General features: G+C 32.3%; 9 protein-coding genes across 10 annotated transcripts; 3 read left to right on the top strand and 6 right to left on the bottom strand.

Moving 5' to 3' along the window:
• Positions 1-5,774: 5,774 nt before the first annotated feature.
• LOC146884801 (Fasciclin-like arabinogalactan family protein) lies at positions 5,775-6,453 on the top strand. Its single transcript, XM_085675856.1, has one exon. It carries the CDS (start codon positions 5,919-5,921, stop codon positions 6,222-6,224), a length of 306 nt encoding a protein of 101 aa, XP_085531982.1. The 5' UTR covers positions 5,775-5,918; the 3' UTR covers positions 6,225-6,453.
• Positions 6,454-15,433: 8,980 nt separating this feature from the next.
• LOC146884800 (uncharacterized) lies at positions 15,434-16,445 on the bottom strand. Its single transcript, XM_085675853.1, has one exon. The coding sequence runs from the start codon at positions 16,065-16,067 to the stop codon at positions 15,717-15,719; it is 351 nt and encodes a 116-aa protein (XP_085531979.1). The 5' UTR covers positions 16,068-16,445; the 3' UTR covers positions 15,434-15,716.
• Positions 16,446-17,818: 1,373 nt separating this feature from the next.
• Positions 17,819-22,118, bottom strand: LOC114192346 (uncharacterized). The gene is made up of 6 exons (XM_028082041.2): positions 21,620-22,118; positions 20,879-20,952; positions 20,044-20,193; positions 19,472-19,757; positions 18,845-19,078; positions 17,819-18,656 (listed from the first exon to the last, which is right to left on the bottom strand). Exons 1-6 carry the CDS (start codon positions 21,764-21,766, stop codon positions 18,237-18,239), a joined length of 1,311 nt encoding a protein of 436 aa, XP_027937842.1. The 5' UTR covers positions 21,767-22,118; the 3' UTR covers positions 17,819-18,236.
• Positions 22,119-26,312: 4,194 nt separating this feature from the next.
• Positions 26,313-33,485, top strand: LOC114190964 (DEAD-box ATP-dependent RNA helicase 3, chloroplastic-like). Its single transcript, XM_028080063.2, has 10 exons — positions 26,313-26,788; positions 26,860-26,996; positions 27,089-27,503; positions 28,701-28,799; positions 30,467-30,691; positions 31,280-31,657; positions 32,186-32,329; positions 32,448-32,543; positions 32,691-32,962; positions 33,072-33,485. The coding sequence occupies exons 1-10, from the start codon at positions 26,438-26,440 to the stop codon at positions 33,154-33,156; spliced, it is 2,202 nt and encodes a 733-aa protein (XP_027935864.2). The 5' UTR covers positions 26,313-26,437; the 3' UTR covers positions 33,157-33,485.
• LOC114190965 (uncharacterized) lies at positions 33,455-34,692 on the bottom strand. Its single transcript, XM_028080064.2, has one exon. The coding sequence runs from the start codon at positions 34,550-34,552 to the stop codon at positions 33,680-33,682; it is 873 nt and encodes a 290-aa protein (XP_027935865.1). The 5' UTR covers positions 34,553-34,692; the 3' UTR covers positions 33,455-33,679.
• A 1,959-nt stretch (positions 34,693-36,651) lies between these two features.
• Positions 36,652-40,649, bottom strand: LOC114192710 (uncharacterized). The gene is made up of 10 exons (XM_028082499.2): positions 40,451-40,649; positions 39,752-39,881; positions 39,312-39,450; positions 38,998-39,210; positions 38,682-38,820; positions 38,108-38,258; positions 37,898-38,007; positions 37,722-37,819; positions 37,478-37,547; positions 36,652-37,006 (listed from the first exon to the last, which is right to left on the bottom strand). The coding sequence occupies exons 1-10, from the start codon at positions 40,541-40,543 to the stop codon at positions 36,917-36,919; spliced, it is 1,233 nt and encodes a 410-aa protein (XP_027938300.1). The 5' UTR covers positions 40,544-40,649; the 3' UTR covers positions 36,652-36,916.
• A 6,774-nt stretch (positions 40,650-47,423) lies between these two features.
• LOC114190392 (knotted 1-binding protein) lies at positions 47,424-49,539 on the bottom strand. 2 transcript variants are annotated; one of them, XM_085675636.1, is made up of 6 exons: positions 49,440-49,539; positions 49,123-49,182; positions 48,882-49,019; positions 48,713-48,786; positions 48,451-48,607; positions 47,424-47,808 (listed from the first exon to the last, which is right to left on the bottom strand). In XM_085675636.1, exons 1-5 carry the CDS (start codon positions 49,464-49,466, stop codon positions 48,475-48,477), a joined length of 432 nt encoding a protein of 143 aa, XP_085531762.1. In that variant the 5' UTR covers positions 49,467-49,539; the 3' UTR covers positions 47,424-47,808; positions 48,451-48,474. The 2 variants fall into 2 exon arrangements, with proteins under 2 accessions (XP_085531762.1, XP_027935051.1); XM_028079250.1 differs by having other exon boundaries at positions 48,476-48,607.
• A 3,116-nt stretch (positions 49,540-52,655) lies between these two features.
• Positions 52,656-53,909, top strand: EXPA17 (expansin A17). Its single transcript, XM_028081786.2, has 3 exons — positions 52,656-52,857; positions 52,946-53,267; positions 53,348-53,909. Exons 1-3 carry the CDS (start codon positions 52,725-52,727, stop codon positions 53,655-53,657), a joined length of 765 nt encoding a protein of 254 aa, XP_027937587.1. The 5' UTR covers positions 52,656-52,724; the 3' UTR covers positions 53,658-53,909.
• A 544-nt stretch (positions 53,910-54,453) lies between these two features.
• On the bottom strand, positions 54,454-57,317 carry LOC114189748 (integrator complex subunit-like protein). The gene is made up of 6 exons (XM_028078419.2): positions 57,052-57,317; positions 56,752-56,967; positions 56,539-56,662; positions 56,282-56,355; positions 55,246-55,403; positions 54,454-55,060 (listed from the first exon to the last, which is right to left on the bottom strand). The coding sequence occupies exons 1-6, from the start codon at positions 57,174-57,176 to the stop codon at positions 54,891-54,893; spliced, it is 867 nt and encodes a 288-aa protein (XP_027934220.1). The 5' UTR covers positions 57,177-57,317; the 3' UTR covers positions 54,454-54,890.
• Positions 57,318-71,294: the final 13,977 nt, after the last annotated feature.

The raw sequence follows: 71,294 nt of genomic DNA, 5'->3' as shown, positions 1-71,294 counted from the left end.
TTTTAAAAATTTGGTGAGAAATGACTTGTCATATTTCTTAGAAAATAATTTATGATTAAAATTTCGTAATTGTATTGATTTAAATTTTTGAAATAATTTATGAATTCATAAAATTTAAAAAAAAATCCACGAATATCACAAAAATATTTAAATTATAAGACGAAAATATAAAAGTTAAGGTTTGGCTAAAAATATGTAAAACTAATGTATTTTACCAATTTTTAATTGCTAATTGATTATAGTTTTATGTTTTTCTGCAATGTTTTCCATGCATTGAAATCTTGTTTTATGCTCTTGGTTAATATTATAAGTTTAAAATTATGATTTTGTTTTGTGATAATTCTGGAAGTTAAAATTGGTTTATTAGCTTAAATTAAATTAGTGAAAAATAATAGCAACTGAAAAAATTATTAAATAATTAATATTAGTATAAATGTTTTTATAGTGTTTCAATAAGAAGAAAATGGCTTGTGATAAGAAAATAAAGGGAGTAATGTAACGTTCCATTAAGTTACATTTATGCACATTTAATATAAAAAACATTTATTTTTCTTTTCTTAACACTACTTCTTGGCCTATCATTACTGAGAACCTCCACTTAAAAAACATCGTTACAATTGAAACAACAAAGTAGGTAAGTTAGTGTTATTTAGAAAGTATCATTATTGAGAACCTCCACTTGAAAACATCATTACACTTGAAACAACAACATAGTGGGTAAGTTAGTGTTATTTACAAAGTATCATACATTTGCAATTCACACCACTTATCCAAACGTGCCTTTCTATAAACTCATTCATTAACCAATCAAACTAGTTAATCATTCATAATTAATCAAAACAAAGTGTTTGTACATATTAGTCCAATTGACTATCTTTCATTTCATCAAATATTTATATTACATCATTATAGACACGTAATCTTATTTTTGAAAGACTCGTGTATTGAATAGAATTAAGAGTTTTTTATTTGTCATATGATTTTTATGATTTGTGGTTGATATATTAATTTTAAATTTTTTTGTTGCCTGAATGAGTTATGTTTGATAATTTTAAATTCATTAGATATATGTAGTAACATTGTATAATTATTTTAGGTATTTTATGATATCTCACCCATATTAAAGAAAGACATTAGCGAAATAAAACAAAAGTAGTCAACTTATCTTTTCAACCATGTAGAAGACTAGGTTTTGATTAGTTTTTTTCTTTTAAGTTAAACTAAATTTGTTATTCAATAGCTATTTATTTTTGTTTTGTAAAATGTATTGAAAAGATATATTTGAAATGTATATATTTTTATGGATCTTTTATTGTTTTTAGGTTTTGGTTTCATGCCAAAACCAATTCAATTAAAAAAAACACAAAATTTACACCTCTTAATACATTAACAAAGATAAATTTACATTTACATGTATAAATTTGTAACAAAGGAAAATTTTGCATAGGATTTATAAAATATAGGCAAAAAATTTATGTTTATTAACATACGTAAATTTACATTAGTTATAAATACAACAGTTGTAAAATTTATTATAAATACAACAAATATAAATTTACTTATGTTGTTTTAACATACATAAATCTACCTCTTACATCTTTTGCAATTAAGTATGATCTAAATCACACATAAAAAACATAAAATATTAGAAGTAAAAAGTATTCTCTGTGTTTGTGAAAAATCACTTATTTCCCTTAATTGGACTAAACTTTCTAACTCTATCAAACTTCTAAAATCTTTCTGGCAAACTCTTATCTTTGAAAAAATGAACAAATTATTTCAAAATCTTAGAGAAGATTCAATAAAAAATAACTAATTTTAGAGAAATATTTATCTTTATAAAATAAAATTTTTTATTTATATGTTTTTTATTTTAATAATAAAATATTCAAATTTCATTTATATGAGACTATTCCTCCTACTAACTATTTTTAGGTCTTACAGTAATAATTAATAAAAAGAAAAATGAAAAAAGTTCAAGAAACTCTTCTGAATTTTAATGAAATTATTTAATGAATGTGATATCTATATCCCTACTTAAAAATCACCTAAATTTTATTTTAAAAATGTATTTAAGCATAGTAAGGTTGAGGGTTGATTTAAGATTAAAACTTTGAATGTCATAATAATGATGCTTTTCCTTGCTTTCAATATCTAACACTTTGACCAACACTGTTAATAATACCGGTGTAATTGGGTTTCCTGCATCTTTTAAATACGCTTTAACATTATAATGTAAAACTACGAAAGAATATTCTGAAAGTAGTTACTCAGGGGCTTGGATAAGCTTAATGAAAAAGAATACAGAAAGTTTATATTATAAAATCGAAAAAAAAATAAGAAGTCAAAATCTACTTATTCTACCAAAAAATGTTTTTTTTTTTTTTATAAGAATACATATGAACTCAACATTTTCGGTGGGATTATTGTTACCAGCAGCTACCGTCTAACTTTTACAGCCAACTTGTCATTGCATTGAAAGTGAGACTTTGGATTATGATGGGATCAAAAAGTAAATTATACATACGTCATTAGTTATGTCAGAAGAAGAAAGAGTATAAATTATTATTTTTTAAATCAAATATATATGTGAATAATTAATGAAAAATGATGTTTAAAAATGAACTTTGAGTTGTAAATTAAAAAAAAAAACTGATGTGCTAATTAAATTTAAACATTTCTTTAATAAAAGAAATTAATGTAGTAACAACTAATTTAATAAAGCATGAAAAGTAATTATAATTAAAGGAAACAAAACAAGTATATGTTTTTAATCTCATCAATTGGACATGTTTAAAATGTTGAGTTAAACATAAATTTACTTATACAACTAAAAATAAAGACAAACGTCACCTATTCTGTCACTGTCACATTGTTAAGGTTGAATTAAACTATATTTCAGTATTTTAATAGATATTTTAGTTTTGGATGAAAATTTGGTACATGGAGGAGGCTTTAAGGAAAAACCCTTAGTCAACTTTAATGTTTAAGTATTTAATATATAAAATATGAAAAATATATATGGATGGTGGATTTTGAAAACCGTTGAATTTTCAGGCTTTTGTGAATTGGAGAGCATCGGTGTCTCTTCGTCCACCACCAGTGTACTTAAACTCAATATCTTACCAACATTTCAAGCACTCTCAAAAGTACATATACTTTTTTTTTTCATATATATTAAAATGAGATTATATTGGAAAGTAGAGTACAATAATTTCTCGACTATACGTGAAGATATGATAAGTGAGGCTATTTATTGTTGTAATGTGGAGTTTTTCTTCTTTTCTCTCGTACAGTAAACAAATAAATAGCCACTGCGATGCAATTTTCCAAGTCCGAAGTTTAATTAATTAATTATTTATTTTTATAATTTTCTAAATAATTTCAAAATTAAAAAAAAAAAAAAAAGAGTCAAGGCCAAAACTTTTTATTTGGGGGTGGGACCTAACGCATCTTGAAATAGGATAATAGCTTCTGCTGATGTTTGTGATACAATAAATTTCACTTACAATTATGACAAATATTTGGTTTCTGAATTGGGAATGTGAAAATGGCCTTTGCAGATTAATAGACATGAAATATGGGCTGGTTTCATAAAAACGACGTTTAAAAGTACAATACTATTACTGTTAAATATCAGAATAGTATAATATATCAGGGAAAATATTATTTAATATAAATATTATGTGTATAATTAGTGTGATTGTTTCAAAAAAATATAATACGTATATTAAATAAGATAGTATTATATTATATATTACATATTTATTCAGCAGTAGTTATGTCAACGTATTTAATATTGACAGACAAGCTATTTTTATGGAAATTTAATTAATTTATTTTAACTCAAAAACGTTGTTATATCTCACATTATTAGTCCGTAAATAAAGTGTAAAACAATGGATCTTACATAAATTTTTGTAAATTAATTATAAGTATTGTGGTGATTATAGAAGAACAAAATTTTGTAAAGAAATTTAAAGAAAAAAAGAGAGAATAAGTGGCAACCCAAAAATTTTTAAATTTTGTTGAGGATTGAGCTCTCTCAACAAATATTGTACAGAGCTTAAAAAATTGTTTGAAGAAGCATATGAAAATTACATAAACAAGTTTTATTTATTTAGCAAATATTGGAAAAACTTTAATTATATATTTGAACAGAGAATTTTAAAAATTTTTAAAAATAATAATAAATTGGAATTTCAGTTGTTTATTCTTCACATATTTTACTTAGAAAAAATAATTCCAGTTCATTAAATATTTTTTTATTTAAATAGAATATTTTAATTAGTATGAAATACAAAATTTATTTTAATATTTATAATTATTTCATAACTCAAAAAGATAGGTTAGTGGTGCTTCTAAGTTTATGATTATTGAAATTATATTTAAATTTAAATTTACTAAAATCTTTTCAACTTACTGTTGGATTTAAATGATATAATATAAATACAGACAAATATACTTAGTTATTAGTTATGCATTAATATGCATCGGAATTATAAAGATATATTTGAATCTTAGTACGTGTTTTTAATAGTCTCACATAATTTAGAATTAAAGGTTAAAGTAGTTTAAATATTTTTTTCGCTTTTTATCCACCGAAATGTCTTTTTAGAAACAAAATTTAAAACCGTAACAAAATTGACACAACAAAACAAACAATAACTTATGGCTATAATGAAATTCTACCATCGAATTTGAATTCGGATCGATGATCGCTGCGATATATATATATATATATATATATATATATATATATATATATATATATATATATATATATATATATATATATATATAATAAATGAATCTAGATTTAGATTTTCTCTCTTGCATATCAATAAATTTAAAAGTCATTCAAATTTTGAAACGAGTAACAAGCACCCAAGCATACCTTGGAGAGAATGAAGCAAAATGTAAAGGCAATAAATCACACTCACATCATAAGTAAAAGTAAACTAATAGTTATTGATTAGAATACTATTAACTTCATTATTGATTTTGATAAATTCAAATTTAATGGTATAATTAAATATGCTAATGCACAAAATTCTAACAAAACAATGATAACTTAATTTTTTATTATTATTTTTAAAGGTTAATTGGATGATAAGAACATTTTTAACAATAAAATAAATCGTTAAAAGGTGTTGTATATTGAAAGGACAAAATGAAGCATTTATTCTGGAAGAAATAAAGGGCTTCGTGTATAACGAACTATCCACTAAAGCGATGTGGGTCTTTTCTGTAGTGGTTAATGGGGGCAAACTTCTACACAGAATGTGGAACAATAATTAAACAACACTGTATACCATCTTATCTCAATAAAAGAGAATTTTATGGCAGATTACCACCGTTGGCATTCAAATTTCCTCTTTGATCGTGCTGTTCAATTTTCAAACACAAGTGTTAAACCAACTTGATCAAAAAAACCATATAGAGCCACCACAGAATTGACACTGACAGTTAAACCCTGAGGCAACACTTTTTGCTTTAGACAAGTTCATTTTGAAAATCTGTAGGTGGACTTGGAACACAAAAGTGTAATTAATTATTAGCACCTACTCAAAAGATAATGATGAAATCTAAACTTAATCCCTTGCATGATTCCTATTCAATGCTGGTTTGGTTGGCCAAAAAAACTATAATCTATATAAGCTCATTATGATTAAAACATCGTTGTAAAGGAATGAGCATTATTGCTTTTTGTGGCCCCTTTCAACAGCTGCAAGCTTTCCAACTAATCTGATTGATTACTCGCGGAAATTTCCTTCATCATTATCATGTACATTTACAACTCTTGCTACAATTATATATTTAGAGAAGAGTTATGACAAACAATTCACTCAAGGTATCATCAAGAGGCGTAGTTTTGTTAATATGTGCAGTGGTGAAGATTGAAATTAGAAGCAAAAATGAGGAGAGCGTGTAGGAAAATATGGCGATCAGTGCCATGCACAAGCAGAAAAAGCTTGCGAACTGATTCCAGAAAGGACATGGAGGAGATTCTGAGGGCTAAGCTTTCAACCATTAAGGAAGAGCCAGAATTGTGTGAAGAGACTTTGACATCACCAATGCATGTGCGTGTGGCAAAGAAGCAGGGGAAGAAGGTTCAAGCAAAAGACAACTCAGTACGTTGTTTGGCACCTCATGTCAAACTCAAACACTCTTATGTTCTATTCATTACAGGGTTTGCCTCAAAAGCCACCTTTGTTGGGTAGCTTCAATGCTAATTTCAATCTTCTCACTCTGTTCCAATAAGAACAACATAAGTCCTCTTCTTCGCAAAGTCCAGAATGCAAGGTGGCAATGTCTCAGTTTATCATGTAATGTTGTGTACTGCTTAACTATTTTTAACTGTTTTATGTGTGATGTATGTACAGTTTATTTCCCTTCACATAATGTAAAATTACTGAATTTTGGTTTTTAGTATAATTCTGGTTTGACATCTATGTAGTGTATAATGTTGTTGCTGCTGCATAACCAGTGATTCAATGTTAGACTAGTAGATGGAAAACAGGGTCAGTACCAAGCATAATAATGCAGAGCAAAAAAGTTGATTGTGTCAAAAGGAATAAGAAGAAGAAAATGTTCCTAGTAGCAGTTCACTTCTATATCAAAAGGGATGATGACACTTCTACAAGCACGTTATCATCAATCATTTGGATAGGTTAAAAATAGGTTTAATTATATATTTATTATCTAATATTTCACGTAACAAGTCGATGCATCATAAGATATTACAATTTTACAAATACATTATCATCAATTATTTGGATTGGTTAAAAATAAGTTTAATTATATATTTAGTCTATAATAGTTGAGGTAATTCTGATTTTGGTTTCTATATCAGTCTTTTAACCCAATTTAATGGACCAAAAATATTTTTAAACTTTAAATCTTCAAATTTTATTTCACTAACTGTATTCAAAGGATAAAACTATTATTTTTAATATCAAGAAACAAAAATACTTCTTTCTTTTAAATTTATATAATCAAAATAAAAAAATTATTCCAAATTTTAAGGAAATAAAACATAATTAAATCTTAAAAATATTATCCGAACAAATTAATTACATATTTAATCAAAAAAGAAAGGAAGATAAGAAAGATCTCTTGTACTAATAAAATTAATTTATGCATTTCATCAAAAATACAAACGAGACTTTTCTTTATAGAAGTTAAGTGTACAAATTGATTTTAGTTCACGAGATAAACTTATGTTAAAAGATATCATTATATAAAAATGATAAATTTTTAAAATATTATATAAAAAATGTAATATCTCATAAAGTTTGTTTCAAAAAAAAATGGTGAACTTTTATATTCTGAATTTTCAAAAAAGTTTAAGAGTTTATCATAGTTAGAAAGATCTAATGATTTTTATTGTTTGAAGTATTAACAGGATAAATAAATGATAAATATTTGGATAAAGAAATTTTGCACTGATAAAACTTTATACTTTCTTCTCTTGTGAACTTTAAGTATCTCTCGGTTGGGAGTTAAAGTGTAGTATTTTGTTTTCAGAAACAAACACTAATCTTTTAAGATACCAAGATTCATCCGATACAACTTATTTTCAACACATAAATTAATTTTAAAACTTAAAAGTTGAAATAAGATCTTAAATAAACAACTAAAAGTTACTTGTTGGTTTTGAATTTTTAAATTTAAAAACATTTGTTTAAAGCTAACAGTTGTTTTGTACGTGTCTCAAAATATTTTTTATTTACAATTATTTAGTCTAATTAAAAAAATATCAATTATTCAAACCTTTTCTCCTTTCATTTTCTAATTCTTAATTAATAGTCACAATAATATAATCGTATTGTTGCATCAACTTTATTTTAAAATGCTTATATAAATAAATGCTTGATTACTTGCTTCTAGTATACAAATGAATAATAATTTAACGAGAAACAAAATGCATATCACAAGTGATAAATAGTTATTCTAATGGTAGAAAGTGATTAAATTTAAAAACAACAGGTGAATTTAAAAGAAAAATATACTTAGACAGTAAAATTAATTTAAAAGAATGTATTTAAAGGATAAAATTTAAAATAAAATATGACACCAGTTGTATAATCATATAAATGTTTAAAAATAACATGAACTTAATTATGTTTTGAATTTTTAATAAATTTGAGAACTTTTAACTATTAAATTCGTGTGATTTATTGAGTTTTAAAATTTTAAAAAATTTTAATTGAGTTTTTATCTTTCATAATTTTTTGTTGTCTATAAATGTGACAGTTATTTTCTACGATTATTTGTTTAAATATTGTCACATAATATAATTCATTGTTATAAATTATCATAATATATAATGTGATCTTTCTCAAATATTTGTTGATATATTTACTTAATATTATTCTTAAAGTAATGCAAATTATAACTTTATAAAACAAAAAAATATATATCTAATATCGCAAAATAAAAAATTATAAAATTATGAAATATAAAATTTAAAATAAAAATATATAATTTTATGATTTTAAAAAATATGTTTGCATATCATTCTTTATTTACAAATTTAGAAAAAATCGGATATAAACACCAGCGTTATTAATTATGTAGATATGGTTCCAATCCGAGGTTTATTATTATTGTGAGGGCTATTTTATCTATGAATAGATGTATGAAATAAAAAAATAACTTTCATTTTCAAGTAGCAGGTTTGACAATTAATATTCATTCACGTGCGTTTAAAGGTTATTGATGATTACTTATGAAGATTACTTTTTCTTTTTCTTTTTTCTTTTTAAACAAAAACTGTTGACTTTATTCAACACAGAATTTATTTGAATTTCTTGCTATTGAATGAGGGAATGGTTTTATATGTTTTCATTATAAAAAATAAATGGGCTACACAGGGCCGTGATACGGTATAGCCCATATCATTTGTTTGTCCCAACAGAAGAATAAATAACTGAGGTGACCCATTTCCTTTTCCTTTTATTTTTCATTTGTTCTCACCTCTTAGATTCTTATTTTGCATTCTCTTTTCTTTTTTTCATTATTTTCATCTATTTCTTATCTTGTTTTCCCCGTATTTTAAAGAGAAAAATAGATGTACATTCAGTGGTGGATAGGAGTGATAATGTGGACCGTCTCGCACAAGTGCGGAATCGCGGATTGATATTTTTTTTTTAATTCTTATTATAAAATTTTCAATGTTTAATCAATTGAAAAACTTTAACAAGTTCACAATATTAAATAAATATTTTCGTGAGTTGGATGATAAATTGATAATGTAACATTTTTATCATATTCGTACTTTGACATACACGTTGTATTCTTCAAATTTTATCACATTAAAAAATATATAATACTTATTTTCCACCCATCTAAGAACATTAAAAAAAACATAATACTTATTTTCCACCCATCTAAGAATAGTTGGAACGCTCATGCAAAAGTCCAATTATCTTTACAAAAACTTATTGGCAGATTTAAAAATATTTGATAAATATTATGTTTTAATATTTATTGATATAATTAAATAAGATAATTATTTAAAAATATTAAATAAAATAACTAAAGATATATTTGTCCCCAAATTATCATTTATCATAAAGATTTATCAATTATCAAACTAATTTTTCTGGAAAAAGATAGAAAAAATCTCAATGTTTAATTTTTGTTGTCAGTTCCCTCTTCCTAGCTTAGCAAAATTCAGTTTGGCTTAGCCAAACTTCTTCATTTTTTTCACACCTTCTTCATGTAATGCTTGGCTTGACTTGTGAATTTGATTATTTGTTTATTTTTTGATTATCTTTACCTTGTGTTTGGATGGAACATTTCAACAATGCTTAGAAATTGAAATGCTTTGCATTTGAATTGCTTGTAATTAAATTTCATTCATTTTTTAAATAATTTGTTTGGATAAGGAAATTAAAATACCTTACATTTCAATTTCTTGTTTGGAAAAGAAAATTGAATTTATTGTGAGATAAAATTTAATTTTAACAATATTTATTTTAGGCTTAATTATGTTTTGAGTTCATGATAAATTTGGAAACCCGACGACACGGACGGGTCCGACGACCTGGACGGGCACGACGACCTAGACGGGACAACGACCTAGACGGGCTGACGACCTAGACGGGTCCGACGACCTGGACGGGCCCGACGACCTAGACAGGACGACGACCTAGACGGGCTGACGACCTGGACGGGTTCGATGACTCGGACGGGCCTTCCAAACCGTCAGGCCGTCCGGGTCATCGGGCCCCTCCAGGTCATCGGACCCGTCCAGGTTGTCGGGCCCGTCCGGGTCGTCGGGTCAGTCCAGGTCATCGGGCCTGACGGTTTAGAAGGGCCCGTTCGGGTCGTCGGGCCAATCCTTGTCGTAGGGCCCGTCCGGGTCGTCAGGCTCATCCGGGTCGTCGGGCTCGTCTGGATCGTAGGGCCTGTTCAAGTCGTTGGACCTGTCTGGATTGTCGGGCTCGTCAGATCATTGGTCTTATCCGAATAGTTTGCCCCGTTCGAGTCATTGGGCCCGTTCTGGTGGTAAGGCCCATTCGGGTCGTCGAACCCATCCGGTTCGTTGGGCCTGTCTGCGTCGTCGGGCCCGCCCAGGTCGACGAACCCGTTTAGGTCGTCGGGCCTGTCTGGATCATCGAGCCCATTCGGGTCGTCGGACTCGTCTGGGTCATCGGGCCCGTCTAGGTCATTGGACCCGTCTAGATCGTCGAGCCTATTCGGGTTGTCGGGCCTGTCTGGGTCATCGGGACCGTCTGGGTCGTCGAACCCGTCTGGATCGTCGAGTCCATTCGGGTCGTTGGATCTGTCTGGATCGTCAACCTCGTTTGTGTCATCGGGCCTACCAGAGAGTCTAGAATGTGAGGTTGAGTGAGAAGAATTTCAAATTCTACTTATTATGAGAGTATTTGAATTTCTACTAATTTAGCTAATTGAAATCCCTCCAAAAAATGCTTGCATTTGAAATGCTTTTTAATTTCTGTATCCAAACAAAGCATTTCATTACAAAGAAATCTAAATTCTTCAAAAAAATGAATTGCCTCATTAAATTACTCTATCCAAACACACTCTTAAGGTTTCATGAAGTTTTAGCCGATCTATTTTCATATCTCTATGAGTTGAACTTAGTTGCAGTTGCACTAAACACTTCAAAATATTCAATGGAAACAAATGCAACTAAAAATCTATTTTTAACATATTTTTGTATTACAAACTCAATCAACCCAATTGTAACAAATTCTAATTAAAATACTCTTTTAAAACATAAAAATAAAAGGATTCAAAATTAAAGATTAAATGAAAACACAAATACACATTCATCATGTATTTTATTTCAAAATTGTTTAAAATGATATTTAGAGATATTTGAAGGTGGTGATGGACTTGTGATTCACATGAACAAACTAAATGATTGTGAATTTATGAAGCAAACTAAATTTTATTTTTGTAGGTATTATTTGGTGTATTTTAGATTTGTTGGAATCAGTGAAATAGTTAGTTTAGATTTGAAATTGGTTTTGATAAAATTTTGTAGAACTATATTCTTTTTATTAGGAAATATTCTCTTCAATGAATCTCATAAAAAAATATGAATATCTTTAAATTTGATTTGTCTAATGAATTCTAAATTGTTTAGGAAATTTGATAGATTTACCCAACAAATGAGAATTCGTCCAAGGGGTCCAACTTGAAAATAATGAGATGATTTCATATTTAAATTTACTTAGTATACTTTGTTTCAAAATAACATATCCGACTTAGTAGTATGAATTGAAATTATTGTAAATACTGATATGTAATGTATATAGAGCTGTCAAAATGGGTTGGAACCCACGAGCCAACCTGATTCACCATAGGTTTGGGCCGGGTTGGGTTAAATTTTTTTTACAAATTTCAATACGGGTTGATTTTTGACTCGGCTCACCTAGAATCCGGCTCACGCGAGTTTAATCAGTGGTGAACCAGGTTGGCTCACCAACCCGCAAATAGAGGGTCGCACAAGTATTTGGATCATATTGGGTAATTTGTATTTTTATGATTTTGGTTTTTATTTGGATTGTATTAAAATTTATTTAGATTTTAATTAGAATTCTAATCTAGTTTTGACTCAAAAAAAAATATATTTTTTTTAATTAAGTGAGCCAGTGAGCAACCCGTTTAACCCACCAATCTGCGATGGATCGGGTCGGGTTGAAATTTTTTTGGCTCGCTAATAAATGAGTCGGGTTGAGTTGACTCACTAAGTGATCAACCCGTGGTAGGTCGAGCCGGGTCGGGCCGAGTACCCGTTTTGACAGCTCTAATTATATAATTATATATGAGTATTGAAATATATACTTGAATAATCTCTTTTCTTCATGATATTTTAGAAAATGTTAGACATATTGTTTATACTATGCAAAGTTTTACATTGATGTTAAAATAAACAGATAAATTAATGTATATTCTTTTATAAATTTTATTGTAAAATATATTTTTAAATAAGTTATCGTGAATATCATATTAAATCTTGAAATAATTTGATCATGTATAGACAAATTAATTAGACTTCAATTCTTATGAAATTTAATAGATTTTTTTTTTTACTTTCTATTTTCCCAATTGTTAAAATATTACAAATTAATCAGTTAAAGAGACTTGTAAGTCAAGATGAAGATCTATTTAGGTTAGATTAGATATTAAAAAAACTAATATAAATGAATAAGTTAAACTGTGATAATAAGGTATTCTTAACTCAAATCTTATTTAAGTTCAAAACGAAATAATCTATATTTATTCCTATTGTAACAAAAAAAAATTAACATAGTTTAATAAATTTTTAACTAATAAAAATATTCTTCATTTATATAAATCATATTATGGTAAAAAAAGAATATAAATATTTAAAAAATACGACATTTAGTATTATAACATAAAAAAAAATTAACAATATTAACATATACATGTAAAATTTGATTCGTGTTTTTTTTTTCTTAAGCAGGTTTAGAGGGTAGCCTTCATTTTCTTGTAGTAGAAGGAAGAAAATGCAGCATCACTTCACATTAACCCTTTTTCCATTTTTGTGGTGATTTTGTCAACTTCTTCCTAAGCTCATTAGCTGTACCTGCTCATAAAAAAATGTTTAATATATATATATATATATATATATTGGGAGTGAAGAAAAGGGTTTTGAAAGGTGGTGATTCACATTGGTCACCGAAAATAAATTAAGTAATTTGTTAATGAGAGTGACGTTGAGTAGATTCAATTTGACCACTAGAACACAGTCATGGGGTTTTGTGAAGGAACACACATGTTATATAAAACTAAATAAATTCAAGCTAAAGTCCAAAGGGTAAATAAATTTTATTTTAGTTATAAAACAGAATAAATAAGTATGGTGAACATTGCGTGATTTTCAAGGTTTTCTTTTATTTACTTGTTTTTAAATATGATGAACATGTTACTTCAAATTTCACAATTGTTTATTTCTAGATGGTACGTATCAATTTGCTTGGTTGATTACCGCAATGAAAAATAATAACACAACGTGCTAAGGATTTTTTTTTTTTTTTTTATAAAAATACATTTTTCAATGAGCAATAAACATTTTTTGGTCTAAAGTTTGTTTGTATTTCTTATAGTTTGGCCTTTACACATTATAGTTTGTATTTCTTTAGCTCATTACTTCATAAATATCACGTCAATACTTGGTAAATACATCACTATTTAGAAAATAATTATAAGGTTTATGTTCCTTAACTTTCACTGAATTTTAAAATCAATTTATCTTAAAATTTTGGATCAATTTAGTCTTTCATTTTTTGAAATACATGAATGTAGTCTTTTTAATTAAATTTTATTAAGTTTATTTGACATTTCAAACGTGTTTCATAATAGTATTTGACTTAACATTAAAACAAAGATGTGTCAAACTGTATAAACAACTCAAATACAATTTTAAAATGCGTACAAAACATCAAATAAATCTAATAAAATTTGATTAAAAAGACTACATTATTTCGAAAATGAAAGACTAAATTGATCCAAAATTTTAAGATAGACTAATTTTAAAATTCAGTGAAAGTTAAGGGATCAAAAACATATTTAACCTTAAAAACAACATATTATTAGGTAAAATTAAGGATTCAAAACTAAAATTTTAACCTAAAATACACTAAAATAAAAACAATTAATTCTGAAGACTCGGAACTAGCATGAATAGGTATATTTTAAAAGTTAAAAATGCATACGATGTATAGTAAAATGAATTTTACAACATCAATCAATACGAACTCGTTTATATTACTTTAATTATAATAGCAATCAATAAATTTATTCTATTATGATAAATAATTGAATAGCATGTATTAGAAACTTTTATATTGTCCGAACATTCCAAATTTCTTATTTGAATAGGTATTAATTTAATAAATAAAGAATAAATATTTTTAGCTCTCAAATTTTTAAATTTCTTATTTTTCATTTTAATATTAATAATGGAAAATCGTTAGAAGAATGTGCCATTTATATTTTCCATATAAAATATCTATGCAAGGAAAATGATAATACTTGTTGGTATCATAAAAGTGTTGTACTTTTTTGAATTTTCTTACAATGCCATAAATCAGAGAGATGAAAATTCAATGGCAGCAAGTTTGGAGAAAAAGATTTGGGATTGGCATTGTGCCTTATATTGAACAGTGAATAAATTGACTACAAATTCTAATAACTTTTCACACCATCCTCTTCTTCATCAATAAATTTGATGGTCAGAAGAAGCAGCTACCAAACACAGTTGCCCCTGAATCTTAAAGTCAATTCAATTACATAGGTGAAGAATATGAATGTCTCAAAAGAAACACCTTCAAAGTCAAGAACAAGAGTAATGTTTCTTAGGTTTAAGTTCTAGGGTTTGTTGTGGATGCAGTAATCTGTAAAAATTTCTAGAAGGAAAATTTAGAAAAATTATATCAAACACACTTCACTAATTAACTTGCCTAAATTACCAGGTACAAATACTATATTTTAATAGTCTCTGTTCCGTGTTCACTAGCAGTTATTCAAACCTGGAACTTCGAAATGCTTTTTTGTGCTTTGTTCCATTCTAGAGAACTCAAACCTTAGACTTAAATTGCAGATCTTTTTAACAAACACCTTGCAGGTTTGCCGGAGCACACACCACCAAGCATCTCGAAGTACTTTCCAATGAACATGATGTTAAAGTTCATTGGAGTGTGTGTATGTGCATACATATACTATATAATATTGGGATGAAGTTTCTAATTCTAATAATATGCATGAAATCCTGGATTAGAATTGACCATTTTCTTTGTGCCAACTTGGTTAATCAATCACTTCAATCTTGGTGATCTCAACACGATTAAATTACAGTTATAGATGTCTCTTTGCCTGTTTTCTTCTACACTGATCTAGAAAATACAACTAAAATTAATAGGAACAATCAAGAAACAGTTTCCATATTTCTATTTCTGCAAAAGGGAGAAGTTAAAGGCATGGGTCACGAGACTATGAGCAAATCGATTAAACTGAGGGAAAGATATACAGAAGCAAAGCCAAACTTGTTGAGATTAATGAACAATATGTGTAACAGTTTCAACTGGCCATCACAAACTCATGGAGAAACTGTAGAGGGTTGATTAATAACAAAAAAACAGAAACAAAAGAATAATAGAGGTGTCTGATTCTGAGTGTGAGAAGTTGTGGTTTGTCTTTCTGTTTTTGGTTTACCATAAACACGAGGAAGATTCGGTTTTGCGGTTGTTGGTGGTGTGTAGAAGCTGGAAGAACCTTCTCCGGCGGTAATAGAAAGCGCATTTGAACCTGGAAAAGAAGATCAAGGACCTCCTCAGTTTGCAAGCAGACCTTAGTCTTAGCCATACAATTTTCTTGGCGCGAACCAAAGACCCTTTGATTCTCTCTGTCAGACTCTTCTTTCTACAGAACTGGTAGCTTCTCAGGAATACCAGCCTCTTCTCCAACATGGTGTTGTTCTGCTCAGAGTAGTAGTTGTTAATGTTGTAGTAACACCCAAAAGGTTCACTCTTGAACAATGGGTTCAAGCTCACACTAGCCATGCCTTGATACTTGATATCTGATTTTCACCACCGTTCTGAATCAGAGAGAAAACGGTCCTTAAGAAGAAGAAGAAGGGAGGGAAAACACACAAGGAAAAGAAGCACACAAGTTAATATAATTGGCTCTGTCTTCTTCGAGTCAGAGCCATTAAAAAATTTAATAGAAAATGAGAGTTTTGTCAGAGATAATAAGATAAGTATATGAAATAGGGGAAGAAAAGGTTGTGAATGAACTATCTCAGCTGTAGAAATTCAACGCCCCTAATTTTACTTTGCTATGTTTGCGAAGCCACCATGGTAGCTAAAGTCTAAACACAACACTCGTATTCTTTCTTCTTTCTTCTTTCTTCTCATGTAACATTATTGTAAGCACTTTAACACGTGGACATTGATTTGGGTAGGAGTTTGAAAAACTGATTTCAGAATGTTTTATTACTCTAGAAGTTAATGACATAATTCAGAACAAATATTGTTATCCAAACATAAAAATTTCTGAAGGTTGTTTTAAGTCAATCAATTTTAAACACGTCTACACAGAAGAATATTTATCTAAAATTATCACCTTATGTTTTAAAGTGATTTTGGATGAAGTGAATACATACATGTACTTTGACTACTCCAAGAGGTTGGTTGAGCTTAGTAAATTTTAATCTAAAAAAATTCACGTATATGGACGGTGACTTTTGTGATCGGCCTTACTTGTTTGACCCTTCACTTGTTACTTCCTGTTTGTAGATTGTGGAAGCTTATGTTGTGTATGTATATGAGTTATACAATATAAGCAGAAACAAACTCCCATCATCTCCTCCTACATATATTATCCGTATAAGTCCATGCAAGTGGAGACGATCTTCCTCCTACTTTTGTGGGCTCCATAGATGTTTTGGTAGGGTTGGAACAGAGACATCCAATGAGGGGGGTCTAGGAGCATCATTCTCAAACCAGTGGGACCAAAAGCTTTGTTGGTAAACCAAAGCATGAGCCAAGGCGTGTGTCAATAAATGCAAAAAGGACCAGTAGTTACTGTCACTACCAAACGCTGTGACATGAGCGATAACAGCAGATAGTGCCTGAATACAACCGAAAAATGGCAAACAATATGAAACGAAATGTATGATGATGATGAAGAGGATGATGCTACATGTCGAAGATAACCATAATTAATTGTGTGAATCGGAAGCATGAGCTATTTTCAAATGCTAGTGATGAAGGCGACGACTATTTGACAAATATTAAAAGATGATTGAGGTATCCCAATTTATGAAGGAATTAATGGTCATTTTACATTACATGTGTGATCATGATGGAAGTGCAAACTATTGTTTAGATTAGTGTCTTCTGAAAATAGTAGTCTATATTGATGATACCTTCTCCTTTCTTTGTCGTAGATGCAGAGAATAATATTACATTTTAGTTATTAAGACTGAAAGAAAAGGACGAATGAGCTAGCACCTATTTTTGCACATTATAATTAAAAAAAACTGCATAATATGAAATTGTGAAAGATGGGTCGTGCAAGGTTTCAGTTACGTTAGGCCTTTGACTCGAGCAATAATAAAAATTTATCCTTCTTGTAAAACTAAGAAACACGTGATTCAGCCTACATGAGCAGTTAGCAGTAATACAATATATATTGTCATTCATCCTTCGTATGGATCTGCAAGCGAAGACATTCCCGAAGCAGAAAATCTTCGAAACAAAAAACTATACAGCACATTTAGAAAAAAAGGTAAAAATGATGGCAGTAAATATTGTATGAAATTCAACAGTGTTTTGTATTCATGGTGCGGAGAAAACAATCGATCAATTAGTTTAGTTATAATCCAAATTCACTCAACCCAGGGTCTGTCTTGTTTGAAGTAAGCCAACTATTTCTGTTTCTGTATATACGTTGTGCACACGATACGCATCGGTGGAGACAATCACAGTATCAACACGAAAGCCCAATTATCAAACAATGGTTTTGTTGGGACTTGGGAGAGATTAGGGCTTTTAAGCAACATTGACATAGCGATCAGCGCCAGACCTGCTTACATGCTTTCCTGGAATCAAACAAACCACACTTAACTCAATTCTCTCCTAGAAGAGAAGGATGCAGGATGCCCCTATTACTATCTCTTCTCTTCAACAATGACAATTTTCCCATTAACTTGGCTCTCTGAATGTTCATTACCACCGAGTACCGGCTTTATCAGCTGCTGGAACTTTTTCAGGATAACTGGGTGTATCCAAGTCAATAAGTGTCATATCGTAGGGCACAGATGAAGAATTTGACGCATCGTCGAGTAAGGAAGATTTCATGCCACCAGATAAAGAATTTGACGCATCCTCGAGTAAAGAAGATTTCATTCCACCAGATTGTGACACTTCCGAATTGAGACCAGAAATTGAGGCAGCGCTACTACTAGAAGATAAGCTTGAGAGCTGTATGTCATCTGCTGATTTGTTTCCAAACAAATGCTTATTTCTTCTCACAGTGTCCATTTCTGGGCCAATTGGAACAAAAGTTCGTGACCTATACTTCCTAGTTCCCTCTTCACCACTTTCACCGTGGTTGTAGAGAACATAATCATGGTATGTCGGTGCAAACTGCCAGAAGCAATATCAAACTGTCAGCAGATATTAAACAAGCAAATTGAGTCACAACAGAATCGTACAGAAAATTCCATCGAACTAGAATTGCAACATGATGGTTGCGCAGTAATGCATCAAGTCTGATGCACAGAATTATGATGAAAAAGTAAAACTATGAGAAGAATATTAAAAGTGAGACTGGCCTGGTGGACCGTATCATGGTAGAAGTCATTTAATTTCAAAGCATGAGCAAGGCTAGCTGTCAACCCACGGTTTGCACCTATGTTAGCCCCAGCGTATACTTTGTACGGAAATGCATAAAAATGTCCAACAGCTGCAACAAGCATCTCGACACAAATAAAAAAATCTTGAAGTAGAGCAGCTTCATCTGCATCCTTAACGTATTCTGACTTTGCAGCAAGGAAAACTAAGACACCCTAAAATATCAGAAACAAAAGTTGCGTCAAACCTCTATCTGGAATACAGTGTCAAATTAACAGCGAATCATTTTCAAACTCTAAATTATATCTCATAGCACAGCAGAGCAACTTTTGCATGATTGATAAGAGTTACAGTGTAATACAGCCCAAAAAAATAATCACGATAATATAGCTAAATGACATCTTAGCATGTATAGACAAACCCCACGAGTCATAGTACTCACTCCATTATTACTAGAATCATATGGACTGTAGTTTTTTATGAGAGATTATAATATAGTTGGCAAATGTTTTAAATAATTTGTTTTTTGAGCAAAAGAGTTGATAATAAATAGAGTTGATAATAAAAGGAAAGGATAGACCATACAAAGAAAGAAGCGTGAGAAGTACCTGCCAATAAGTCAGGAATACAACAGATTTTATTATAATAAACTTTGGGATTGGGTTGAATGGTTGAAGTAGATCCTTGCATGCCACATAAAACAAAGCAAGAGCATATAGAGCCATTGTGTAGGAGAACGTATAGGTGATTGTAAGATACAAGTATGATTGTTTTGGACTGAAGTTTCCATCCTTATATTTCCCCTTTGCATAAAGTACTAGAGTAACAACAACTAAAATGGGCTTCAAAATCACAAATTGCAAACACCCTTGCTTGCATTTACGTATAAAACGCCTGCAGAAAGTTCAGGAGTAAGGGATGATCATCAACTATGATAATAATAAAGCTCTCACATTACATGTTTGAATCATACTTTTATTTCCCTGGGATCCCAAGATTTACACTTACAAAAAACTTAGCAGTTTTTCAAATAACACAACTGACATAATCCCACTTACAAAAGTTGAGTAATACATTAATTTCAAGGAAAATTCTAGGTATAAATTTTCAGGGAAAATAAGTATTTTCAGGCACAGAAATTAACAAAAAAAAAACATGAATCAGATTAGCAAAAACTCACCCATCAAGTGCTACTGGAGGCAAGCAACAAGTCATCAGAAACCATGATGGCTTCAGATTCCGTCCAGATAAGCTTAGGACTACTGCTCCAGGACCACCAACCCATTCGAGACATAGTGATAGGAAATTATAAATAACCCAAGCTTCATAGCTGAAAAAGTAGCCAGGAGAATATTATTAAATGCACTGCTTCCAGTTGATAAAATAGGTCATAACCCCATTTATATTTTAAACAAGTAACAAGTGACATTAACGAATTAAAGTCAGCAGAGGCACTAAAAAATGTAAAAGACTGTCAAGATCACATGAATAGGGGAAAGGGAGGTGCCATTCAGGATTATGACTACATATTTAAGTAAGGTTTCTGAGCAATATCCTCCTTTGACATCTCAGTCACGTAATGAACAGAACATATGAATAATACTACTACTCTCAAGCTCTGTTCAGTGGCTACTTGATCAGATATGTACAAAACTTAAACTATTTTTTTAAAAGGAAAAGATATGAAATTGCATCCTAGGTTTGGTTGGATTGATTTCATCCGAAGAAGGATACTAAACCAGTAAGTTCCACAAGCAACTTCGAGGGGTTTCAGGACAGAATGACAATTAAAACTACTTCTGATCTGGCTATTCACCCAGGTAACATTTAAGCAGAATAATTGCATCAGCCATAATATGATACAGGATATCTCCCAAATTATACGAACAAAAGGAACAGATAATTTGGCATGTAAACCAAGATACACAAACGAACATAAACAAACTAATAAAATAAAATATTAAAAATCAAGATAGAAACAACCACAACAAAAACAGAAACATAAGATAACTTACATTTCCCGGATTGAATTAAAATAGATTGAACCAACTGGTAGAACAAGCGACAAGAATGACATCAACGCATAAACCTGTTAGAAAATTAAATTTCAAAATTGAGTGGACAAAATCATACAGACATAAAACAGAAAGCAAACCGGTACGTTTCCCAGTAAAAGATCAACAGCAACGTGACATGAAAAATAGAGAGTAAAAAAAATATATACATATGATTTTAATGAACAAGGAAACAAATATACACAGCACGGGAAAGTCATTGTAACGAATGATCAGCAAAAGCATATCAGATACAGAAAGTAAACAGGTTTGGCCTACAACCAAACCAAAACCAAATAGACGAAGCAGCAACCAGCAAAGGAGCTGCAAGGATTTCCAGAACTTTCAATTTGAAAGACGAAGAAAAAGGAACAACCGCACAATCTCCACTTCTCCATTAACACAAACGCCTCATTTTAACAATCTTTTATAACATGCATGCAGTCCACGCGAGCATTTAATTTCATATTTCAACTAGGTTACATGTAAGCCAATCACTTAAGCTACTAAAGACGGCAAACAACACAAAAGCCTAACAATACAACACAGATTTCAGCTGCTATACCACAATAGTATAAAAATCAAAAGTGAATTTTTATCTTCATTTTCCGAAAATAAAATGGACAAAACCTTCGTTAATCATAATTATTACAATGATAAATGCTAACATTCCAAAAGAGGCATTCATAATGAATGACTCACCGGGACCATAAAAACGATACGAACAATGAACCGCTGATAAGTAGGCTCGGTGTAATTGAGAAGATGCTTATAAATGTGAAGCAAGGACAACGCAATAGCTCCGCACGTGCAAAGGAAAGCGACGATGTACAACAAAATTGGAACCATTTTGCAGCCGAATTCCGAATCTCCGTCAGCGAAAACCGGCGAGTGGTGCCAACGGAGCCGAATTCATGCCACGGAGGATGATACCGGAGCCGGCAGAAAGAGGAAAGTGTAAACCCTATGCAGAATGGAAGAAATTATTGTTGGAGCGAAAAGGAGCAGATCTGGTAAGTCGTTGGAAGAGAAAGAATGGGAAAAGGAAAGGACGATGCAGTGAACACCAAAAAATGGCGGCTACAAAGGAATCGGAATTTGGAAGGGGAGACACAGTGCTGCTAACAGGCCAATACCTCAATTTCTTCTTTTCTTTCTACTTCTAATTCTATTCCCCCAGCGCTCACAGACACAACGGTAAAAAAATATAACTTCCATGATTCTTTACGCTTTATTTAATTCATATTTGCTTTTCAATTTTTCTTGATTTAAAGATTTTATTAGTTCATTAATTTTCACACTTTTTTCTTTCTCCTATATATTCTCTGTCTGTTTGTTCATTCCTGGTTAATGGTCTTTATCCATTTAATTTTTAATTTGTTTTGGTAACTTTTCTTCTTTAATTCCAAGCTTTCAAATTATGGCATTTAAAGAAAATCATTTTTACAGGATTGCTTTGATGAGCATTAAAAGTCAAACTATTATGACAAGATAAAATTACACTATATACAAGGAAAAAAGGTAGTTTTACAAATGTTACAAAATATGTTTATAATTTTATATTTTTGTTTTATTTTCTTTAAGTAAAACATTAATCCAAAATATGTTGTAGGTTATTATCTAAGATATTCTATATCGTAAGTTAAATGAAAAGTAAAAAAAAAATGGAAAAATCCATAATAAACAATGAAGAAAATAAATAAAAATAATGTAAAATAATTTCAACATTAAAAGTTATTTGAGATTAATTAATTTCCTTTTTATATTCAAGTTTAATAAAGGATATATTTTTTTTTTACTTTTTAAATAGGTTTTTAATGTTTTCTTCGTGTTCATGTATTTTTTATGCAACATTCTTAATTCTTACAATTTTTCAACTGTGTTAAGAAAAGTATTCTTCTGTGTAACGTCCCATTTTATAAATAGATTTACTTCAATGACACGTCACACAATATAATATTATAAACAAGGATTCGGAGTATAAACTCACTCCATACAAATATTCAAGAATTCATAAAAGAAAATCATGAGACACAATACACACATGTACATAATCCAATAGTAATACAATTAAGATTTAAAACAAGTTAATACATGGGCCATAGCCTTAAGAGAAAACCTACTAAGCAGGATCCAGCCCAGGCGGGCTAAGCAGCAGAGTCATTGTTCTCCTGTTGACCCGAGTACCTCTCGCATTTGCTCACATCAATAAATTGATGATTATCACGAAAGGAGAAGAATCACATTCAAGTCAACCAAACAAGCAAAAGGGGTAAACTAGAGTATAAAACAATTTATCATATGGATACATGCTATTTCACATACAAATAAATATAAGTCAACCAATCATCTTATGACTTGCAAATAATACACTAAGACTCAGACTTGACTCATCCAAATACATATAATTTAGTCAGATTCAGCTGATGCTTGCACCTGTGGTGGATTTTCCTGTTCACTCCCGAGCTAAGTGTTACAATGTCTCAATCCCCCACACACAAGGTTAACCCTTAATGAGTTTCAGGTCTCCGACTACTCTCACCACAAGAGTCAGTTCGCTCTATGTGAGACTAACTGACTTCTTAGAGTATCAGGATGCAACCTTACCTTACCTTGAAAATCCTTATTAAATTATATAAATGGGACACCACCATGAACTCCCATTAACAGGGGTCATAGAATTACGTCCTGACCAACTGAGACACCACCCTAAGATCTCATCTAGAGATTCAAGGAATTACGTCCTAACCACATACAAATCATGTTCCAACAACCTAGTAAATACTTTAGTGCATATAAATCTCATGTCAACCTTTTGATCAACTCTCATTCATATCCCATGTCAAATCCATACCAACATCATCATTCTCAATCCATGAATCATTCCATACATGCCTCATACTCAAATCATATTAAACTCATAAGTCACAACCCATAATACATATTGTTCACACAGAATCACTCAATTCATGCTTTAAAATGTACAATCAGTCCAAACATATGACCAACATTCAAAAACAAAGAAACCACAGAGCCAATGCACTCCTCGCCCAACCTCTCGCTTAGGCAGAAAGGCCTCGCTCAAGCCATAGAGTCCTCTTGCTCAAGCGAGCTCACTTCACCTAGGCGAGGGCTCGAAAAGGGGGATTATTATGATATTTAATTGCTAAAGTCTTATTTTATTAATATTCATTAAAAAATTTATTGATTATTTACTTATATTTAATATATTTTTCAAATATATTTTAGGTAGTTAGTGACATCCTTTCTACTCAATAATATCCTAGATATTTATTATGGATAATTTTTATTTTTAGGTAAATATTCAAGATTGATATAAGAGATGAATTTTTTTGTGAGAAGGTCCAAGTTCAAGTTTTTGTAAGTTTATTTAAAACTTATAATTGTATACTAATCATTGTCATATCTAAATGCTAAAGTTTTATTTTATTAATACTTATTGCTTATACAATTTATTCTTAAGTAAAAGTTTTGACATTTTTTTTTAAATATATAGTCAATTGTAACAATATTGATTATTTTTATTCATGATGTACATCTATGTGCATATTACTATTGACAGGGGGAGCCTGCTCAATCCAACAAAGATGATTTTGATGATGTCCAAAGTCATACAAACACCTTGTATCACTGTTTTAGGCTTAGTCCTAAACTTATCATTTGTATAGGTGTTGTATATCTAAGATTACATGTAAGTCAAGCTTGAACTGTATAAATTAGCTGTCAAACTCTTAAATATGTCAAATGCATAACTTGTTAATGGATTAGATATTTAACTGATAGATTATTAGAGGGCACTGCACTGAAATGCAATGAAAATTCATCCACGATAATTGATTAGGTAAATTCCCTAATCCACTAATCTTAGCAACAAAACTCTGATTTAAAAACAAATTTGAAATCAGTTTGAAAATGACGCATAATTGAATCAAGAAGAGATTTTTTCTAAGAGAATTTTCTGAGATTGAGATTCACAAAGTTCTTGCTTTCTTGGAGATAATTCAATTGGACATTCAAGAAGATTGATAATGGATTCAATCTTGGAGGGTCAAGCTTGGCTTTAGGATTGAGTGTCACATATGCACATCCATTAGGTGTATTTGTTCTTTGCTCTCTTTTGAATTGTATTTTTTGTTTACTGTTGATTCGTTGTGTGTGCAAAGGTCTAGGTGCAATTGTGTGGAGGCATTGCATATAGGAGAAGTTCTTGATTTGTAGATCAAGCTCCTTAGTCTTTAGAGTCTTGAGTTTCATAAATGTTGTTGCAATTCTTGTAACTCTATTGATTTAGTGAAATCCTCCTAGGCTTGGTTTGCTTAGGAGAAGATTGGATGTAAATTTATCTTAAATCGAACCAGTATAAAAATTTGTGTGTTCTTTTGTTTCTTTCATCTTCTATACCTTCCTAATTGATTAAATCAGTCTATTAATTACAAATTAAGAAAACTGATGATTTAGGTTTTAAAGATTAAATAGTATTCAATATTTTTTTAAAAATAGCGAAAAATCAAAATAACCAATTCTTCCCTCTTGATTAGGTTATATTAGACACGTCACAATTATTATTTAGCAATTATTATTTAGAGTTTCATCATTATGTATACTTGCAGTTTCTTTTTAATGGTAAAATTGTAAAAGTTTGGAAAATTTTTATGTGAAAATAATTTATATTTATAAATAACAAAGTTTTATACCCTATAATATTAATTTTAGTGTTATCTTTTAATTTTATATTTTATAATTTTAATTTATTTTAAAATTAATGTTAGTTAAATACAAAATAAATTCTTAAAATAAATGTTCGTCATTAAAGTATATTATAATAAAATATTATGTACCACATTCAAAAGAAATAACATTATAATATAACTGGCATGTCACATCGTATAATTCACATTAAAAGTCTAACTATATAGACTTTTTAAAATTTTAAAACTTAATAAATCACAAAAATTTAATTAGAGACACATTTGATAATTTCCAAATTTATAGGACACTTATAATATAAACCGATATAAAAAAAACAATTTTTTGAAACATGGGGATGTCGTGCTGGTTTATCTTAAAACAAACAAAACCAGCTAATTAACATTTTTATTACGAGATGATAATAAAATAACCACTTAATCATATGGTCACGTAGCTTTCATATAAAATATTTTACAGGATCAATCAATAAAAAATATTTTTTAACAAAAAATTAACAAATAATAAAATCACATTGTTAATACATAATTTATTTTTATGTCAACTAAATGCATCAAAATTATGAATATTAAAAAAGATTAAATATCAAATGTTAATCATATAAATCCTTGCAGACCTTAGCGGCCCGGAAAAGACCCGAGTCGAAATTCAAGTATCTCTCACTCACTGACAGAGAGACAAACCTCAGAGAGGTTTAAAAGGCCAAACTTTCAGAGGAAAAAAAGCGCGTGGCCTTATCCCCTCGCCGCTTAATCTTCTGTTCGTCTTCTTCATCTTCTAACCGACACAAACATGGTTTCTTCTTCCACCATACCTCTCTCTTCTTCCATTTCTATATTCAAAAACCCCTCTCTCCAACTCCTCAGAAGACCAACCACCTCCGTTTCATTCAACACCCTTCCCCGTAACCACACGCTATCTTCCGTTCCTTCAGCCATTGCCACCCCCACTTCTTCCATTCTCACCCAACAACCCTTCGAGGGTTTAACTCTTGACGACGTTAGCAATGGCCTTCAATTTGGCTATGACCACCAACCCGACCACGTCAGCGACCACGAACTCGACATTTCCAAGTTGTCTTTACCTTCTTCCCTCGTTCACGCCCTACAAAAACGTGGAATCACAAGCCTCTTTCCCATTCAGGTATCAGTACTTTTTATTCCTTTTTTTTTCAACTACCACAGATGTAAATGATTGTTCTTTGGTGTGATTAGAGAGCTGTGTTAGTGCCTGCACTAGAAGGTAGAGATATCATTGCTCGAGCAAAGACCGGCACTGGCAAAACATTAGCATTCGGAATTCCAATTCTCAAAGGCCTCACTCCCGATGATGATGAGCAAAGTTCTCACAGGTCCATGCCATTTTTATTCATGCACATTGTTTAATATTTAAGGTTATATTGCTTCATATACTTATGTATGTATGTGTGTTTAATTCTTGCAGGAGGCATAGCAGGCTTCCCAAGGCATTGGTCCTAGCACCTACCAGGGAGTTAGCCAAGCAAGTTGAGAAGGAGATACAAGAATCTGCTCCTTACGTGAAAACGGTTTGTGTTTATGGGGGTGTTTCTTATGTAACACAGCAGAGTGCGCTTTCGCGAGGTGTTGATGTGGTGGTTGGAACACCGGGTAGAATAATTGATCTATTGAATGGAGGTAGCCTTACTCTGAGTGAGGTGCAGTATTTGGTGCTTGATGAAGCTGATCAGATGCTTGCTGTTGGGTTTGAGGAGGACGTGGAGGTCATTTTGGATAAGGTCCCCGCGCAGCGCCAGACCATGCTGTTTTCTGCTACCATGCCTGGTTGGGTCAAGAAACTGTCCAGAAAGCATTTGAACAATCCTTTGACGATTGATTTGGTAAAATCTTTTGTTACTTTTTTTTTTGGCTTGTCTTCTCTCTGAATATGCACAGTTGTTGGCTATGTACTTTCTTATTTATGGAGTACGACTGTAGATTACAGAGTATGATATTTTTTGGGTTCGCAATGTTCTCATTGTTTACCTCGAGACACATAACATGGTCATCTTATATTTCTCATCAACAAGAAGTGGTGCTGTGCAGGGAAATAGGCTCTGTGTGATATGATGAATTGTGGTTCAAAAACAGTGTGTGCTGTGGTAATGAGTGAGCATGTGAGGATACTTTTAAAAAATGATTAAAAATGTTGTCTAATATAGAAGACATGTTCTGTATTTACAAGTGGATTTTTCATTTATTTCATAATTAGTAAGTTTTCAATTGCATTTCAATCTGTGTTGACTACAAAGTCTTGTAGATGTAGGGTAACCTACTGTACTATTTGTGACTTATTGATGTAAACAATCCTCACCTTACACAATGTTTTTTTTAGGTTGAACTAGGCTTAAATCCACTTCTTAATGGGCTTATTCTCTCATCCGTTGTCACGCACAAAATGTACATGCTTCGGCATGAGGGATGTGTGTTGGAGATCCAACATTGATTAGATGAGACCAAATTACAGTATACAAGTTGGGACAATTCTTACCTTATGAACCAGTTTTATAGGATTGAATTAGACTTTTAGTCCACTTCTTAATATAGTATCATAGCATGTCTCAATGCGATTTGTTGGGGCTATCATGTCATACATTATTTGGTTGCTATCAGACCACCGATGATTATATATTCCCATGCACAAGATGTCTATGCCTCAACGTAAGAGTGGTGTATTGGAGACCCCACCGATGATTACATATTCCCATGCACAAGATGTCCATGTCTCAGCGTGAGAGCGTGTATTGAAGATCCCATGTTGACTAGATATAAGATCAATTTATAATATTTAAGTAGGAACAATCCTTAGCTTACAAGTCTGTTTTGTTTTAGGCTTAAACTCACTTTCTAATGAAGGGAAAGCATGAATGAATTTCCAATAAACTGACTTTTTCTTCTAATTCTTTTTTATCAAATAGATGCAATTGTTTATACTAATAATGTTTACCTTATTGTAAAATGAAAATTAGTCATGATTAAGATGTGTTTTAATAACAGGAAATTGGTTATGATGTTTTTCCCTTTTTCTGGTGAACAAGGTTGGGGAAGAAGAAGAGAAACTTGCTGAAGGGATCAAACTTTATGCTTTATCAGCCACTGCCACATCAAAACGGACAGTTCTTTCTGATCTTATAACTGTAAGTTTGCTGTTATGATTTTACAAATTACAATCTTAACTTGATGTTTGGTAATTTCAAAAGCTTATATTTCTGAATTCTGATTTGGATGGTGTTATTGTATGATATGATAATAAAAAAAGACTTAATTGCATATTTTATCACTAAATTTTAATACATTTGTGAATTTACCATTGAACTTTAAATTTCTCAAATTTTATCTTCTGAATTTCAGAATTATTCAATTCTTAAATTTCTGTCAAATGGCTGTCAAATTATTAACAATATGTTGTTGTGGTCAATGTGAGGTAACTTCCAGTTCTGAGTGAAATATAAACTATATCTTAAATTACACATTTTATGACTGAACGTTTTTCATTTTTGCTAATTTTATTTCTGAACGATCAGAAATAAAATGTGATGACATAACCAATAAATAAGGTAGAACAACAAAGTTGTGATTATGTGACCAATAAATTAAGTGGATATTTCATCTTGTATTAATTAGAAATGGTGAAGTAACACCCCTACTGTTAATATTAATCTATTTGTTTAATTAATTTGTATTTCACTCCAGGGAATTTTTTAGAATCCTAAGATTTTGATTTCTTTAGCTATTCATGCTTAAAATCCTACCTGGATCATATTTTTAAATATATTATCTGGTTTGATGTTCGGGTAGCGGTGAAATAACTACTACTTTTACTGAAAGCTATATAACAGTAAAATGTGGAAAATATAAGACAAATCTAGAAAGTTGTTTTAAATAATAAATAATTATGATTATTTTTGAGATTTTATTGAGACAGTTTTTATGACATAACTGGTGTAACCTAAACGGTTGCATAGTTAAATAAATAGAATTAGAGTAAAAGATTTTTTGTGAAATTATAATTAAATCGTTTTAATCTTAGTAATATTACTTTGGTCTAAAACTACTCCAATTATCTACATTTCATATCTACTTTCCTTTTCTCAACCTTGTTTGAAGAAATAACGTCATTATTTTACCTCAAACTCACATTAGAGCACGAAATGGTGGTGTTATATTGTTAGTAAATTGACATTACTTATAGAAATGTAAGACGTCTATAATTTTGAAATTCAGTTGGTAAAATTGCTGAAAATGAAACCTTAATGGTAAGATTCACGAAATTAAAAGTTTAGTTTTAAAACTTGCAAGATGGAATTTTCAATAGTAGAATTTGTAAAATAGCTATAGTTTAGTGATAAAATGTGTATTTTAAAATGTAATGTATATTCCACCCTGAACTGAAAGCAACCTTATATTGGCCCCGTTATCACACTTTTAGTAATTTGGCGTAAAGGTAAAATGTGTATTATTTTTAATTTCATGAGGTAAAAATTTGCGAAATTGAAAGTTCAACCTAAAATTTGCACAAGTGTAAAAATGTAGTGCTAAAATATATATTTGAGCCTAAAAAAGTTATGTCTATTAATGCATTTAGTGATTTTTTGAGTTGGGTAAAAGAAGCATGCATACTAAGCAGGGAAGTTTTGTTTTCGTTATTCTTATATTGGGATGTAGTTCATGTGAAATACCCTGACACAAACTTATGGCTAAGAATTCTCGAAGGTTCATTCTACTGTGGCAATTTAATTTAGTTTTATGTTAGTGAATATACTTCAATTTCAATAATTCCACTGAATGTTACCATGCTGTTTAGGTTTATGCAAAGGGTGGAAAGACTATTGTTTTTACGCAGACAAAAAAGGATGCCGATGAAGTATCATTGGCATTAACGAGTAGTATAGCCTCTGAAGCACTGCATGGTGATATATCTCAGCATCAGAGAGAGAGAACATTGAATGGTTTTCGGCAAGGGAAATTCACAGTGCTTGTTGCCACTGATGTTGCAGCTCGTGGACTTGATATTCCGAATGTTGATTTGGTAAGCTGAAAATGGTGATTTTTGGTCAACATAAATGTTCTTTTTCCAACTTTTTATTTTACCAAGATTTTTCTTGAAATTTTAGCAAATTTTTATTTTATTTTCTTTGTGTCAACAAATGTTGAAGTAGTAAACTCGACCACTTGATTATTGTAATTTAGATGTTAGGATTTTAATGAAGATTCATGTTTTATTTAATTGTTGGAAAATGAGGATTCTGTAGTTTGAGTCTTATCCCTAGCTTGGTTTAAAACTTTATTGCCTATTTGAGATTAAAATTTCTCAATTCTTAAGTTTGGTTTGCTTGTTGTAATACAATCTGGTTTATTTTTCTGTGTAAGGAGACATTTCCAGTATATCTGACGTTATTCAATCTTTATCACGGTGCAGTATTTATACTACTTGTCATTTATAAAATGTGTTTGTGTAACCATGATAACTTCTTTGGACTCTATTTCAGTTCTGTTTATATACAGAAGTTTAAAATCTAACATTTGAAATCAAATCATAATGCTTTCGTCAAATACCAAATTATTGTCTGTTGTCAGCATATTGAGAAGCTCGTTGGTGTTACTTTGTTTTCTTCAGGTTATACATTATGAACTTCCCAATGATGCTGAGACTTTTGTACATCGTTCTGGTCGCACTGGGCGTGCAGGAAAAGAGGGTACTGCCATATTGATGTACACCAGTAGCCAGAAGAGAACAGTTAGATCCCTTGAGCATGATGTTGGCTGCAAATTTGAATTCATTAGTCCACCGGCTATGGAAGAAATTTTGGAGTCATCTGCTGAACAAGTTGTTGCTACACTTAGTAGAGTTCATCCAGAGTCTGTTAAGTTTTTTACTGCAACTGCGCAAAAACTGGTTGAAGAACAAGGAGCAAGTGCCCTTGCAGCTGCTCTAGCGCAGATGAGTGGATTCTCTCGACCTCCATCATGTCGGTCTCTTATCAATCATGAACAGGTGTTGTAGAAGCATATGTTTTCAAATTGAAATTTAAGTCTTGAAATTTTCTAAAGGATTTATTTTTTTAACCGTATTCCTTCTGGGTGATACTATACATAATGATTTATATTTCATGAAAAGGATGCGCCATCTGAATCTAATGAAAATCTTTTCAGCACAATAAAAAGCTAAGTATTACCCAGGCAGAATAGCAATTGCAATATAATTTTTAGATTATATTATTTAAACCAATTTTACTAAGGGTTCTCCTAACATTAAAACCCACGGAATTTGGTAGAATTGGTTTTGATATTTAACATTTGCTCCTCGGTTAATATTTTTACGAGTTGATCGTTGTTTGATTAGTATTTAAGTTGGAACCAGTCTTCAAAAATATTATAACACAATATTGGTTCTAAGTTAACTAGTTTTTTTTTTTTAATATCAAACTTCATGTATTTGTGTGTATGTATATATGGTGTGTGTGTGTGTACATATTCTGTTTGTGCATGGGTTATTTTGTTCATTAAAACTCTGGTGTTGTAGGGATGGATTACACTTCAACTTACTCGAGATTCAGACACTTCTGGAAGATTTTTTTCTGCAAGATCTGTCACTGGGTTTCTTTCTGATGTTTATTCTCCAGCTGCTGATGAAGTTGGAAAAATACATTTAATTGCAGATGAGAGGGTCTGTAGCTGAGTACTACTATTTTTTTCTATTGTGCTTTTTTTTTAGGAACTTCAGAATTACTAAGATAATCATCGCACCATTCAATTTATTCTAAAGTTGGTAATGCCTGTATCAGATTAAAGGAGCTGTCTTTGATCTCCCGGAGGAAGTTGCTAGAGAGTTGCTCAAAAAGGAACTGCCTTCTGGAAACACTATTTCCAAAATCACCAAAGTAAAATAACAGTTTGGCTAATCTTTTCTAAATTTTGTTGTTTGTGTAGTGTACTCCCTTACTAAAACCGCAACCATATTTTGGTATCAGTTTATTGAATTTGAGTAACAATTTGACAAATGTAAATTCACATTGCATTTGTGGCAGTTACCTCCTTTGCAAGACGATGAACCTGCAAGTGATTTCTATGGGAAGTTTTCCGACAGAGACAGAAGTAACAGAAGGGGTTCTAGTTCTAGGGATCAAAGAGGCTTTAGAAGTTCACGAGGATGGGAAGGAGGCCAAGACTCTGATGATGAGTTCGGAAGAGGAGGTAGAAATTTCAGATCAGGCAACAACAGGTCTCGAATGGGAAAAAACAGCGGCGATGACTGGCTAATCGGAGGTGGACGATCAAACAGATTTTCATCATCAAACAGGTTATACTATACACAAGTTACAGACTTTATTAACTGCTTTACTTATGTGTGTTACATTTCTTCCTATTTGTAAATGTATATTTAATGAAATCTGAACGTGCATTTGCAGAGGCGGGCACGGAGGGGCCTGTTTTAATTGTGGACAACCTGGCCATCGAGCTGCAGACTGTCGCAAAAAACGAGACTTTTTCTAGTTTGTACATCTTTCGCTCTGGCACCACCTAGTCCCCATATCTAGGGAGCTGCACTATTGATGCCCAAACATGGGGGTTCAAGAAATTGAAGATGTTTTCCCACAGAATCACCGAATCTATCTTACATTACATATCTATTGTTTTTTTGAAGTATTCTACAGAGAGGTCTCCACCTGTCCAAAGAATGAACATTTTTGTTTTCACCCTTATTGTAATATTTATTTTTTATCATTTCATTTTATCATTTTTGGCAAGAACAGTTACTGTACAATGCTGTTTTGTCAGCTTAACCATCATGTTTAAAAAAAGACAGGATATGCTTTTCACTAGTTCATGAATGATATTACTTTCTATCATAGAATTCAGACTCGGCCGTAACTTTACCAAGTTTATGACTGAGTGTTGGCATTACATTACGTCCATGAAGACCAAAGTTGAAATGCATAACGAACAAATGCCACGTACAAACAAAAGACAAACATTTCATTTTCACACTCGAACATGTTTAAACAACGTCATAGCACTACCTGCCAAAAAGAAGGTTTATGAGGTTTCTAAATACTTGGCCTCTTTTATTGCTTACAACCTCTCTCACAGCCTTCTCGTCGGGAACAAACCCCTTAGCCTTCATTTGTTCCAGCAAGCGTGTCGCTTCATCAAGCCTCTCTTCCTTTAGCAACCCCTCAAACACAGAGGTATAAGTTTTTGCATTGGGTTTCATCCCTTTATCCATCATTTCCAAAAGGTACTTACTAGCGTCCTTCACAAACTTGGCATCAGCAGCAAGAGCCGTAACGAGAACAGCATAGGTGTAAGCGTTGGGCGACACCCCAGAAGCGAGCATGCGCATGTAAACCTTGTGAGCCTCTTTTGGCTGTGCAGCGTTAGCGTAGGCCTCGAGGATGGCGGTGTGGGCCACCACGTCGGGCATATGGCCCTTGTCCTTGATCTGGGCGAAGAGCTCCAGCGCCTCGTGGGTCAGACCCTCTTTGGACAATGCGTCGAACATCTTCACGGCGTGGTTGAGCAACCCATCGCCGCTCCTCATGTCATGGAAAATCTGTTGCAAGTCCTTTGGGTCCTTGGGGTCTTCTATTGCGGGCTTCTTGCTGAAGGGGTCGTAAGGGGGTGGGAGTACCCTATTCTCTTTGTGGGTATTGTTGTTTTGGTCGTCGGATTCGGAGTCTGAGTCGGAGAGGGAGAAGTTGAGCTTGGTGTCGACGGGGGTTTTGGTGGAACAGAGATGACGATGAACGGTGCGGGGTAAGAGTAGTGAGGAAAAAGCGTGGGGGAGGGAGGTGGTGAAAAAGGAGTTAGGGTTAATGCTAGAGTTGGAGGTGAAGATTAAAGTGCGACGTATTGCTGTTAGTGTGCCTCGGCCACACAAAGAACCCATTGTCGTGTTTGTTCCCTTCTGCTGTTATCACAACACTCACTTCATCTCTCTTTACTCATCTTTGAAATCCTTCTAGTACTTTCCAACACTGCCAGCCGCCTGAGTAAATCTTTTCCTGACACTGGGCCGGGCGATTTAGCATCCCATCCGACACTTTATATCAGAAAATAATAAAAATTGAGTTTAATTATTCTTTTGTTTCTTTTTATTTCTATTTAAAAATATTAGATTTCAGTTTTGTGAAGTTTTAATTTGATCATAATTTTAAAAAAAAATTGATATAATTTAATTATTATTAATTTTTTTTAAAATGAATTAATATTTTTTTATTAAAATTGATATTATGATTATGTTAATTATTTTAATAAAATAAATTACTTTTTTTAACAATTTCAGTTTTGATTAAAATTTTTTATTTTATTATAAAAATTACACAAAAAAATCAAATTGTATCAATTTTTTTAAAATTAGAATAAAGTTAAAATTTAAAAAAATTAAAAAATTAATTTAACATTTTTAAATAAAAATAAAATCAAAAGAGTAATTAAACCTAAAATTTAAAACAATTCACCAAAATAATATATTCCAAATAATTTACTAAACGTGTTATAACACGATAAAATGTTTTAGGAAAGACACGATAAAATATTAGTTCGTCTCAACCACACTCTATTGGTGGTCAATCTGGTTGGATTCAACTTATTTTGATAATGTGAATTAAACTCTAATCAATTGAGCCGGTTCCGTAAAAATAAAACAAAAAAATATACATGCATTTGTGGATTAACAAACTATAAACTATCAGATAAATAAGAGTGATATTTACTAAATTACCTTCAAAATGCATGAATAAAGAAATCTTGACTAGCAATTAACGCTGTGTTCGTTTCAGAATATTTTCTGTAGATGAGGATTGAAAAGCAAGTGGAAGAGACGTTCGTTTCAATAGATTTTGAGTGATATGGTGAGACGGATTTGCGGAGGAAAAAGTAATAACCATCTTTGATCCGATTTGATCCGATGAAGAGAAAAGAAGAAAAATAGTGTACATTTATTATGCAATTACATGTTTGACCCTAATAAAGCATTTGACTTTGAAGTAGAGATTTTGTGTGCTTGTCCACTAATGAAGGCAGATACATTGGTTGGTGGTGGAGTTTAATGTGTTGCTACAATACTATGAAAAAAGTTAATTTGTTTTATTTATTTTTGTAATTTATTTGTAGTATTAAACAAAAAATTTAAAAAGTAATTATAACTCATATAAATACTAATTTATACTACTTATTACTTAAAGGGTAAAATGGTAATTCTCTTTTTTTTATATATTAAAACATTTTTTTTATCTATCATATCAAATTATTCACAAACTCTCACAAATTTTACTTCCAAATTCACTCACAATCATCTCTAAATTTCTTAAAAGAACAACACACATTTCACTCTTAAATCTATTCAAATCCATCTTTTCCCTCTCCTACAAATCTATCTACTCAAATGAACAAAGCTTATATGATAAATATATATATCTACAACGTGCATCATTGTTATTACACGAAAGTCAGTGACCATTTTCTGGTATCTAGTAACCAAAATACCACCATTTGTTCAGAAGAAAATTACTTCAAGTTTCAATTGTATCTGATCTTTCTAGTTCACATAAGTTCATGTTTCATTTTAAAGTCTGCAAATTTTGGAAGAGATTATTCAACGTGACAATTTCTTATTTGTTGAGGAAAGTGAAAAAATGCCATAAAATCTGGTAACTGTACAAAATTTTATTAAGCAGAATAATGATGGTTAGATATCAATTTTTAACATCACACATTACATGTATCACCTCTAGCTATTGCGAGATACACGACTCAATAATATTGAGGACAAGTCAACATTTATTGTCTTAAGAGCCATTCGGATTCAAACAGCAAAAAGGTATCATCTTCGCAAGAGCTATTCGGCAAATAGGGTATTTTTAAACTCCAACTGAAATGATGAGAAGATAAGACCGGAAATTCTGACTTTCACTCTAGCTATGGTGTACAGTCAATAAAACTTAAGGTGAAAGCACCCATGACCTAATGTGAAAACTCATTGCACAATTTTTAGTGAAGATAAACCATAAATTAGCTGTTCGTTCGAAGACTGGGGGAATATCCTCGACGCAATCGTGAGGCATGTCAACAAAATATAAAATTCAATACTAATAGCTCTCTCCCAAAGTTGGGTAGTACAATTAGACTCAGTAGTCAACTAAAATAAATTTATGAACTTGTAACAAAACAAATTAAACTCTGTTTCAAAATCAAAAAATTTCACTTGGATAAAATCTTGATACTCAGCTAATTGCCTCACTTGAAAACGTCCTCACCGAGCTACCAAACCTTGGGCAGCCTGGGGCCCATCTTCCGTTATTTTGTTGGCCTGAATAGTACTGATAACATTTGCAACATTTCCCTAGAAATAGAAAATATTTAATCAAACATTCTCCAGGAATATATATATATATATATATATATATATATATATATATATATATATATATGTATGTATATGTATATGTATATGTATATGTGTGTATAAAATGTACAAACCAACAATAATTCATAGATGAAAATTTTCGTTTGAGGCACACAAACTCTATTTTTATTTATTAAAAATGTCAAGCATTACAACAGGCACCATAATTCAAATTGACAGGCTTTTCAAATCTTAAAATATTTACTCATGATATTGAAGGTCACAATAAATTCTGAATAGAAAACATTAGCTACGATAGTTCTTTCCTTTTAAAATGAATTTATGAATTCAATTATCATACGCGTACTATGTGGATGGTTGTATAAGAATAGTAGTAGTATCAATATTTGTGTGAATTATGGTATAACTAATTATAATTCTAAAAATTACAGACGAGAAAGTATTTACCCTCCATGTCGCTAGCTTTGTTCTCAATGCCTGCCATTGGTGCTGACCAAACACACGATCAGTAGGATGACTGCACATTTAACACTTGCATTAAAGTGTGCATAACAGCAAAACAAATTCTCGACATGGGGAGATATATGATGCTCAACAAAAATAGTCATGGTCAAGAGGTGCACATTCACGTGTCCAGTGTATAGAAAGGTAGTAGTAGGTTAGAAAGACAATAGATAGAGGTAAAACATACCTAACAACCACTACTTGATTCATTTGATCCAACTTACAGTCAATTAACTTGGCAGTTATTGCTCTAACCACCCACAGTTCCACCTCATCATCATTGATCTGAAAGGGACATTGCAAGATTTCAATTATGATAGGAAGAACACAATTACAAAACATAAAATAAAAATACAAATTTACCCGAAGTGTGTCCCTGATAAGTTCATATGGAATGGTGCCAGATGCATCGGAGCTAAGATCCACCAATGACATCAGCCTCATTTTAGCAATGCATTCTTCATGTACAAGGCCTACAAAAATCATAACATCAAATTTTTTTGATAGTAACATAAAGTAGAACGTAATTATGTAACTACTTCTAAATGATATTCGGTCATGAACAGTATTTACCATAAGTTTTCAACAAGGTGGAATTTGCAGCATGATAATCTAAGTAAGCATCCAGCCTCTGAGTAACAAAAATCTTAAGAAGCTCATATAACAAACCATATTTGGCATCCTTCTCCAGTTGAGCAACAGCCGGCAAGTCTAGTAAATCACACTACAGGATAATCAACTTAGTGAATGCACTTCTAGAACTCGAAGCAATATAGATCAACAATAGCATTAGAAATGGCAAACTTAAATATCTATGTAAAATTCCACAACAAAAAATAAATTGCAATTTCTAAATAAAGATGACCTATTAAGGCTATAACAAGAAAGTGCCCTAGTCACCTTATCTGTTTAAGTACTGGTCAGAAAATTGTCATTTCCACTGTATCATACTTCTATATAATTATACACATCCAGATACAGACCAGATAATCATGCACCATCAAAGCAACAGAACCTATTGAAAAACTTGTGATATTACTACCGACGAAACAAAAACTCAACTCCTAAAAATAGTTCAACATAGGAAGCTGAAACTGTAAGATCATACAACCATTCAAACATCATAATTACATATTGGACAAGGTACCTGAAAGATGTCAGGAGCCCTAACAAATTCCACAATGGCATGTGCAGCCTCCTCCTTGGCTTCACTCAAAACTTGGGCATCTTCTCCCACAAAAGTTGCCAGATAACTGGTCAGGAACTTTAAAGCATCCTTTGACACACTGAGATAAATCAAGACGAAACACTAATTACATGTTTGAAAAAAAAAAGGTAAGAAGACTGAAAGATGGATAGAAAATTGTTGTTGCATAGGAGAGCAGTCTCATGGGAAAAAACCCAAGTAGTACTCCCACTCTGAAGAGAGGTAAAGAGAACAAAAGTAAAATTGACTGCTATACCTTTTATTTTCCTTCAAAATATTAGAGATAGCAAGAAAGAGCTCTCTCTGTTCCGGTATCCCAATTTTCCAGTCTTTCAAGAAGTTGTCAATCTTTTTGAATGAAGGAATAATGAATTCAGTGACTTTCCCATCAACAGCTAAATTCAGTGTCTTCATGTAGACATAAAACTGGCAGTATGGAGTCTCCAAAAGATTATACAGATTGATCAAACTGTAGAGAAAAGATACGGAAAGATATTTAGAAAATAATAATAAATAGTCAGACCATAATGCATCACCAGAAATTTTAAACCAAGCAGCATGTGATATTACATTTTCAATCGCACGACAGGCTTTTCATTTGGCTGCTGAAGTATTTTTGCAGTCACAACTTTTACAATCTCCATTGCTTCATCTGGATTCGCAGTCTTTGTAACAAGATTGCAAATGATAGTGAAGATGGACTCTATATCTGGTACAAGATATGACAGAACTTGTTAACACACATTTTGCTGAACCATTAATGGCACATATGTCACCCTGAGCAGTTCTCTATGTAATAACAAACTGGATTCTAAACAAAAAGTGAGAAATGAACAACCAATAAGGAAGCTACAAATGCAACAGAATAAAGAAAAAAAAGGCAGTGAATATCGCAGGTCAACAATGTCACAACCAACCAAAGTGGCAGAGTTGGAAAAGGATGCGGCACAGATAATAGCATACATCAAAAGCTGTTTATATCAATATCAAGAAAAGAAAGATAACTCTACCTTTTTCAGAAACCTTAGAGAAAATCAATTCAGCAGAGGTAATCATCAATGATGCTAGCTCCAACCACTTTCCCATAGCAATGAACTCTTCAGCTTCCATGCAGAGTCTACTAACTTGCGGCTCAGCAACCTGACAAGATATGAAGGGAATAACTAAATTAGTGAATAATACAAACACCAAATTCAAACAAGAACCCAACAATGCATCACATATAAAAAAGAAGCGTGACAGTATATAGAAGCAAAAGAGAAAATTAACGTAGACCAACAAACCCTACAACTACGTACAAAAATACTATTCCTGATAATCTTAAATCAATCTCTTCCCATCCAACCTACCAAAAGAACAATTAAAAGTCACTCCCACTCTTCATTGTCTGAACAGTGAATTGAATCTGGAAATTTCTACAACAAAGTAATAATGCCGCAGAAATCCAAAATCTGAGTATTCAATCCAAAATCACAGTTGTTTTACAAATTCGGATTCAATTTTAAGTTCTACGGGCATCTCAACTAAGCATATAGACCGTATATGGTGAACAAACTATCATGTCCCTAGCAGACAAGCGGAATCAAATATCTCATACAAAAACAAACAAAATAAGCAAAATAAAGAAACCATCCACAAATACACGGAATAAAAAGCACAGAGCAAGCTGAAGACAGTGGAAGATAGAGAGAATAGTTAAGAAGAAAAACCTCGGGACCGGCGTCGGCCCAGGCAAGTTCAGAGGCGAATCGAACGACGGTGAGTGCAGCGTCTTCTTCGGAGGTTGGCACCACGGTCGCCATGTTTTCTGTATTGCGAAATTGTAAACCCTAGCTGAGTCGCGCTGCGGAGAAGGTGTGAGCAAATTAAACCCCGGTCTTAAAAAGAAAGAATATAATATAATCATAAAAAATAAACAATATTATGATATCTATAACTATATATATATATATATATATATATATATATATATATATCCCATTTCTTTTATTTTTTTTATTTTATCCTTCTAATAATTAATTACTTTTTAAATTTAAATAATAATTTATAATAAAAAATTAATTTTCAATTTTATTTCATATAAAATAATTATTTATGTTTTTGTTATTTTAGTAATTATTTTTAAATCTTAAATAATTATCCATATTAAAAAAATTAGGGTTAAATATATTTTTGTCCCTCAAGTTTTAGTGAAATTTGAAATTAATTCCTCTTTAAAACTTTTTAGCAGTTTAGTCATTCATCTTTAAAAATGCATAAATTTAGTCTTTTTAACCAAATTTTGTTGAGTTTATCTGACGTTTTCAAAATGGTGTTGGCACATCCATGGCAGTGTTGTCTAATTTTCAAAATGGTTTTTAAGCAGAGTGGAATGATACCAATTAGAGCCATGATTCAAGTGTTCATTTTCCAATTCAACCTCAATCCACACAATACGATCACAATTTCACTTATACCAAACATCAAACAATTCACATTCCATCATACTTCAAACAATCAATTCTAATTACACATAATTCATTGTATCCTCTAATTAAATTAAATTATCAGCTTCCCTTACCTGATTAACTCGCACAATCTACTGCCAAAAACCTAAAACCCCTTTTCCATTGCCGATGCTCACAAATCAACCTAAAATTATCAGAAACATGATCAGTGAACATCATTAGAGTCACTGATCGACAGAGAATTTTTTTACAAGATACGCAAACCTCACATACGATACAGATTACAACACATACAAGGTTTTCAAGAAAAGACCGAAAAAAGAGCATAATTATAACTTACTCAATTCAAGGTTCTGATCAGACAGACTTGGAGATCTCACCGCAGTGATCACTCTGGCGGTCTCTGATTTCAAAAAAGATGAGAGAATGGTAAGATATTTTAGAGAGAAGTCAAAGAGAATTTAGAGGACGGAATGTTAGAGAAATAGTATTTTCTAAATAATGAAATCTTTTATGAAATTTCTATTTATATATAAGCGGTTTATTATTAAAATAATAATAATAATAGGATCTCATTATTTTAAACACAAACACTTTTTTAATGTGATTTTCTAGGTTCTCTGGTACACAATTACAATATATAATTCCTTAAAAATAAAAATTCAATTCATTAATTTAGGTATAATTTTAAGTTATAATTAATGTGTACACTAATTTAGATTGTATTATTTTTATTTATAGATCAATTATTTAGGTAAATCAATTTGGTTAAATAATAATCTTTTCGGGCTTAAATTTTGTGATTTTGTATAGAACTTTTATTTTAATCTAATTGATAGTCAAAATTTATTATTTTTGCAAATAATTCTTTCTGTACGCTAGAATTAACTACCTATTAAATGACAATTGTTCGATAGTTTTCATATTTTAAAATGAAAAAAATATAAATATAAATTAAGAAAATGATGAATAAAAATAATCCAAAAATTATTAATTTTTTTATGAATACTTATAAAACGTTTTATAAAATAATACTGTATTGTTTGCATTCAAACTAGGGAAATGGTTAATATTTGTTTTGGTTGGTTTAATTTAATATGTCATAATTTAGTATCAATCTGCATAAGTTATAATGTAACCATTTTATTAAAAGAATGTTTAAGTTTTTTTTTTTTAAATATATTTTTAAGTTAGAAAGTGATTCTATCAAAACTTTCCGTGCGAAGTTATTAATCTCGAACAAAGAAAAATAAGGAAAAAAAATAAAAAAATTGATTATTTAATATAATATTTTTAACAAATAAAAATAAGTAAAAAATAATTAAAAAGGTGTGATTATTTAATATAATATTTTTTGTTATTTAAAAAATTTTATTGTAACAACTTTATATATACATCAAGGGAGTTGGCTCATTGGGTACATTATAATATATTTACAGATAAAATAAACTAGACACTTTGTTTATTTTTTTGAAGAATAGTATATTAAATTAAACTTAGAGGTTTTGTATTTTTCTAATGACTTTTCATAAACATTCAAACTTTGTTAGACCGGTACACTCACATTAGATTTTTGGCACAAACATTCAGGCTCTACTCACTATGAGGGGCGGAATTTAAGCATGACAGGGGAGTCGCTCCCCAACGCTTCTTTTCTTCATTTATATTATTTTTTAAAAATATATTTATATATCATTATATTATTTATATAATTTAATTTTAAAAAGTTTTATATAAATATAAAAAGTATGCTTTCTTGTAATTTATTTTTCTTTTTTATTTGATTTCTGATGTAATTTATTTTGCTTATTTATTTGATTTTTTTTCATTATCTTTATCTTTTTCTCTATTCTTCTTTCTGTTTTAATTTTTATCATTAATCTCTTATCATTTTTAAAATCAAACGAGTCAAATTGAGGAGTTAAGGAACATTTTGGACCGAACAATTCTTTTTTTTGAGTAAATTCATTTTCTACCTTTTTTTTTCTTCGAAACAACATGTTTCCCTCTTGTACGTGGTTTTTCTACGCTCTAGGCATATCTTTATGATCATAAAATCATGCTCTAATTGTTGATCAAACTCTCTTTATGTAGATATAACTATTTTAGCTTTTGAAGTTGTATAAGGAAAGAACAATATTAGGAATATGCTATAAGATAAGGGAAACTAATAATTTAGAAGATGTTAATTTTCTTAAAATATTGACTCTTGGTTTTGAGATTTAATTTGAAGTATTCATAATTTTATATTTTCCTAAATAGGTTAGATGTGACAAATTTATATTAGAAAAATTATGATAAAGAGTAGAAGAATTGATTCTTTTTTCAAGAAGAATGTTTGTGATGAAGATGACAAAAAAATGCATATATGTCATCTAAACTTGAGAAACTCCACCATAATCCAAAAATTGAAGAAAATGAAAAACAACTCTCTAAAGTTCCTAAAGTTATATATAATGAATTTGAAAATGCTTTAGAACGTGATTCGGGAAAACATCATCAAATTTGGCAATACTCACCAAATCCAATTGATGAGGTACAAAGGACTTATCTAAAATGGGATCCATATCAAATGCACCTAGAAAATTATTCGTTGTCTAGTAAAGATGGTTATCTAAGAAGATTTCAATACACTTAGTTTAGCCTAGTTTAGCTTATTCCCTTCATGGTTCGAGTATTCGATATTCGTCATTAAAAGATTTTGCATATTGCTTACCGTGCTATCTTTTTAGTAAAAAAATCAAGCGGACGACCTGACTCAAATGTTTTCATTGTTACATGTAATTGAATTGATTTTCATTGAATTCTAATTGGCATTGAGTTGATTGTCATCAACATGTTTTAACTTTTTTTGATTGTTTTCTATTTTTTTATAGATTTTAAAATTTTTTATAGCAAACATTATGATAATCTATATTGCAAGGGATATTACAACAAACATCAGTACTGATTCAATTATTCAAGATTTAAAATAATTCAAAGAGCTTTGAGAAACACTATGACTAAAGGTAATTTTTACTTTTTTTTAATATATAATTGTTGATAATAAACTTTATGTTACACTTTCATATATATTATTATCATATTTTTTTGGATTCTATTATTATATGTGCTTGTTTTGAATAGAGAAAATGATGTGAGGATTTTTTTATTTATTTTTAATATAAAAAAATTATATATAAAAAATATAATTTGACCCTCCTAAAATTTGGGTCCAAGTTTCGCCAATGTCAACCACATCCATCATTTTATTTCAAATTCTTAAAACATATATAAAACAACTTCTCGCTCAGCTACCATATTCTTTCGCCAAGTGAGTCACCTCTAACACGGTGCTTGCCCAACCAAGGAATGGTTTGCTTAGTGACAAACCCCTTCCTAAACTCTCTAAATTTTTAACAAAAGTTTTTTTACCAACAAAAAAGGAGTTGATTTCCCAACAAGTATATAAATTCACCTAACGAGAATAAAACTCGTCCAACGACCTCACCAACCTGAGCTCACTAGATTTTCACTAAGAGATTTTCATCCAACAAGTGGTTTACTCATCCAATGAATAAGACCTCCAAGAGCTTTTCTCAAAGGCTCATCCAAAGAGTCTCACGCCAAGTGAACTCTCTATAATCTCAAAATTACCTTTTTGCCCAATGACCAACTAACGTGCACAACAAATTTGTATAATTTCAACAAGTATACTGATATATCATATCATCAATTAGTCTAAATTTGCAATTGTATTTAGATAGAATCAATTAACCAAAATAATATATCAAGGTAAAATCAACAATTCATACAACCATACCGACTTCTCAATATCAAAATTCTTAACACATTTTCAATTATAATTCATTTGGACCAGTTAAATCAACAAGCTACGTTTATTACAACAAAAATAGTGATCACAACATTTGTACTACCGGATTATTTAATCCTCGTTATTGAAAAAATAACCAAAATCCTAACTTAACTTTTGCTTTAAAAGTTCTAACTCTAGCAGGATATTCTATCTAAAAAAAACCTCAACCTCAATTCAATGAAAGATGAGATTACAAATTTAGGAAAAAGATAAAGAAAAGACAAAAAATAATTTTTATATAGAATGTATTTTTTATAAAATAAAACTCAAATTAACCATTTTTATTTATAATTCAATCTTTTTAATAATAAAACAATCAAGTATCATTTATAAAAACTAATTCTACATTTTAGTTATTTTGTACATCTTACACTTATAGCTTTAGGCTATTAGGAAAAATAATTGTAACACAAAAATTTCTTATCTTAAGATTTGGGATTCAATCCTAACTTACTTATGAAATCATCGCTTTACCCTAATTATAAGCCAACCTGATGTGAGAGGAATCATACCTCTTGATTATAATAATAAAAAAATGGTTAAATTATATTTTTGGTTTTCATTTTCGTAGTAAAATTTGAATTTGGTCCCTCAATTTTTTTTATCTCAATCTGATCCCTATTTTGAGAAATTTGATATAATTAAGTCCTTTCTGTTAGTGGTGTAGTAGCAGTGTTAGTGTTAAATGGAGTGCCACGTGTAAGTTTCTGGATTTTTTAATTTTTTTTTAAAAAATAAAAATTTGTCATGTGTCAAGCTGACATCGTGCCATGTGGCAGTGACAATGCCACGTGTCACTATTATGGCATGTGTCATTTTCTCATTCTCAATTTGGTCCCTATATTTTAATTTTTGTCTCAATTTAGTTCCAATTTTTGTAAAAATGATACAATTTCGTCGTCTTCCAAATTGAAACAAAAATTATAAAATGTTATACAAATATTTTTATTAAATTTGATTTTTTTTATTCAAATTGATATTTTTATTATATATTTTCAATAAAACTGAGTTTATTTAAATTTATTTTACATTCAATTTTACTTAAAATTATTTTCAAATTTTAAACTTATTTGTTTTTTATTGTTACTTAATTTCTCTTAAATTATATAATTGTTATTTTTATACCAACTAAAACATTTGTATAGAAATTATTGAATTTTACATATTTTAAAAATATGCAATTATTTAAAATATAAATTCAAATAAAAAAAATGTTAAAGTATAATGTACTAAAATATCAATATAATTTACGAATTTTTCTTATTAACATTAGTTTCTATTAACAACTTTAAAACAATTTTAAATAAAATTTAATGTAAAATATAAACTAAAATAAATTTAATCTTGTTAAAAATATTTATTTGAAATATCAATTTTGATAGAAATATTTGTGCACATTTATATAGAGATTAAATTTGGTTTGAATTTGGAAAGGGACAAAATTGCACAATTTTTACAAAAATCGAAACTAAATTGAGACAAAAATTAAAATATTGGGACCAAATCGAGAATAAGAAAATGATACATGGCATAATAGTGACACGTGGCATTGTCACTGCCACATGGCACGCTGTCAGCTTAACACATGGCAAATTTTAAAAAAATAAAAAATAAAAAATTCAAAAAATCCATAAGCTCACACGTGACACCCCATTTAACACCGTTACTACACCACTAACTAAAAGGACCTGATTGCATCAAATTTTCCAAAATAGGAACCAAATTGAAATAAAAAAGAATTGAGAAACCAAATTCAAAATTTTACTACGAAAATGGGGACCAAAAGTATAATTTAACCTAAAAAAATTAAAGAACTTACAAAGTGTTCCGAAAATAAATATAAATATTAAAAGCTAAATTACGCCAATACTTTTTAATGAAAACCACATTAAAACATAATGAATTTTTTGCTTACTCTGGCTTTCCTACACTTCTCCGGACCCCCTCTTTCCCAGCTGTAATTTGGGACCACTGACCAAAATATGTTCGCAATTCAATAATTTGGAAAAACAAATCCGGAATAGTGTCCAAACAACAATTATGTTTCATTTTCTTTGTCCAAGTTAAAAGTGAAGTTGTATGAATTTAACAAGCATTTTGACCCAAATCCATGCTAAATGAAAAAAAGCCACAGGAGGATATAACCCATAATTGATCTCTGCTTCCTCCAGTCACCTCATTCGCAGCGTAATCGTTGCTTCAGCGTAACTTATATCTGCCAGCACTGTCATGTACTTCAATAGCGTTAACGATGAGACCCATCAAATGTATATTAATCACTACCGCGAGTATTTTTATCCTTTGTGTGGTTCATGTCTTGCATTGACTCATGACTACTGAACAAGGGAACCTATCCACAAAGACTAGAGTAAAAACACATTGAAATAACATGCATATTCTATCATTATTCCCACTGATGGCTAATTGTTCTCTTCAATGCAATGTTCATATATTTGTACGCTAATCTCAACCTATTGTTAGCCAATAAGTATATAGCAGAATACAAATCAAGCTACAAAAGTTAACTTCCTGCACAGTGTACTATATCTATAAACTTTACAGTTTTATCCTTCACTTGCTGCCAAGCAAAGCAACACTAAATTGGTAATGTTGAGTTTTTTTCCCTTTTTATTTAACCATCTATACATTTTCTATGTATATCCATATAGAGACAACATCCATCAATGGACAAATGGGATCCAGGTAAATGGTAAGACATTATAGATCTCATGAATTTTCCCTCAATCCGCAAACCTATGAAAACCTGCATGTGAACATACATCTCAACATCAAACCTTACAAATATTAGGCTAGGTCAACTCATAATCGGGAAATCGGTAAAAACAAATTGAATTCAAGAAAAGGCAAGTTCAAATAAAAAAAAAAATGCAATAAAAAGTAAGGACTTGACACAGACCTTTTGATGACGAAGTACTTGCTAAATTAAATTGAAGCAACACCTTTCTTGCTTTTAAATTGCCTGCTGTCGAAATTAAATTCGACAGATTTGCCTAGTGTTATTATTAATAGTAAAATTTCTATTATTCCCTCACCCACCAACCCTATTAACCAATTTTGATGAGTATAAATAGCACATTAAGATTAACCAGATGATGGACCACAGTACAATTCTAACTAATCCAGTCATAAATTCCTAATGATGAATACTGCTCGAGTATTTCCCCGGGTATCATAGCACACATTCAAACTCCTACCAAAGTAAAGAGAGTTTAATTGGTTGCGTGAGTTATTGTAAACTCTCTGTACAATTGCTACGAACAATGAAAAAACTCATACCAATGTTATATATTTTTCTTGCTTATAGAAAAAAAAAAGTTATATATTTTTCTTATTAATGCATAGGGAAACAAGGGTGAACGATTAACGATTATGTTAACGACTGTACATAGACATCAGAAATTTAGCCTCACTAATTATCACGAATGGGCTGAAGAAGATATCGAGCATTATGCAGAAGAGCATTGGCTTCCTCATTTGAAGCATCAAGTGCACGCAATTCTCTGATTTCTTCCTGCCATTTTTCGACTTGATGCTTGTGTATCCTACATAATGTGAAGTTAAAACGATCAAATCATAGAAAGACAACAACATTAAAAAAGTAAAAGAGTTTTCATCTCTGAATGTTTAGTGACAACTTCACAGCTCACATAACAATTTTCTCTTCAAATTCATCGGTTAGCGCCCTTAGCATTGTTTTCCCTGATTCTAGGAGCTCAGATACCTACATGCAATTCGTTCAGCATGTGAAAGAATTAAATGACTTAATTATACACTACGATCCCAAGCTTCACACGGTGTATAACTAAACATAGCTACCCTTTGAGTATAATTCTCAATCTTCTCAAGAATAAGAGAGATATTGAGTTCCATTTCTTCGGACCCAACAATGTTCGCCTCAAATTCTTCTTCTTCTACGGTCTTTGATTCCACTTCATCTCCCACCTTTTCTTCCACCTATTTATTATGAAATAAAAAACGAAATACTAAATGATGCCGAATAGAATGGAAGGTAAATTCAAGACATAAAAAAGATTGAAAAGAATAAAAAAAAAATTGCCTCCAGTTTCATTCGTTTCCTCGATCCTCCGCTTTCTGTGCTTAGAGTTGACATTGACGTCTAAAGGTACAAATTAAACCATATATGATGTTAATGTCCACAACCTAAAAGCAACTTTATGAGTATAACCGACACATTCGCAAAATTAATCTAAGAATGAAAATAAATCAACATCTATTAGACTAAATTGCAATTAACTAGACCAAAACCCTATCACAGTGAGTGAATTTGAACATTCCAAATAAGAAAGCAAGGTAAAAGTATATTCAGTATAGAATCACTGCAAATAACACAATAACGTTAGCGACAACCCAAACCTGAAGCGAAAGCAGAATCGAAGACATTAAAAATTAGAAACGAAAGAAACAATGTACTAAGATAGATGATAGATGATTGATTGAGTAATAAGCATCGATGACTCACCAAGAACCGACAAACGAGAAACAAAGAATATGACAAGTGCAAAAATTGAAATGCGTGCGTTTTCTCGTATCAGGCTGCAGATTGCAAAATGGAAAGTAAAGTCCAAAGATTGGGCCTTCTATAGTTAAGACCCAATAACAACAAAGTATCAAATCACAATGATACTTATTTTGAATTTGGAAGTCTCTAAAACAAGTTATCAGCAAGTTTAGTTACGTTATAGAAAAAAAAAAAAAAAGTTTTAATCACTCGTATAGTACCTGGGCTAGTGTGTCAATTAGGTACCCAGTTTTAAAAAGGTGTCAATTGCATCCTAACTTTTGAAAATTGTTTCAATTAGGTTCCTTTCAAACAGAGTTGACTAACGCTGTTAGTTAACATACCACGTCTCAATATGTGATTTTTTTGATTTTCTTTTTAAAAAAATTTAATTTTTTTTAAATTTTAATTTTTTTTTAAATTTAAAAAAAAAATTAAAAATGCCACGTGTCAAGTCCCTGTGTGTGACACGTGACATTGTAATGCCACGTGTCAGTGTCACATGTCATTGTGTTGATTTCGATTTAGTCTCCATATATGTTTTTTTGTTTCAATTGAGTAGCTAAGTATGTGTATCTGATCCAATTTTGTCCCAATTTTTTTTAATACTTAAAATATTTTTGTAATCCATTTTTTATAAGATTAAAAATAATTAAGTATAAATATTTTTACAAAATTAAGTACTAATATTTATAATATTTCTCTCAATTTCAGACCAAATTTATTATTTGTATAAATGATATACTAGTATTTTTTATTAAAAACGACTTTTTAACATATTACTTTATTAATTACTTTTTTATTAAGTATTCATGTTTTGTTAATTTTTTTTTTCAAAATAGAACAATATTGTCTCTTACTAATTTTAAATCAAAATTTCTATTGGTATGAATGTTATACTAATTTTTTTTTTATTAAAAATGACTTAATAAAATGACTTTTACCACTAAATTTTAATATAAATATCAAATACTTTTAATTTTAAATATTTTAATTATTAAAAAATATTAGGTCAAAATTGAATCAAATACACATAAGTAGGTACTAAATTGAAACGAAAAAACATAAATGGAGACTAAATCGAAATAAACACAATGACATCTGATAGTGATACTGACACGTGGCATTGCAATGCCACGTGGCACTGACAATGCCACGTGTCACACACAAGGACTTGACACGTGGTATTTTTAATTTTTTTTAAAAAAATTAAAAATTTAAAGAAAATTAAAAATTTAAAAAAAAAATTAAAAATTTAAAAAAATAAAAAAAAATCACAGATTGACACGTGACACGTTGACTAACGACGTTAGTCAACTTTGTCTGAAAGGGACCTAATTGAAACAATTTTCAAAAGTTGAAATGCAATTGACACTTTTTTAAAACCGGGTACCTAATTGACACACTAGCCCCAAACTGAGTACTATACGAGTAATTAAACCAAAAAAAAAAAGTGAATCATATAGCTTATATTCATTTTTAAATTTTGTTTAGCATTTTTAATTACTTTCACTAAATTCTAACCAAGTAAGTTCATAAGGAAATACTAGTTGATTTGGTTTAAATTAATAGAATATGTGTCGGTGTAATACAAAACATATAAGTGAGAATGTGAGAAGAATAGGGTAAGAACATGTTTGGAGGAAGCTTCTTTTGTAGAGGACATAATAAAAGTTAAAATTAATTTGTCCGTACATTTTGAAGAAATTAACAGAAGATTAAATTCTTCTGTTTACAGTTAATGTTTATTTTGCTTTTATGTTTGTATTCTACCTTACTAGCAAACAAAATATTGTCATGAAAAATAAATCCTTTATAATGAAAGAGTTAATACTTAGTTAACATAATCTAAAGTTGAATCTCGTTTCTAACTAAGAGGATAGTTTCCAACACTAGCTATATGTTGTTCACACTCAGCAATGTCTCATATGTGAAGCAGTGGTTTGGTGAACATGGCAATGACAAGGAATGCATCAGCCATGTGCCATATGGGCGTAGCTCCACCAGATAAGGCACATTATATGCCATACATTCATGAGCATTTTCATAGCTGACTTATTATCATTGTCAAAACTTCTTTAGCAGTTGCAATATAAAATGTTTCCATTTTCATAAGCAAGATCATAGGCCATTGCATGTTACTTCTACCATTAATGCGTGTTTTCTTCCATTTTCTTGCGTGTAAGAATTGACTTTGTATCATTCAACAAATACTGATGCGTTTTCAATATTTTTCCTGTTATTAAATAAGGAAGGTGACTAACAAGTGAAATTTAATTTTTTAGCAATGCTTATGTAAATTCTATCCAACTATTAACAAACAGTGTATTACAAAAATGTCTACAAAGGTGTGTTACATTTTTCAAAACATACGAGAACAAGTGAAGCAAAGATTGCTTCATCTTGATTTATATCTTCAAAGAACTTCTAAAATCTGTTTTAACTTTGAGCTATTAAAAGTGCTTTTCTTTTAATTCCTCTTAATCACAGTATTCAGGTTAAGAACATAGCCGAACTAATTAGTTTAATCTCAACCGTTTCGGTTAATTTTTTTAGCAAAATCATATAAAATAGTTGGTCTTTTGACAATGTGGGAGGAGAAGAATCTTCTCTGTTATATCTGTTTATTAGTTAGTTTGCCTTTAAAATAGTGTAACATTCTGACAGTACTCAGAAATAATTTATACAACTTATCACTAACTATATTATGCATGATTTACTTTGAAGCAAGTTGATCTGCAAATTGTATTTGACTGACGTACCACGGATCCTATGACCAACAATGCATGTTCATGTTCTTTCACTGCTCATTGAGACTAAACAATCATATGGAGAAAATATAAGATGAATACTAATATCAAAATATTAATATTAAAGCAATTAGCATTATATGGTTGCTTTGGGTACAATTCTCATGGGTTGAGTCTTCTTCACACGTAACTAACTGCCTTCTATTTTTTATTAGTTTTTGGGTCAACACCACTTTTTTTTTGTTCGATAATACGAATTTGAGTTTGAGTCAATTTTTTTATGGGCAAAAACGTCTCAACCAGCAGTTATAAATACATCATAAGAGTTTGTCATGTTAAGCGGCAACTTAAGAAAATCGTAGTTCAGAATCATACTCAGAGATAGAGAAGATGGAAAAAGTAGTTTTCGGTGGTCTAATACTACTTGTGGTGTTATTCACCACAGAACTTAGAGTAGCATCCGCAGGTTGGTTGAAAGCTCATGCAACTTTCTATGGTGGAAGTGATGCCTCAGGAACAATGGGTAAAAGATGTTGTACATTTTATTTTTGTAAATTAAATTAGAATGGGTAAAAGATGTTCTAGATTTTGTTTGTACTTGAATTGAACAGGTGGGGCATGTGGGTATGGAAATCTGAACACAGATGGTTATGGAATAAAAACAGCTGCTTTGAGCACTGCTTTGTTTAATGATGGTAAGTCTTGTGGTGGTTGCTATCAGATAGTTTGTGACGCAAGTCAAGTGCCCCAATGGTGCCTAAGGGGCACTTCCATTACAATTACTGCTACAAATTTCTGCCCTCCAAACTTTGCACTACCTAGTGACAATGGGGGTTGGTGTAATCCTCCAAGACCACACTTTGACATGTCTCAACCTGCCTTTGAGATGATCGCCAAATACAAGGCTGGAATTGTCCCAATTTTATACAGGAAGTATGTTATATTGCGTTGTGCATGTTCTAACTATGAAAGTGAAAATTATCTCAACTTACACACGTTGAAATTTGATGCAGAGTTGGGTGCAAAAGAAGTGGAGGCATCAGATTTACCATCAATGGGAAGGACTATTTCGAACTAGTGCTTATAAGCAACGTAGGAGGAGCAGGGGATATCTCTCTGGTTTGGATCAAAGGGTCAAAAATGAGTAACTGGGAATCTATGTCAAGGAATTGGGGTGCTAACTGGCAAAGCTTAAGCTACCTCAACGGCCAGAGCTTGTCCTTCAGAATCCAACTCAGCAATGGAAAAACTCTCACAGCTTTTGATGTGGCACCGTCCAATTGGAGATTTGGCCAGTCTTTCATCAGCAAGGTTCAGTCATGAATGGAAGAATACATACAAATTTTACGCACCATTCTTCCACTCGTCTTTTTTATAATTATATCTTGTTTCTGATTAGTTTATCCGAGGAATGTATGTTAAATTTGTATGCTTTCCAAGGGATTGTGGCTCCGAAATTCTAGCATTTCGCGATGAAGCCCACCAAATATGTAAGCTCGAACAAGTGGATCAAGTTACGCACTTGAAATTTCCACTGTTTGGACAAAGGAAAAAAAGCAGCTTTTGTAATTCTAAGATACCTTGTAGTACTTATCCTTATGAAGACTAATCACCCACTACTATCATCCCTCTAAAGGGTCGTAGTTCAAATACACTGGTCAAAATATCCCCACGAAGCAGAACATCATTCTATGCTAACGGTTTTTCTTTTGCAGCCAAAAAAAAAGTAACTTCTTTATTATCTGAACATGCTTACATGCCTACTTACTACGTTAGCATTAAGGAGGCTTTCGATAAGCTATTTTAGTTTGTGTTAGCACTAAAAATGAATATCAAACTTAAATCTTTTACACAAGGTATAATCACTTACTATTGATTCTACTTGTCATCGCAATCAATTTTAACTTTTATTAAATTTTCAAAGGGTCTACTCAATTGAACAAGATGTATAAATTGTTGATTTTTATCACATTGTCAAGGGTCTAACTCAACTCAATTGAACGAAGATCTACTGTAAGTTTTAATCAAATTAAATATGAGAATCTAAAATCGTAACACAAACATTATTTGACACAAGGCTGTTAGCACCGATTCGAACAAGCACTTATCATTACGAACCTAGGAGGAAACTTTTCAATGGATAGATTAAATATTTTGAAAGTCAATATTATACATCCAAATCGGCTTACAAGCAGGTAGGTGGCCCCATCACCATTCTAGCCATCGCTAGAACTGTTTACACCATATCTTAAAGGCTCTCAGGAAGTCAGTGATGATCAATCAAAGAAGCGCTCATAATCACAATTCTATTCCTACCTCTCAACATAAGCCACTGAATAGTCAAACAGGCCGCTGGAGGTGACTAAATATATATATATATTTTTATCTAAAGAAGAGAACCAACAAAAATTAATGCTCAAGCAGCTCTATGATCTTTGACAACAGTTTGAATTAAGGAACTGGTGAAAATCAATGGCATTGGCATCCCAATCAACGGAAGCTGGACCTCCACCAATCTTTGATGGACTTTTGCAAGGTATGCCACAACCATTCATGTCATCTCCGCATTACACGGTGGCGTTCTCTTTTCCTGAAGCGCTCTAACATGAATTCATCTGTTGCAGCCTGCCTCTGTACTGCTCCAGCGCCATCAGTGCTTATATCATTTTGTTTGGATCCAGAACTATCATCCTGTGAACTTCTATCTTTGTACAACTCTGGATGTTCTGCAAATTGGGGGCTCGCTAGTCAGTGATTAGGATATAGATTGCTTTAAAACAATCAACAAAGTGCCAGACCTCTATCTATTATGGTAAATGCCACAGGATGAATACATTGGTAACTAAATCAAGACTGTAAACAAGCAAGTATTCGTATGTACTCTAAAATATCAGAATCAAGGAAATGAAACCTCTTCTAAGTTTTTCAGCATAATCTCTTCCACGCTGGAAATAATCTGCACTATAACTCGATGGAATGCTGAAATCTGATTTTGTCCGACCCATAAGTCTCCTTTCCTGTAGAAGCTTTTTGGCAGCCTCTGTTTCTTCAATATTTTTTAATTTATATCTGCAAACATGAAATCAAATCGATTAAGACACATCATCTTTTTGTTCCACGTCAAATAGATTCACCACAATTACTTGCAACATATGAGAGAATCTATTATGGTTAAAAAGCAACGAACCATGGAAAAGATTAATATTGTGAATATTAATCATTGAACAAAAGCACTTCAGCTGAAAAACCGAAGTTCATAAAGTTTGGTTTTTTGTTTCCAACCATGGGTACTAAAAATCACAGAGACAAAACGTAGCCAACATACTCAACAGGAAAAAAATATAAATGCAAAGTCAAATCCGTTAAAATAAATTATACCATTTTTTCCCCTTGATTAAATAGATAAAAAAAGATACAATAAACAAGAATCATCAAGTACTCGCAACATATAAGAAAAGAGGAAAAATTATTACCCTTAAAAAGCAATCAGCCAAGGACAAGAGGAATAATTTTGAGTGTAAAAGTTGAAAAAATAAGCATCAGTATAAAAGCCAATGTCCTTAAAGTATGGTAGTTTGTTTCCATGTACGGGCACTAAGTTAGCATTTCTGTGCAGACAACAAAGAATATTATGTCCTCCTTGGTTCCACCCCTTTCAGGGGAACAAAACAAGTACCACTCTCTAACGCCATGTCCTATTATAATTTATTTTTAAGAAGCACCAAACACTGAATAACATGATCTGTCTTGTTTTAACTCGTCAACAAAAGGCAGCCATTGCCATTCTAATCAAACTGCAGATCAATTTATACCCTAGATGAATAACATAGAGCCTATGATTAACTTGAAAAAAATAATATAATACGAACACAGTCAATTCTTAAATGCTTCTTCAACAAATAATTAAAACATCAAATACAGGCAATCACAAGTAAGAGAAAGCATACTCGATTGGAAGCTGAACCTCAGCAATACCAGTAGTCCACTGAGTAGAGCTTTCTTCTGAATTTCGCCTTTTCACCTGACAGGGAACAACATTTTTAAATGAAGAATGAATCCAAGAAAAGGTAATACATACTGAAAGAGCAGGATGTATCAAACACTGTAAGACAAATCATTCACATCCTTTTTAATGCTATAAACTATAAAGAAAAATAAAGAACAATAAATAGTGTAAGTTGCAAAACAAAGAAGAGCCCCTCACTTTAAGATGCTCAGGGATCTTATAAAGTTCATCTTCAGCACGTTTCAGCTCATTCTCAACTTGATCAGCAGCATCCACTTTCCTTCCCCTCTTCTTCGCTAACTCGAGCTCAATATATTTCACCCTGATCAACAAACAAGTTGCACCAACATCAACAACCATCAAAATTTAAATGCCTCAGCACAAACACAACATAATATAATTTAGACACACATATTAGGGTCTTCAACCAAAACAGCAGTCTCTTGAGCGAAGGTATCTTGAAGAACGAGCTCATCCTTGTCGCCGCCGTCAGCGTCGTTCTTTTCAGCAGCTTTAGCAGCCAAAGCGCCGACGGTTCCACTCTGCGCTTGCAAACTAGGGTTTGCTGGAATTCCCGATTTCCTTTCCCGCTGCTTTTGGAGAAGCTTGATTTCCTCCAGAGCCATTCTGTACAAAGTAATAGTATCAATGAAACCAAAACCCTGACAAAAAAATTTCTATCAGAATGTGGAATTGAAATAAGCGACAAACCTTCTTTCTCGCTCATCGTCGGATTCGTTGTTTTTCTGAGATGGAGGAAGTTGATCTTCGTCTGTAGGAGCGCTTCTCTTTCGGTAATTTTTCTTTCGCTGCTGTTGTGGTTTCGAATCCTCCATCTTTGTTAATGTTAGAGGAAACGGATCGTATGCGAATGCAATGAAGAGGTTTAAACGAAACGTTTACCTCTTCGACACTCGCTACCAACAAGCAACACTTCTTACTCGATTTAATGTTTTTGTTTCCCACAATAAAATTTAGGTCAAAGTATGATTTTGAATCTTAAATCTCTAAATCCAGTTTCAACTGAAAATTTTACCAGCTTTTATCTCTTAAATTTTAAAATATATTATTTTTATTTTTCAATCTCTATCTAAATTTACTTTAAAAAGATAAATTTATTTAAGATAAATTTGAATATTTTAGAAAAAATAGAATTTGTATTTATCATTAAAATTTATAAAAAATCAAATATTTTTTAATATGTAAACCGGGTAATAATTTTTCATATAGGTAATTAATACTAAAATAATATTTTGAATATTTATAATATATTATTATCACAATCTTGTAATAATGTGAATGTTTATACACTTTAATTGTAACACCCCATTTAAATAATATCTTTAATTTAAATGAAATGCTACACAGATAAAAATTTAAGGACAAATCCTGAAGTATAAACGCTACTCCTTACAATATACAGAAAATGTTAGGAGAAACCAAGGCACTTCACGATGTCAGATACAAACGAAATCCACGGACTTAACAATAGTTAATAGAGTACTAAAGAGCAAAGTAGTACATGGGCCATAACTCTAAAGAAAAGCCCAAATAAAACATGAAGTCCAACCCAAGTAGACTATGCAGCGGAATCATCCATCCCCTATTGACCTCGAGTATCTATCGCATCTGCTCACATCAATAAATTGATGATCATCGCAAAAGTAAAAGAACCACATACAAAGCAATCAAACAAGCAAAAGGGTAAGCTAGAGCAAAAAAATAGTGTTATCATGCAATCATATACTCTTTCACAGTCAATTATACAAACATCACCCCAACATGTTATGACCTTCCAAACAATACATTAAGACTCGACACGACTCATCCGGATATGTATAATTTAGTTGGATTTCGCGGATGCTTGCACTTGTGGTGGATTATCCTGCTCACCCCCGAGTTAAGTGTTACATTTTCTCAATCCCACACACAAGATTAACCCTTAATGAGTTTCAGGCCTCCTACTACTCTCACCACAAGAGTTAGTCCGCTCTAAGTGAGACTAACTAACTCCTTAGAGTGTCAGGATGCAACCTTACCTTGAATCCTTACCAAATTATATAGATGGGGCGCCACTATGAACTCCCACTAACAGAGATCATGGAATTACGTCTCGACCACTGAAGCACTACCATGAGGTCTCACCTAGAGGTTCATGGAATTATGCACTGACCATAGACCAATCATACTCAATCAATCAAGTAATATGTATTATGCACATAATCTCATGCCAACCTTTATAACGTACTAGTACTTACTACTAGCTACTAGTACTAGCTAGTAGTTTCAAGTACTAGCTAGTAATTACTAGTACTAGCTACTGGCTACTAGATACTAGTTACTAGTACTACCTACTAGCTCCTAGTTCTAGCTACTAGCTACTAGTACTAGTTACTAGTACTCGCTACTAGCTACTAGTACTGGCTACCAGTACTAGCTACTAAAACTAACTAGCAGCTACTAATTACTAGCATTAGCTACTAGCTAGTAGCTACTAACTATTAGCACTAGCTACTAGCTAGTAGTGCTAACTACTAGCTATTGGCTACTAGCAAATAACTATAATACTACGTACTAGTAGCAACTAGTACTAGCCACTAGTTACTGGCTATTAGATACTAGTTACTAGTACTAGTTACTAGCTACTAGCTACTAGCTACTAGTACTAGCTACTAGCTATTAGTACTAGCTACTAGTACTAGATATGAGCTACTAGTACTATCTACTAATTACTAGTACTAGTTACTAGTACTAGCTAGTACTAACTACTGTCTACTAGATACTGGTTACTAGTAATAGTTACTAGCTACTAGCTACTAGTACTAGGTACTAGTTACTAGTATTATCTACTAATTACTAGTACTAGCTACCAAAACTAGCTACTAGTACAAGCTACTAGTATTAACTACCAGTACCAATACTAGTACTAGCTACTAACTACTAGCTATTAGTACAAGTTACTAGCAAGTAGCTACTAGTACTAGTTAGTAGCTACTAGTACTAACTACTAGTACTAGCTACTAGCTTTTAGTACTAGCTACTAGTACTAGCTATTAGCTACTAGTATTAGCTTCTAGCAACTACTACTAGCTACTAGCTAGTACCACTAGCTACTAGCTAGTACCACTAGCTACTAGCTAGTACCACTAGCTACTGGCTAGTACTAATAGCTAGTAACTAGTGGTACTAGCTAGTACTACTAATACTAGCTTCAAGCTCCTAGCTACTGCCTATTAATACTAGTACTAGTTAGTAGCTACTAGTACTAATACTATTACTAGCTAGTAGTACTAGCTAGTAGTATTAGCTACTAGTACTAGCTACTAGCTACTAATTAGTAGCTAGTACTACTAGCTACTGGCTGCTAGCACTAGCTACTAGAACTAGCTACTAGTACAAGCTACTAACTTGTAGTACTAGCTAGTAGCTACTATTACTAGCTTCTAACAACTACTACTAGATACTAGCTAGTACCACTAGCTACTAGCTATTAGTACTAGGTAGTAGCTACTAACTAGCTACTAGTAGTACTAGTACTAATTACAAGCTACTAGTACTAGCTACTAGTTCTATCTATTAGTACTAGCTAGTAGCTATTAGTACTAGTTATTAGCTACTAGCTAGAAACTATTAATACTAGTTATTAGCTACTAGCTACTAGTACTAGAACCAGCTACTAGTACTAGCTACTAGTACTAGTTACTAGTTACTAGCTACTAGTAGTAGTTACTAGCTACTAGCTACAAGTACTAGGTACTAGCTACTAACTACTAGCTACTAGCTACTAGTACTATCTACTGGTTACTAGTACTAGCTACTAGTACTAGTTACCAGTACTTGCTACTAAAACTAGCTATTAGTACTAGCTACTAGTACTAGCTACTAGCTACTAGTACTTGCTACTAGCTACTATAACTAGTATTAGCTACTAGTACTAACTATTAGTACTAGCTACTAAAACTAGCTACTAGTACTAGCTTCTAGCTACTAGCTACTAGCTTCTAGTACTAGCTACTAGCTACTGGAACGTGCTAGTAGCTACTAGTACTTGCTTCTAGCAACTACTAGTTCCTAGGTAGTAACACTAGCTACTAGCTAGTACCACTAGCTAGTAGTTAGTGCCACTAGCCACTAGCTACTAGCTAGTACTAATAGCTAGTAGGTAGTGGTACTAGCTAGTAGTTACTAACTAGCTACTAGTAGTACTGGTACTACTTACAAGCTACTAGTACAAGCTACTAGTTCTAGCTATTAGTACTAGCTAGTAGCTATTAGTACTAGTTATTAGCTACTAGCTAGTAGCTATTAGTACTAGTTATTAGCTACTAGCTACTAGTACTAGAACCAGCTACTAGTACTAGCTACAAGCTACTAGTAGCTACTAGCTACTAGCTACTAGTACTAGCTAGTAGTATTAGCTACTAGTACTAGCTACTAACCACTAGTACTAGCTACTAGCTACTAGTACTAGCTACTGGCTGCTACTACTAGATACTTACACTAGCTACTAGAACTAGCTACTAGTACAAGCTACTGGCTTGTAGAACTAGCTAGTAGCTACTAGTACTAGCTTCTAGCAACTACTAGATACTAGCTAGTACAACTAGCTACTAGCTATACTAGCTCTTAGTATTAGGTAGTAGCTACTAACTAGCTACTAGTAGTACTAGTACTAATTACAAGCTACTAGTACTAGCTACTAGTTCTAGCTATTAGTACTAGCTACTAGTTCTAGCTATTAGTACTAGCTAGTAGCTATTAGTACTAGTTATTAGCTACTAGCTAGTAACTATTAGTACTAGTTATTAGCTACTAGCTTCTAGCTATTAGTTACTAGCTACTAGGTATTAGTTACTAGCTACTAGCTACTAATTACTAACTACTAGCTACTAGTACTAGTTACTAGTTACTAGTACTAGCTGTAAGACCCGTAAAATTTAATTAATTAATTAAATAAATAATTAATTGATAAATACGGGAGGAGAAATAATTATAACATTAATTATGGTTGGTATGACGTGGAAAAGTGCTAGCTCATGTGGTTGAGAGCACTTTGATTGTGCAAAAGGACTTGAGTTCGAGTCCTATGTATGCTAACTTTTGATGTTATGGTTTTATTATTTAAATATATGAAAACAGGTTCTTCTATATTATGATAATTGAATTGTGATTTCTAGCATGAAATATGAATTGACATGATGGTTTGATATTGAGATGTTGAACTAATTTTTCTAATATGGGTATTAGTAATTTGGTTAGCTTGGGTTCACGATACTGCTTGAAATAAAGTCTTAGAATAGGGACAGTTGGAATTGAGAACATAATTGGTTGTGGTGGTTGGCCTAAGTCTTAGGAAATAATGTGTTATGGTTATATGCTGTATATTTGGTACCAAAAATCTAGTAGTGTTGAGGAAAAAATTTGAGATAGAGAACATAAACCAGAAGGGATGACTGTACTGGTACGGCGCCTGGCGGAAGAGCCTGTGGCGCCAGACGATGTTCAACCAATAGGAAGCCACTGTTACGGAGGCGCCTGGCGGTGGGAGTAATACCGCCAGGCGGTACCTGGAGCGAGTTGAGTATTTGAGGCGTTGTGCGCCTGGCGTACGCGACACCCGCCAGGCGGTCTGGGAGCTGGCAGCGCCTGGCGGCACATGTCCCCCGCCAGGCGATTTATATTGCTGCAGCTTTAAGTTTTATTTATGAAATTGTGATCTACAGTGCGTCTAGTGATACTTTAAGGGTGAGATTGCTGGTGTTCCTTGAGTTGTGGCTCGGAACGTATCCCTTGAGTTGTGGCTCGGGATAGGGGTTAAACACGTGGTATTCCTTGAGTTGTGGCTCGAAATAACATCTCTTGAGTTGTGGCTCGGGATGGCGGATGGACACGAGGAACCCTTGAGTTGTGGCACGGGTTGGCGAGTGTTACCGGTGTGAGTGTGCTGGTTGTGGCCAGTACGGATGGGTCCAGATAGATTGCCCTCCTCAATTGTTGGCTGATGAGTTTGGTAGTCTTGGGACGATACAGACTATGTTCGTATATGGGAACTCTACCTGGCGTTGCGGTGTATGATCCGTAACATGTTTTCCCGCACGTGCTCTATCGGTTGTGGCCGATAGGTATGGCAACAAGTCACCTTGAAGAAGTCCTTAGGCGATGTAGAACACGAATAAACGTATTGGGGATTGGATTACGGGAATGAAAATATAGGGCAATGTGGAAAGTTAAGTTAAGTGTTGTGATATATATGCATGTTGATATATATATATATATATATATATATATATATATATATATATATATGTTTATAGCTTTGTATATATATGTGACTTATCTGCTAAGCTCACCCTATCTGCGTGTGTGTGGCGATGATCGTGTACGCGGTACATGGGAGCAGATATTGGTGATGTAGGTGGCTCTGGTGCAGCTTAGTCGTGGAGAGGGGATTGACTTGGGAAACTCTTATATGTATCTTTTGTTTTTGAAAACATTTGTAAACCCTGATGGGTGACTTGATAACATTGTGGTTTTAGTTTTGTAATTGACGTTCTAAAATTTATCCACTCATTTAATAAACCTTTAAATTTTCCCGCGTTTTGGGAAAATGAGGTATTATTAACCGCGTTGTTTTATTTATTCCATTTATTTATTTATAAATCCGTAATATCCTGACGGAATGTTACACTAGCTACTAGCTACTAGCTACAAGCTACTAGTACTAGCTACAAGCTACTAATACTAGCTACTAGTACTAGCTACTAGCTACAAGCTACTAGTACTAGTTACTAATTACTAGTACTAGCTACTAGCTACTAGTACTATCTACTGGTTACTAGTACTAGCTACTAGTATTTGCTACTAAAACTAGCTACTAGTACTAGCTACTAGTACTAGCTATTAGCTACTAGTACTAACTACTAGTACTAATTACTAGTACTAGCTACTAGTACTAGTACTATCTACTAAAACTAGCTACTAGCACTAGCTTCTAATACTAGTTGTTAGTTACTACTACTAACTACTAGTACTAATTACTAGTACTAGTTACTAACTACTAACTACTAGCTACTAGTACTAGTTAGTAGCTACTAGTCCTAGCTACTGGCTACTAGTACTAGCTACTAGTACTAACCACTAGTACTAGCTACTAGCTTCTAGTACTAGTATAGTAGCTAGTACTAGTACTAGCTACTGACTACTAGTACTAGCTACTAGGTACTAGCTTCTAGTACTAGCTACTAGCTACTTGAACGTGCTAGTAGCTACTAGTACTAATAGCTAGTACCTAGTGGTACTAGCTAGTAGCTACTAATTAGCTACTAGTAGTACTAGTACTAATTACAAGCTACTAGTACTAGCTACTAGCTACTAGATACTAGTACTAGCTACTAGCTACTACTAGTAGCTAGTCTTAGTACTAGTAATAGTACTAGTATCTACAAGTACTAACTACTAGCTACTAGTACAAACTACTAGTACTAGCTACTAGCTACTATTACTCGCTGCTAGTCCTAGCTAGAAGCTACTAATACTAGCTACTAAAACTAGCTACTAATACTAGCTACTAGTACTAACTACTAGTACTAATTACTAGTACTAGTTACTAGCTACTAGTACTTGCTATTAGTACTTGCTAATAGCTACTAGTACTAGCTAGTAGGTACTAGTAATAGCTACTAGTACTAGCTACTAGCTACTTGCTACTAGTACTAGCTACTAGCTATAAGTATTAGCTACTAGTACTAGCTAATAGTACTAGCTACTAGCTACTAGTACTATCTACTAAAACTAGCTACTAGCACTAGCCACTAATACTAGCTATTAGTTACTAGTACTAACTACTAGTACTAGTTAGTAGCTACAAGTATTAGCTACTGGCTACTAGTACTAGCTACTAGCTACTAGTACTAGTTACTAGCTACTAGTACTAGCTACTAGCTACTAATACTGGCTACTAGTATTAGCTACTAGTACTAGCTACTAGTATTAGCTACTAGTACTAGCTACTAGCTACTAGCTACTAGAACGTGCTAGTAGCTACTAGTACTTGCTTCTAACAACTACTTCTAGTTACTAGCTAGTACTAATAGCTAGTAGCTAGTGGTACTAGCTAGTAACTACTAACTAACTACTAGTAGTATTAGTACTAATTACAAGCTACTAGCTACTAGTACTAGCTACTAGCTACTAGCTACTAGTACTAGCTACTAGCTACTAGCTAGTACTAATAGCTAGTCTTAGTACTAGTAGTAGTACTAGTATCTACAAGTACTAACTACTAGCTACTAGTACTAGTACAAATTACTAGTACTAGCTACTAGTTACTAGTACTCGCTGCTAGTCCTAGCTAGAAGATACTAATACTAGCTACTAAAAGTAGCTACTAGTACTAGCTATTAGCTAGTAGTACTACTAGTATTAGCTACTAGTACTAGGTACTAGTACTAGGTACTAACTAGTAGCTACTAGTACAAGCTACTAGCTATTAGTACGAGTTACTACCAATTAGCTACTAGTACTAGTTAGTAGCTACTAGTACTAGGTACAAGTTAGTAGTACTAACTATTATCTACTAGTACTAGCTACTAGTACTAACTATTAGTACTAGTTATTAGTACTAGCTATTAACTACTAACTACTAGTACTAGCTACTACCTATTAGTACGAGTTACTAGCAACTAGTACTAGGTAGTAGCTACTAGTATTCGCTTCTAGCAACTACTACTAGCTAGTAACACTAGCTACTAATACTAATTATTAGCTACTAGTACTAGCTACTAGTCCTAGCTACTAGTACTAGCTACTAGTACTAGTCATTAGCTACTAGCAACTAGTATTAGTTACTAGTATTAGATACCTATACTAGTTACTAGTATTAGCTACTAGTACTAGCTACTAGCTACTAACTACTAGTACTAGCTACTAGTACTAGCTACTAGATACTAGTAGCTATTAGTACTAGTGACTAGCTACTAGTACTAGCGACTAGCTACTAGTACTAGCTGGTAGGTATTAGTACTAGCTACTAGCAACTAGTACTAACAACTAGTACTAGCTACTAGCTACTACCTACTACCTACTAGCTACTACCTACTACCTACTAGTACTAGCTACTAGTTACTACCTACTACCTACTAGTACTAGCTACTAGTACTAATTACGAGCTCATAACAACTAGCTACTAGTACTAGCTACTGGCTACTACTAGCTATTTACTACTAGTACTAGCTACTAGCCTATTGTACTAGCTACTAGCTTCTTGTACTAGCTACTAGCTACCAGTACTAGCTAGTAGCTACGAATATTAGCTTATAGCATCTACTACTAGCTACTAGCTAGTACCACTAGCTACTAGCTAGTACTAATAGCTAGTAGCTAGTGGTACTTGCTAGTAGCTACTAACAAGCTACTAGTATTAGCTACTAGCTACTAGTACTAATTACTAGCTACTAGTATTAGCTACTAGTCCTAGCTACTAGTCCTAGCTACTAGTTCTAGCTACTAGTTCTAGCTAGTAGCTATTAGTACTATTTATTAGCTACTAGCTACTACTACTAGAATCAGCTACTAGTACTAGCTACTAGTTCTAGCTAATTGCTACTAGCTACCAGTACTTGCTACTAGGTACTGGTACTAGCTAGTAGCTAGTAGCTACTATTACAAACTACTAATACTAACTATTAGCTATTATTACTAGCTACTAGCTACTAATTACTACCTACTAGTACTAGTTAGTAACGACTATTACTAGCTACTGGTACTAGTACTATTACAAGCTAGTAGTACTAGCTACTAGTACCAACTGCTAGCTACTAGCTACTGGTACTAGTTACTAGCTACAAGCTACTAGTACTAGCTACAAGTACTAACTACTAGTTACTAGTATTAGCTACAAGTAGCTATTAGTACTACATACTAGCTACTAGTAGCTATTAGTACTATCTACTAGCTATTAGTACTAGCTACTAGCTACTAGTATTAGAACTAGTTACTAGTATTAGCTACGAGGTACTAGCTACTAGCTACTAGTACTAGTTATTAACTACTAGTACTAGCTACTAGTACTAGCTACTAGTACTGGCTATTAGCTACTAGTACTAACTACTAGTACTAGTTATTAGCTACTAGTACTAACTACTAGTACTAATTACTAGTACTAGCTACTAGTACTACCTACTAGCTACTAGTACTAGTTAGTAGCTACTAGTACTAGCTATTGGCTATTAGTACTAGCTATTAACTTCTAGTACTAGCTACTTGCTACTAGCTTAGCGAGTAGCTACTAGTATTAGCTTCTCGCAACTACTACTAGTTACTAGCTAGTGTCACAAGCTACTAGTTAGTAGCTTGTGGTACTAACTAGTAACTGCTAACTAGGTACTAGTACTAGCTACTAGCTATTAGTCCTAATTACTAATATTAGCTAGTAGCTATTAGTACTAGTTATTAGTTACTAGTACTAGAACCAACTAGTAGTACTAGCTACTAACTACTAGCTATTAGTACTAGCTAGTGGGTACTAGTACCAGCAACTAGCTACTAGTACTACCTACTATTACTAGCTACTAGTACTAACTACTAGGTACTAGTACTAGCTACTAGCTACTATATTAGTATTAGCTAGTAGGTACTAGTGTCAGCAATTAGCTACTAGTACTACCTACTATTACTAGTTACTAGTACTAACTACTAGTACTAGCTACTAGCTAGTACTACTAACTAGTCTTTGTACTAGTATCTACAAGTACTAACTCTTAGCTACTAGCTACTAGTATAAACTACTAGTACTAGCTACTAGTATACTAGTACTAGCTACGAGTACTAACTACTAGTACTAGCTACTAGCTACTAGTATTAGCTAGTAGCTATTAGTACTAGTTATTAGCTACTAGTACTAGAACTAGCTACTAGTACTAGCTACTAACTACTAGTACTAGCTACTAGTACTAGCTACTAACTACTAGTACTAGCTACTAGTACTAGCTACTAACTACTAGTACTAGCTACTAGTACTAGCTACTAACTACTAGTACTAGCTACTACTACTAGCTACTAGTACTAGCTACTAGTATTAGCTAATAGCTATTAGTACTAGTTATTAGCTACTAGTACTAGAACTAGCTACTAGTACTAGCTACTAACTACTAGTACCAGTTACTACCTACTAACTACTAGTACTTTCTACTAGTGCTTGCTACTACTAGTAGTACTAACTAGTTGGTACTAGTACTAGCTACTAGTACTAGTTAGTAGCTATTAGTACTAGTTATTAGCTACTAACTACTAGTACTATTTACTAGTATTAGCTACTAGTACTAGCTACAAGCTACTAGTACTAGTTACTAGCTACTAGTACTAGCTACTAGTACTAGTACTATTACTAGTACTAATACTAGTACTATTACTAGCTACTAGTACTAGCTACTAGTACTAGCTACTAACTACTACCTATTAGCTACTAGCGACTAGTACTAGCTACTAGTTACTAGTTACTAGTAGCTATTAGTACTTGCTACTAGCTACTAGTACTAGCTTGTAGCTAATAGTACTAGCTGGTAAGTATTAGTACTAGCAACTAGTACTAGCTGTTATTACTAGGTACTAGCTACTAGTACTAGCTACTAGCTACTAATACTAGTTACGAGCTTATAGCAACTAGCTACTAGTATTAGTTAGTAGCTACTAGTACTAGCTACTAGCTATTAGTACTAGCTACTAGCTACTAGTACTAGCTACTAGCTTCTTGTACTAGCTATTAACTTCTTGTAGTAGCTACTATCTTCTTGTTCTAGCTAGTAGCTACTAGTACTAGCTTCTAGCAACTACTACTAGCTAGTAGCTACTAACTAGCTACTAGTACTAGCTCGTAGCTATTAGTACTATTTATTAGCTACTAGCTACTAGTACTAGAACCAGCTACTAGTACTAGCTACTAGCTACTATTACTAACTACTAGCTACTAGTACTAGCTACTAGTACTAGTTAGTAACTACTATTACTAGCTACTAGTATTATTACTAGCTACTAGTACTAGGTACTAGTACCAACTACTAGCTACTAGTACTAGCTCTAGCTCTAGCTCTGGTTCGTAGTTACTAGATATTAGCTTTAGCTTCTAATTACTAACTCTAGCTACTAGCTTTAGCTACTTGCTACTAGCTCGTAGTTGCTATCACTATCTATTAGCTACTAGCTACAAACTATTAGCTCTAGCTACCACCTACTAGCTACTAGCTAGGAGGTACTAGCTACTACCTTCTAGCTCTATCTACTAGCTAATAGCTTCTAGTTCTAGCTACTAGCTGTTATCTACAACCTACTACTTACTACATATTGGCTACTACCTACTAGTTACTACCTAATACCTACTAGCTGCTAGATCCTAAGTCTAGCTACTATCTACTTGCTCTAGCTACTAGTTACTACCTACTATCTCTAGCTATTAGTTACTACCTACTAGCTCTAGCTCTAATTTTTATATCCTAACTCTAGCTTTTAGCTGAGAGCTACAAGCTACTAGCTACTTCCTAGTAGTTAGCTACTGGCTACTAGCGAGTAGCTACAAGCTACTGGCTACTACCTATTACTTGTAGCTACTAGCTCCCAACTACTAGCAGTAGCTACTAGCTACTAGTTCTAGCTCATAGCTTCTAGCTAGAAGCTCTAACTAATAGTTACTTGCTAGTAGCTCTAGTTGCTACATCTGGCTACTAGCTTCTATCTATAGCTATTAGCTACTAGCTACTAGGCCTAGCTATTACCTACTAGCTACTAACTCTAGCTATAAGCTACTAGCTACTTTCTACTAGCTCTAGCTACTAGCTCTAGCAACTTGTTACTTTCTACAAGCTACTAGCCGGTAGGTATTAACTGCTAACTACTAGCAACTAGCTCCTACTACCTACTACCTACAACCTGCTAGCTACTAGATACTATCATAAGTTACTAGTTGCTAGCTACTATCTATTATGTACTAACTGTTAGCTCTAGCTACTAACTACTAGCTCTACCTACTGGTTACTACTTACTAGCTCTAGCTTCTAGCTGCTAACTACAAGCAACTAGCTCTAGCCTCTAGCTACAACCTACTAGCAACTAGCTACTAGCAACTAGTACTTCCTAGTAGTTATTGCTACTAGCTAGTAGCTATTGCTACTAGCTAGTAGCAAGCTATTGCTACTAGCTAGTAGCTTAGCTACTAGTTATTAGCTACAAGTTACTAGCTACTAACTACTACATGTAACTACTAGCTATTATCTCTAGCTACTTGCTACTAGCTACATTCTCTAGCTACTAGCTCCCAACTACTAGCTACTAGTTCTAGCTTCTAGCTACTAGCTAGTAACTCTAGCTAATAGCTACTTGCTAGCTTTAGTTGCTACATTTGGCTACTAGCTACTAGCTCTAGCTATAATATACTAGCTACTATCTATTGCTACTAGCTACTAGGCCTAGCTATTACCTACTAGCTTTAGCTACAAGCTACTAGCTACTACAACTAGAGCTAGTTGAAAGATCAAATAACAAAAGCTAGAGCTAGAAGCTTGATGTACAATTAGAGTTAGTGTAATAGCTAGAGCAAGTATCTAAAGCTAAAGGTAGAGCTAGAGCTATAACCATAGCTAGACCTAGTATCTTAAGCTAGTAGCTAGACTTACAACTAGTAGTTAGAGTTACAACTACGACCTAGCTCTAATAGCTTGAGATAAAGCTAGTAGCTTGAGATAGAGCTAGTAGATAGTAATTAGACCTAGAGCTAGAGCTAGTAGCTATAACTAGAGCTAGAGTTAGAGCTAGAGTTAGAGCTAGTGGCTAAAGATAGTGGCTAGAGATAGAGCATGAGCTAGAGCTAGTAGTGAGAGTTTAACCTAGATCTAGAGCTTGTAGTTAGAGGTAATATCTAAAGCTAGAGGTAGTAGCTAGAGCTTGTAGCTAGAGCAAGAGCTAGTAGCTAGAGCTAGTATATAGAGCTAGAGCTTAACTAGAAGTTGTAGCTAGAGCTTAGAATCTATAACTAGTTCTTAAAGCTAGTAGCTAGTGCTAAATTAGTAGCAAGAGCTAGAGGTAGTACCTAGAGCTTGTAGCTAAAATTAGAGCTACAACTAGATCTAGTAGTTAAAGCTAGAGATAATAGTTAGAGCTAGCAGCTGGTGCTAGAGCTCGTAGCAAGAGCTAGTAGAAAGAGTATGTGGTTAGAGCTAATAGGTAGAGCTAGCTAGTAGCTATAACTAGTAGCTAGAGCTAATAACCATAACTAGAGCTAAGAGATAGAGGCTGAGCCCATTGGATAAAAAAATCATACTACAACCATTTATAAAGGACAAGTTAGATAGAGTCATAGAAAAATTTCAAAAATAGGAAAAAATTGTCAACCACATTTAGATATTACACCCAACTCATACATATACAACAAATAAACATGAAGTCAAAGTATAATCTAAAATCCTTCCACCTTGGCCCATCAAACCACCTAAACAATAACAAATAATTCATCTACTGTTCGAATAACAAAGGGTAAGTTAAAATTTCCTATGGTGAACAAAGAAAGTCAAAGTTCACTTTGAAATTTCTATTTATGGTAGGACAGCTAAAAATATAGTCATACGGAATTTGCATAATACACCAAGAAAAGCAAAGTGCAATTCGAGAATTCCACTTGGAACAACTAAAAATATTCCATTTAGGGTGTATGCCCAACTAAAGTCATAAGGCTTTCAAAACTAGAGCCTCATTATAAAATTCATACAAAGTCAAACTATAATTTTTGACCCATAAATTCAATACAAAATCTAATTGTAATCCATTAATTGCACACAAAATGAGGCCCATAAACCATCATTGTTTTGTTCGATAATTGAAAAGTTTCATCATGCTAGATATTGTTATGGGATAAACTCCTCCAATTTATATAACTAACGCAAGGTGGAGGATCCCAAATTAGAGGCGCAATC

Source organism: Vigna unguiculata, chromosome 7 (assembly GCF_037176805.1).
Source record: "Vigna unguiculata cultivar grain cowpea cultivar isolate G323 ecotype 2 chromosome 7, ASM3717680v1, whole genome shotgun sequence".
Classification (NCBI taxonomy): Eukaryota; Viridiplantae; Streptophyta; class Magnoliopsida; order Fabales; family Fabaceae; genus Vigna; species Vigna unguiculata.
Note: the sequence above shows the minus strand (reverse complement) of the source record. Positions and strands in the feature narration are given on the sequence as shown.

Excerpts from the sequence above, each read along its gene's own strand:
- LOC114192346 (XM_028082041.2), bottom strand. The coding sequence starts at position 21,766 with ATGGTTCCAATTTTGTTGTACATCGTCGCTTTCCTTTGCACGTGCGGA. Across the intron at positions 20,953-21,619 it reads GTATCGTTTTTATGGTCCCG|GTTTATGCGTTGATGTCATT; the intron begins GTGAGTCATTCA and ends ATTTTCTAACAG. Across the intron at positions 19,758-20,043 it reads CCTCCAGTAGCACTTGATGG|GCGTTTTATACGTAAATGCA; the intron begins GTGAGTTTTTGC and ends AACTTTCTGCAG.
- LOC114190965 (XM_028080064.2), bottom strand. The coding sequence starts at position 34,552 with ATGGGTTCTTTGTGTGGCCGAGGCACACTAACAGCAATACGTCGCACT.
- LOC114192710 (XM_028082499.2), bottom strand. The coding sequence starts at position 40,543 with ATGGCGACCGTGGTGCCAACCTCCGAAGAAGACGCTGCACTCACCGTC. Across the intron at positions 39,451-39,751 it reads CTCTAAGGTTTCTGAAAAAG|ATATAGAGTCCATCTTCACT; the intron begins GTAGAGTTATCT and ends ATCTTGTACCAG. Across the intron at positions 37,007-37,477 it reads CAAAGCTAGCGACATGGAGG|GGAAATGTTGCAAATGTTAT; the intron begins GTAAATACTTTC and ends TTCTATTTCTAG.
- LOC114189748 (XM_028078419.2), bottom strand. The coding sequence starts at position 57,176 with ATGGAGGATTCGAAACCACAACAGCAGCGAAAGAAAAATTACCGAAAG. Across the intron at positions 56,968-57,051 it reads GACGATGAGCGAGAAAGAAG|AATGGCTCTGGAGGAAATCA; the intron begins GTTTGTCGCTTA and ends TACTTTGTACAG. Across the intron at positions 56,356-56,538 it reads AGATCCCTGAGCATCTTAAA|GTGAAAAGGCGAAATTCAGA; the intron begins GTGAGGGGCTCT and ends GTTCCCTGTCAG.
- LOC146884801 (XM_085675856.1), top strand. The coding sequence starts at position 5,919 with ATGAGGAGAGCGTGTAGGAAAATATGGCGATCAGTGCCATGCACAAGC.
- LOC114190392 (XM_085675636.1), bottom strand. The coding sequence starts at position 49,466 with ATGTCTTCGATTCTGCTTTCGCTTCAG. Across the intron at positions 49,020-49,122 it reads GGAAACGAATGAAACTGGAG|GTGGAAGAAAAGGTGGGAGA; the intron begins GCAATTTTTTTT and ends CATAATAAATAG. Across the intron at positions 48,787-48,881 it reads TTGAGAATTATACTCAAAGG|GTATCTGAGCTCCTAGAATC; the intron begins GTAGCTATGTTT and ends AATTGCATGTAG.
- LOC146884800 (XM_085675853.1), bottom strand. The coding sequence starts at position 16,067 with ATGGCTAGTGTGAGCTTGAACCCATTGTTCAAGAGTGAACCTTTTGGG.
- EXPA17 (XM_028081786.2), top strand. The coding sequence starts at position 52,725 with ATGGAAAAAGTAGTTTTCGGTGGTCTAATACTACTTGTGGTGTTATTC. Across the intron at positions 52,858-52,945 it reads TGATGCCTCAGGAACAATGG|GTGGGGCATGTGGGTATGGA; the intron begins GTAAAAGATGTT and ends TGAATTGAACAG. Across the intron at positions 53,268-53,347 it reads GTCCCAATTTTATACAGGAA|AGTTGGGTGCAAAAGAAGTG; the intron begins GTATGTTATATT and ends AATTTGATGCAG.
- LOC114190964 (XM_028080063.2), top strand. The coding sequence starts at position 26,438 with ATGGTTTCTTCTTCCACCATACCTCTCTCTTCTTCCATTTCTATATTC. Across the intron at positions 27,504-28,700 it reads ATCCTTTGACGATTGATTTG|GTTGGGGAAGAAGAAGAGAA; the intron begins GTAAAATCTTTT and ends CTGGTGAACAAG. Across the intron at positions 31,658-32,185 it reads CTCTTATCAATCATGAACAG|GGATGGATTACACTTCAACT; the intron begins GTGTTGTAGAAG and ends CTGGTGTTGTAG.